At 30.3% G+C, this 52,000-nt stretch overlaps 4 protein-coding genes and 1 long non-coding RNA gene across 5 annotated transcripts; 3 read left to right on the top strand and 2 right to left on the bottom strand.

Annotated features, from left to right (window-relative positions):
• The first annotated feature begins 4,997 nt into the window (after positions 1–4,997).
• LOC123273175 lies at positions 4,998–6,299 on the top strand. Its single transcript, XR_006511271.1, has 3 exons — positions 4,998–5,149; positions 5,878–6,091; positions 6,182–6,299. It is a non-coding gene; the product is annotated as an uncharacterized LOC123273175 (long non-coding RNA).
• Positions 6,300–7,346: 1,047 nt separating this feature from the next.
• LOC123272664 lies at positions 7,347–8,574 on the top strand. Its single transcript, XM_044739599.1, has 3 exons — positions 7,347–7,429; positions 7,631–7,909; positions 8,374–8,574. Exons 1-3 carry the CDS (start codon positions 7,396–7,398, stop codon positions 8,400–8,402), a joined length of 342 nt encoding a protein of 113 aa, XP_044595534.1. The 5' UTR covers positions 7,347–7,395; the 3' UTR covers positions 8,403–8,574.
• A 1,475-nt stretch (positions 8,575–10,049) lies between these two features.
• Positions 10,050–11,139, top strand: LOC123272629. The gene is made up of 3 exons (XM_044739547.1): positions 10,050–10,213; positions 10,430–10,618; positions 10,707–11,139. The coding sequence occupies exons 1-3, from the start codon at positions 10,120–10,122 to the stop codon at positions 10,913–10,915; spliced, it is 492 nt and encodes a 163-aa protein (XP_044595482.1). The 5' UTR covers positions 10,050–10,119; the 3' UTR covers positions 10,916–11,139.
• Positions 11,140–19,708: 8,569 nt separating this feature from the next.
• Positions 19,709–21,208, bottom strand: LOC123273357 (tigger transposable element-derived protein 6-like). The gene has a single exon (XM_044740761.1). The coding sequence runs from the start codon at positions 21,206–21,208 to the stop codon at positions 19,709–19,711; it is 1,500 nt and encodes a 499-aa protein (XP_044596696.1).
• Positions 21,209–38,491: 17,283 nt separating this feature from the next.
• LOC123273356 lies at positions 38,492–41,166 on the bottom strand. Its single transcript, XM_044740760.1, has 4 exons — positions 40,854–41,166; positions 40,325–40,777; positions 39,935–40,255; positions 38,492–39,865 (listed from the first exon to the last, which is right to left on the bottom strand). The coding sequence occupies exons 1-4, from the start codon at positions 41,164–41,166 to the stop codon at positions 38,778–38,780; spliced, it is 2,175 nt and encodes a 724-aa protein (XP_044596695.1). The 3' UTR covers positions 38,492–38,777.
• Between the last annotated feature and the right edge of the window lie 10,834 nt (positions 41,167–52,000).

Below are 52,000 nucleotides of genomic sequence, written 5' to 3'. Positions count from 1 at the left end.
GCCAACTCCGACTTCTTTTGGAGAATACTACTTACGACTTGATTCAAGTAAATTTTTTTTCTGGTGTGCATGTGGGTACTCAAATGAAAGCTCTTGATGAGTGTAACATCGGGATGAGCTTATATCTTTTAAAACGTCAATATTTAAAAAAGTAGAGTGCAATTTAACAAAAGTCATTATTTAATACAGCAAAACTTTATTTATTTATAGTCCACAAGTCATGGCATTCACATAGTGACTGCAAGGTTGCTACTTGATTACTAAAGTATTAAAATTACAAAAGAGTAACGTATTAGGTTTTTTGTAATAAAAATACTTTTTGCTGTATGGATTTATTATATCCATTAAAAATTTTGTTCTCAAATTTTAACGCACTTTTTTATAAACTTCTTTCATTTTATTTTGGAACTTAAAATAATATAAAACTTAGATAAATAGCATTTGCATAATTTCTGGCTTAATAGGAACGAAATAAAAAATTCAAGTTTTAGAAATCAATAAAAATAATTCTAATTTCCGAATACATAGAATTGTACTTAATTTGTTAATTACAATATAAAGTTACAGTAATTTTGTATTTAAGAACACGTATACATTGTATTACAAATTTCCTTTTTTTTTTTTATTATAATAAATGGAGAATAATACCAAATAATTAGTTTTACAAAATATTAAAAATTATAAGATCATCTTCGTAGATTTATCCAATAAAATACACGTATTAAATATATTAATTACTTTTTTTAAAATAATAGAATAAATGCAAAACAACACCGCGTAACTACTTTCACAAGACCACCTTCAAAATCTGTCATATATGATAGTTCACTCATATGTTGAGATAAGGCTTTGAAATGTGAAATAACAGCTATATAACACTGGGTAGATTTTTTTGACATTAAACTCCAGGCAACAGGCAAAATCTAAAAAAACAAAAAAAGTAATATTTCAATTATAATCAATGTTTGTTCGGAATTAATTTTTTTCTCAACTTACCGAGTCATTAAATGATGCCATAATTGTAAGAAACTGGTAAATTCCTTTAGGTTTAGTCGGACAAATTTTATAAGTAGCATCTATGTATAAATGAGTATCATGAATATTGTCGAAGAAGTCAGGATCAATAAAAACAGTTGCAATGGATCCGTCATTTCCGTAAACATTTGTAACGGATAAATTACCATCATTTGATTGGTATAAATGTTTCCAGCGATTTAATTTTAGTCGTAAGTAGTATTCTCCAAGAGAAGTTGGAGTTGGCGGACAAATCTTTCTTCGCCATTGCTGCATAACTCTTACTACTCTATAAAATGGTAAAAGAGAAGAGCGAGTAGCCGACGTGTCTTCGGAAGGTTCTGGGTTCGAATCCCAGTCCGAGCTATCTAATAATTTTTTCTCGCATATTCTATAAACTCACATTAAGATGATCCTCTTCACATTCCTTTCTCAATCCTTTCCTACCAATATCCTGTTACGTGAATGTGGAACGCTTCACGTAATAATTACCGTAACTCCTATTCTTTCCCGCTTCACAGCATTATTTATATTTGTAAAAATGTGGAACGCTTCACGATTTTGCGTGTCATCCTTGCGCAGTAATTAGTATATACAAATATAAATATAAATAATGCTGTGAAGCGGGCATGGAGCCTTCGTGAGCGTTCCCATCATTTTTACAAATATAAATAATGCTGTGAAGCGGGAAAGAATAGGAGTTACGGTAATTATTACGTGAAGCGTTCCACATTCACGTAACAGGATATTGGTAGGAAAGGATTGAGAAAGGAATGTGAAGAGGATCATCTTAATGTGAGTTTATAGAATATGCGAGAAAAAATTATTAGATAGCTCGGACTGGGATTCGAACCCAGAACCTTCCGAAGACATGTCGGCTACTCTACCATTTGAGCTATCCGGTCTATACTAAATTTCCTTTCGCTTATTCTATATACATTAAGCCACACCGTCCATCTTACGGTAAGCATTTTTACAAATATAAATAATGCTGTGAAGCGGGAAAGAATAGGAGTTACGGTAATTATTACGTGAAGAGGAGAACGACCTCTTCGCCGGCAGGCTTTTCCCATTTAAATGCTGCCTTGGGTTTTGGTTTCCTGCCTTGGATTGCTGGTACCTCATACCTTGGGTTAATTTGTCCAGGGCTCTGGCTTCCTTGAGTTTATCTGATAAGTTCTTTCCGAATAAGAACTCGTCCATCTTGGTAGTAGATAGAACATCTTTACTCTGCTTGGTCATGCCAGGGAGAATAAAAGCTTTTCTCGATTCAGAAAGTCTGAAATGTAAATCTGACAGTATTTTGGTCGCATCACTCAGTCTTTCTACGAAAACGAGTTTATCAATGCTCTCATCTTCTTCGAGTAACATCGATAATGCTGACCCTACCGCAGACAGTGCTGAACCAACTGATTTCTGATTTTCGGTGATAAATTTATCCCGTTTAACCGCTGATTCTCCCAGGTTAAAGCTAACCTCAAGATTGAGTTTAGGTGCATCTAAACCCTCCTGTCTTGCGTATTTGGACAATAAATCTTCCATTTCTTGTTTTGGTACACCATTAGCTGTCCAATGTTTCCATCTTACTGATAAAGATGAGTGTAGTTTTATATCAATCTCTTGTCCATCTTTTTGTGATGTATCAGACTCGGTGTCCGATACCTCTGGTTCTGACGGTTCTTCCGGCGGCTGTACAGCGTCTAATTGCTCTTGCATTAATTTTATCTGCTTTCGTAATTCTATAACAATAGAATCGTTTTTTCTCTTCGGCATATTTAATGTCGAATAAAACACACCACTAAAACAAATCAAACACTTTTTGAAAAAAAACTTTCTTTAAAATGATATAAAGGTTGATATACGTCTTAAGAACTCTCTTACGTCGTTACTCTAGCGCACAACGAAAAGATATGAAGCAGGGGCTGCTCACTCAATGCTTTTAGATAGAGGCGAATTTTGTCATCGGGGGAAAATGGTGATACCAACGTTATGAAAGAAATTACTATACTTTTGGAGGTATTTTTTTTGTTAGTATAGAAAAAATGTTAGCAGTTTTTAGGAAATCGAGAGCGCCCTCTACTAAATAATGCGATTGGAGGAAATTTAAGCGCGGAAATTGAAACAAAATAATAGTGCATTACTGCAATATTCATAATAAATAATAAAATATCTATATAAGTTAGTTTCAAATAAATTATTGTCAATAAAAAAATTAACAAACAATTAAGTACTACGAATAATAAGTATAAAATAATAATAAACAACCTCACTCATGCTCGAGGCTAAAAATTTACTTGATGATAGTATCAGAGTCTATGTTTGGATAGCTACGTGGAATTGCGCGAGGCTAATAATTGTCGAAGCCGAGCTTCGATTCTTGCGAATGGCGAATATTTTTTTTTCCTTAACTAATAACAAATAATTAATAATTGTCTTTAAATGATGAATAATCAAATAAAATGAATCGTAGAATTTTTTTTTTTTATTTGGAAAGAGAGTAAATATCAAACTATTCAGAAATTTTTTTTAATGATAGTAAGTCATAAATATACTAATTGTTAATGAAAAAAAAAAAATAATAAATACGACCAAAAATGAATAATAAATTATCAGAAACAAACCCACTCATGTTCGAGGCTTAAGAATCACATGGTGACAAAAACAGTTATCTACTTAGATAGTCGCGAGAGATTCTTTGAGACCAGTGATTGACAGCGGAGAGGATCAATTCTCACCAGCGGAGAATATTTTTTTTCAATTAATCAATAACAAAATTAAATTTAACGGTGGAAATAATCTAAATGTTTATTATACTTGAAATAAATTTTTTTATTCAATTTTATTTTTATTTAATTTACGTTTTATTTTTATTCAATTTTATTTTTATTTGATTTTACATTTTATTTTTATTCAATTTTATTTTTATTTGAGTCATATACCGAGAAAATAATATTACGAAATTAATTTTTACTTAAACTAAGGGCTGAGAAGTGATCAATTAATAAAATATATTAACTATAAATAAATAAATTATTAAAAATATTTTGCGCTACCGGTATCCTGTCGTGTATAAAAAGTATACACAAGACTGGATGTAGTGTCTCAGCTGAAAGAAAAACTGCAGTTGATAATATTGAAGTAAGAATTACTCGGGGGCTGTGCATAAATGCAATTTTTAATGATCAATATTAAAGTACATAAATAATTAAGTTCTTTATTTATAAAATTTTTAACAATACTTATTAATATCTTATCATTAATGTATTAATAAAATTGAAAACTTTTTCAAGTTATTTTTCGATAAAAAAATTTAAATAATGTAACTAGCTCATTGTCTAATTGAAAGAAAAAATAAATGTTGAATTAGAGAAATAGGCGGAAATAGTTATTAGATTTTATATATTGCTGATTAATTATCATTAATCAAGAATAAACGCTTCTAATCAACAAAATTCGAGATAACCAAAATTAACGCATATGATCGCAGTAATTGTGGCTACAAGAATGGCGGATAATGTTTTTCCGGTTCATCTTTCGGATATTGTTATTATTATTGTCAGTGCTGCCACATTTGAGGAATCAATAATGGTGAAATTTCATTTTCTACAGTTGCAACTCTCTTTACCTCCGGAGACAAAATTGGGCATGGTGGGGGCCCAGAGTGAGCAGCCCCTGATATGAAGTGTGGGACGCAGCGGAGGGCTGATGGAAGGGATTTTTTCCCTTCGGGGACTCTGAAAGTTGTGACATCTAGCGTGAACGAAGGTAACTACATGGTGATATATTGTCGATTACTTATGTAATCTCGAGAACGAGGCTCGAAATATAATTAGAAAAAATTGAACGTCGCTGAGTTAAAGGCTTTCTTTCATTCTCAACCCTTTTGTCTAGCGAATCTGTTGCGCACTTTCGCGTTCTTTGAATTATCGGTAAATTAAACTAATAATCAGCGTTGATTATTAAAATTAAAACATAATAATTAAAATTTTAAGAACTTTACTTAATTTTTTACGTTAATATTTAATGAAAATTAAAAAATTCATGATTTGTAAGTATTAAGTAACATAGCGAACAAAGGCGAAATAATTGAAGATGGTTTTTCATATTATGTTGAAAAAACGATAAATGATAAGAAGTAAGTGCTCGTACATTTTTTTTTGTGATTGATAATATAAGATAATTTATGTATTTAAATAATATATAATAATTTGTGATAGTGAATGAGACAGACACGAAAGATTCTTGTAGTTAGAAAGAATTGAATTAATTATTAAGAAATTGCATATACAAATTTTGTAATATTTTACATGTAGATTTTATTTTTTATTTTTAAGTTATTCTCATTTTAACTGTTTTTTCAATACTGGAACTAAACAATGTTTGCTAGATTCAAAGTCATTAATAATTTGATGGCTGATCATTATGCAGATATTAATTAATTTTTTGAACAGTAGAAAAACAAATTTTAATAAAATATTTCTTAAAAAAAAAAAAAAAAAAACATATTTAGAAAATTACACAAAAATATGCATGTACATTTTTCTGAAATCACTAGTTTTTAATTATTTATTCATTTATTTCCAATTCTGAGAAATTAATATATGTTTAGTAGACTGTTAGTCATAATAATTTGTACATTTTAATAAATAGATCTCTTTAGTCTTAAAAATTTATAACTGCTTGAAAATTAAAAAATTTAATTACATTCTTATGATTTTAAATATTGTTGATTTAATACTTTCAAATTGTGACCAAAATTAACGTAACATTATAAATTTAAGATTTCCCGTTTATTGTAGTAAATGCTTAGCTTCAAAATTATTATATTTGATATAAACCAATTTGCTGTTTTTACACATTTAGATATGTTTACTGTAAAAAAAGAAAGTCAAAAAATTGTCCTGTCCGGGGTACAAAAACTCTGGATGAGCCCATCAAATTCACAGTGAGCACGCACCGACATGCATTGGATTTTTATAGCGATGATGTAAAACGTTTTCGGCGTGAATTAATAGCTGCTGCTGAGAAGAACTTGTATCCAATTAACGAAATTTATGCGACAATTGCTAAATCATATGTATTATTTAAATAAAATATAAAATCCTTATTTGAAAACTTAATGTTATATTTCCTACACTATGATTAAACTTTTAATGGCATTTTTCAGGTATCTTGAAGATGTTACAATTCAATTGCCATATGCAGTTATTAGTACTGTGATGCGTCAACATCAAAAGGAAGCTGCAGACGATTTAACGGAGTTACTGACTTACAAGGATTTTGTAGATTTTTTTGAACGTGCTGAAAATTTATGTTTCATGTGATATGCCGATAAAAAACGTTATAGTGTCAAATGTTGATAATGATGCATTACTGATCGGCGACCCAGAGTTTAGCAAGTCGGGTCAGTGTGATACTATACATATCAGCTCAACAGCAAATATTCTCCCTGATTTTAATAGCACTCGTCTCCTGACCTTCATTCTAGGACAAGATGGACATTATGTAAGTTTCAACATAGTAATTTATATTTAATTACTTTAAACTAGTATATAAGTGAACAGTAATTTTAATTTAATTTTTTATTGAAAAGGCGTTTCCCATTGGTATCATTCTGTGGACTAAGATGGCCCGTGAGCCATGTACGGAAATTTTGAATCAAGTGAAACAGCGTTTATTACCAAACGTAAATATCGCTAAAATTTACGTAGATTTTGATTTAAAACTATTTGTGGAGGAAGTTTTCCCAGAAAGTGACGTCCGTGGAACGTTTAATAATTATTGTCGTGTAAGTAAATTTACTGATACATTTATTTAATAATTGATAAAAAAAAGATTGTCAGTCTATCTGAAATTAATTTGTTTTAAAATTAGTTATTTACTTTTTAATTCACATTTAGAAAATTAAAAAAAAAAAACTATACGCACTTTTTTTATAACAATACTTTCAATTTTAATTCAATTTTCATTCTATTAAATTAGTGTATGTCTGTAGATTGATAGTCATAAAAAAAATTCTGTGAAAAATTAATAAATCAAATAACAAATAATTAAAAATAGAACAATATTATTCACATTTACAGATAATATTTCACGAAGCCCTAAGCAATAATGATCTACGCCTTATGATTCCTGAACATGAAGAATTCTTGAAGAAATGTTTTTCTTTAATTCTTTTACCTTCAAATAAGATTAAGGAAGGTTTTGAAGAAATCAGTAACAGCTTACCGGTGGAAATTAAAGCTCAGCTGACAAATTTTATAAATTACTTTAACAGAGTATGGATAGAAGGAGTAACTCCGAGATCGATGAGCTTATATGAAAAGGTCGAAAGCTTAAATACTGTCCCCCATATTGTTCCTGACTACTCTTGAAAATTATATGGGCGAGAAACCTTCGCTGCGGATATTTTGGAGTAAGTTTTTTGTTGAAAATAATTATTTATAATTACTCAAATTGTTCTAGTGATAAAAAAAATATATACTTACAAATGGGAATAAATTAAATAACTTTTTCAACTTAAATTTTACAAAAACATTTTTAATAAATCAGAATATGTAAAACTTTTTTTTCTTATTTACATTTTCTTTTATTTACTAATTTCGTTTGATTTCAGGCAATTTCATTGTTCTTCTTAATAAATCGACGAATGAGCGTCAACGACAATCGATTAAGAAGAATTCGTATGTCTCTGTAGCTATTCGGCTTAACTTATGCTTCAACAAGAAATTAATGATAAGCTTATGGCAATCATTCGCAAAAACTAAAGTAAAATTGCCACAATTTTTAAGTACGGTAGCGATTTATTATACAGATCATTACTGGGATTTGCTCCATAATGCAGAATTTTTGATTGAGGAGCAGTTGGATCTATATCCTCCTTTGGAAAATGAAGGTAAAAACTATTTTAATAATTAAACAGGCAAAAGTCTTAAAACTTTCCATTCATATTAAGTATATATTACCGATTTTAGATGTTCAAGAAGCAATTGGAGACGACGTAGAGGAAGTTTATGAAAATGTTCAGTATGCTAATTATGAAATGGAAGATAATATATTATTTATTCATTATTTACTGTATATAGAATGTAAATTGATAGATAAATGTTTTATAAAATATTTAAAATTTAGATAAAACAAAAGTTAAAAGTGTGAGTAATAGTTATAAATAGATGTTTTCTGTTTAAATTAAACTGAAATTTTAAATTAAAACATTTAAAAGATCAAATAAGAAATGATCAAAATTTATGGAATCTTATTTATTAATAATTAATTATTCTGCCAGTCTAGCTTATTCGTATTAAACTAAAAACTTATATATTTTCATTAATAAATTTACTTATTTTAATTTATTTGTAGAAGACTCGACTCGTGAAAATCAAAAATGAGGGGAATGACGAACATGAATTGATCATTGAAGAAATCCCTTCAACAAACTGTGAAATTTGTATCACTGGACCCCGAGAGATGATCGTCATTCCTTGTCACCACTATCGCATGTGTTTCCAGTGTTCAACAAAAATAAGCCATGTTGCAAACGAGAAGAATTTGCAATTAAAATGTCCATTTTTGCAACAGCCCAGCGCAAGAAATTCTGTCGCGTTTTTAAAAGTAGAGTTCGAAATTATAATACTTTTATTTTATCCTCAATATTATTATGTTTCTGATTTTTATATGTGTGTTTGTTTTAAAAGGATATTTTCTATAAAATCTAAAAATATTCGTATCTACGTAGATAATATTCTAATAATTTAAGAATATCAAAATAATTACTATGTGTTGTTGTGCTTTTATTTTATTATTATTTAAAAAAGTTAATTCAATATATTGAATACATGTATTCAATTGTCTAAATCTACATACTTTGAAATTTAAGCATGTGAAAGTAGTTACGCGGTGTTGTTTTGGCATTTATTCTATTATTTTAAAAAAAGTAATTAATATATTTAATACGTGTATTTTATTGGATAAATCTACGAAGATGATCTTATAATTTTTAATATTTTGTAAAACTAATTATTTGGTATTATTCTCCATTTATTATAATAAAAAAAAAAAAGGAAATTTGTAATACAATGTATACGTGTTCTTAAATACAAAATTACTGTAACTTTATATTGTAATTAACAAATTAAGTACAATTCTATGTATTCGGAAATTAGAATTATTTTTATTGATTTCTAAAACTTGAATTTTTTATTTCGTTCCTATTAAGCCAGAAATTATGCAAATGCTATTTATCTAAGTTTTATATTATTTTAAGATCCATAATAAAATGAAATTAGTTTATAAAAACGAGTGTTGAAATTTAAAAACAAAATTTTTAATCGATATAATAAGTCCATACACTAAAAAGTATTTTTTTTTTTTTGGCAAAAACCAACATTTTTTATTACTTTAGTAATCAATTATTGCCCTAAAGAACTTTATAAAAAGAGCAGCAATTAATTTAAGATTTTTTATTGAAGTAATTATACAGATAGATAATTTTCTATTTGCTTAATCAATTTCTGTTTCTGAAATTATTTGTAATCTTTCCTTGCTTTTTAACATAACTCGCAACTATCGGTAATAGAGTTTACTATTTTGTTGATTAAGCACTTAGTTTCACAAGAGTACTGTTTCGAAGAACAATCACGTTCCTCATTTTGCACTCAAGTGAATTTGACTTCGTTTATAATTACAGTTACTCTAATCAACTAATCGAACGATTTTAGTTTTTATCATTTTTTTTCGATCATTTCTTTTTTCTCTCTTAAAGATTTTTCAAATTCTTTTAATATCAAACATATCGATAATTCTTTACATTGTGCATATTCAAAGTTCCCGGGACCTCTCATTCTGCACTCAAGTAAATTTGACTTCGTTTATAATTACAGTTACTCTAATCAACTAATCGAACGAATTTCATTTTTATAATTTTTTTTCGATCGTTTCATTTTTCTCTCTTAAACATTTTTCAAGAACTTTCATTATCAAACACATCTATAATTCTTTACTTTGTGCATATTTAAACGTTTCCGGCACCCGGTCAAAGTGAACGTTGAGAATAATTCGGCGCAATTTTTGAAATTGTTTTTGAAATATGATATTCAAAGCTTAAAGATGGCGACAAGAAAAATAACATTATATGATTCTGAAAGAGAAATTGTAGTAGAAGCTATCGTTTCTGAAGCTGAAGCTGCTCGTGCAGAAAGAGGTAAATATAATTATGCAATATAAGTTTAATACAATTGATTTTAGTTTATATTCAACAGCTATTTATACATTTTTCCTGAATAATGGATAGCATAACCTAACTCAATAAGTAAACGATATTTATTATCATTAATAATATATATATATATATATATATATATATATATATATATATATACATATATATATATATTTGGTAAATTTATTTTATTTGTAGATGTATTTTTTGCAACTGAGCTGTTAAGAAAAATTATTAATCAAAATTCTGAAGCTTCCGCATCTGTTGAAGTTGATCAAGAATCTAGTGAATTATACGATGAAGAGACTTCAGAGAGTTTTATTGGAGAAGAACGACTTGATAGTGATAATCTAACCGATCTCAACTCTGAAACTCCAGAATTTGAAGGTTTAATGAACATCTGAAATTCTATTATCATTTTATTTCATATATATTATGCGAGAATTTTAATTATATTTATTTTTTTTTTGCACAGGAGAAACTTCAGTATACAGGTGGAACTCACTCTGCGTATTATTATTATTGGAATTATATAGGTCTATGGAAGAAACTCTGAACAGTGGAAAAATTTCTCAAAAACAAGTATGGAATAAAATATCCCAAGATATGAAAAAAAAAGGATACGATGTGACAGGACCGCAATGTCATTCTAAAATATTCAATTATTCTTCACTTTTAACATAAATAAATTTAAGTCACAAATATTAAAACTTATTGTTTAGGATTACCTAACCTCCTTAAACTTCTACTATTTTCAAACTTGCCATTTGTAATATTTACATGAACGCCCGAAACGCTCCATAATCCATTCCACTTGAGTTAACGACAGTAACATTCACAATCAAGTGGAATGGGGAAATCAGCGGTCGTGAGCGTGAGCGTTGTGAACGCTTAGTGGAACGCACCCTATGTATACGAAGTGTTACAAATCCCGGGAAATTCAAATTTTATACGTAATACACCCTCGTAGAGCGGCACATGTACGAAGTCGTACACATACTACAGAATAAATGAAGTAATAATAATAATAATAATAATAATAATAATAATAATAATAATAATAATATTTAAAAAATGAAAATAATTATAATGTTAATAATAAATTGATAAATATAATAGCAACGATATTTATTATTATAATTATTATAATTATAGTTATTATTATTATTATTATTATTATTATTATTATTATTATTATTATTATTATTATTATTATGTTATTAAATGCTCAGGGGGGTTGTCCCCGAAGTCCGACTCTCCGAGGGCCCAGCCTGAGCTCCATCCATTACTGCTGGACCACTCCGCACAACAAGGCGGTTAGCGGCCACAGCAGGCCAAAGTCATTTCCCTAAGTAGACGGAGGGAACCTAATATTACAGCCTTCTGCATCCTGACAGCCAAGAACTCAGATTTTGACGGGCAAGCTGGAACTTTGGCAAGTGAGGATACAAAAGACTGTTTCATCCCTCCAAGGACGCCAACGATTAGGACGACTAGTTTGACACAGTAACCTGGGTAAAGTTTGCCAATTTCAAATAGGAGATCCTGATATATTTTTCTTTTGTGCTCTTCTTTGGCTGAGATGTTGTGTTCAGCCGGCGCCGAGAACTCCATGACATAAATGTCACGAGTGGCCGTGTCGAAGAGCACAATATCGGGTTTGTTGTGATCGATCCGCCGGGTTGTTGCAAATGGCATGTTCCAGTAAATTTTGCAACTGTCATTCTCAACAACCTGGGGAATATCTCCTGGTAGATAAGGCAGCACTGGTGTCATATCAATACCGTAGTAATGACGAAGATAGTAGTACAGTACTCTCAGGGCAGCGTTGTGACGCTGGATATATGCACCTCTCGCCAGCACAGGACATGCCGACAAAAGGTGTATGAGCGTCTCCGGGTGTTGTTTACACATCCTACATGACGTGTCCAGAAGCTGCACCTGGAGCACCTTGCTACGGTATTCTAAAGTGTTAATGACACCATCTTGGCAGGCAAATATGAACCCTTCAGTCTCGGACATCAGGCCAGCTGACTTTAAGAAGGAAAAGGTCAGCTGGGTGGACAAGCCATGATCACGCACGTGTTTGAAGTACACGCTGTGCATGGACTTGTCCATCAGTTCGCCTAGGAGTTGTTTTTTCTCGGCGTTCCTGATGACGCTCTTAAATTCTTCCTTTCGGAGTTCCATAAGAGCGTTTATCTCTCCAAGACCAAGGGTTCTTGCTGCACATATAGCTGCCTTATACAAGAACGCCTTATTATTATTATTATTATTATTATTATTATTATTATTATTATTATTATTATTATTATTATTATTATTATTATTATTATTATTATTATTATTATTATTATTATCATTTTTAAATTATTGAGTATTGAGGATTAGATTTGAATTTATAATTATCTCAATTATAAAAAAATGTAAAAATTCATGTAAAATTAAAGTTTCAATTGATAATTTAGTTTGTTAATCTAAGCCAAAGAGTATTTGCGGCTTATTTATATAAAATTTTATTGATGCTGCTAGATATTGTACGATAAGTGATACTTTAATTAATTTATATTGAAACTTTATAAACATTCAATTTCCGCGGGAAAAATACAAACTTTGAATTGAAAATTTTTTTAATAACAAATAATGTTAAAATTTTTTTTTAATATAAAATCCCTAGCATTAATTATTAAATAACTTTCCATATGTATTTTTCTAAATATATTTTCTTTTAATTCAATTGCATTTATTACCTAGAGTCAATACTTAAAAGAGCTAGAATTGTTTGATTTTGCTTTCTTCGGAAAAGTCAGTTGATCAAGATCTGATTAATTCTGTTCGAGCAATGTACAGATACTACAAACGTCTTGATGATTGTTGCCTGTAGGTGGCACTACTTGTTAATTAAGCGAAGTTTGAAACGATGATATTTCTCACAAAATACGAATATTATTTATAAGTTTACGAATTGTGATATTTACTAACAACAATATGATATTGACACTAAATAATAATTATAATAACGACAATATTAACAATGACAATAAGGATAATACTGAAAATATTCATAATGGTAAAAATAAATTGATAATACTATTTATCATTATTATCATTGATATTTTCTTTAAATTATTAGGTATTAAAGTATTCAATTTAAATTCACGATTATCACAACTACAAAAATGTAAAAATTTTTTTTAAATTTATGTGAAATTAAAAGCTTACAATTGATAATTTAGTGTATCAATCTAAGCTAAAGAGTATTTGCGGCTTATTTATATAAAATTTTATTAATGCTGCTAGATATTGTACGAAAAGTGATACTTTAATCCTTTAATCGATTTATATTGAAACTTTATAAACATTCAATTTCGGCGGGAAAAATACAACCTTTGATTTGAAAATTTTTCTTAATATAAAATCCCTGGAATTAATTATTAAACAACTTTCCATATGTATTTTTCTAAATGTATTTTCTTCTAATTCAATTGCATTTATTAACTAGAGTCAATACTTATAAGAGCTAGAATTGTTTGATTTTTCTTTCTTCGGAAAAGTTAGCTGATCAAGATCTGAGTAATTTTGTTCGAGCAATGTACAGATACTAGTAACGTCTTGATGATTGTTGCCTGTAGGTGGCACTACTTGTTAATTGAGCGAAGTTTGAAATGATGATATTCCTTACATAATACGAATATTATTTATAAGTTTACGAATTGTGATCTTTACTAACATCAATATGATAATGACACTAAATAATAAAAAAAATAATAATAATAAAGATGATATTGAAAATAATTTTAATGGTCACACTGAATTGATGATAAATATAATAGTAATGATGATATTTATTATTATTATTATTACTATTATTATTATGTTATTGAGCTCCAGATTATTTAATTTAAATCAATAATTCATTTTATTATCATTTTTAACTTCCCGCTAAGAAAATCGAAGATTTTCAAAAATCGGGAAGTTATTGTTTTCACCCTATTTTACGAAAATAGAGTTTTTATCGAATCTCGACGTTTCGAGGTCCATAGGAAGCTTCCCTGACTATTCCTGCGATGGTGTGTGTGTGTGTGTTGTGTGTGTGTGTGTGTGTGTGTGTGTGTGTGTGTGTGTGTGTGTGTGTGTGTGTGTGTGGATGTATTTAAACCTCTCGTAACTTTTGAACAGCTTGACCGATTTTATCGCGGTTGGTGCCATTCAAAAGGGCTTGACCAAATTTAGATTTCCAATCCTTTTTAGATCGATTCGGACCGGTAGATTTTGAGAAATCGCAAAAAAACTACAAAAAAATTTTTTCAAAAGTGGTTTTTTTGGAATAACTTTTAAATGGCTTTACCGATCAATTTCAAAAACTAATCAGCTCTTAACATCTAAAAACCACATCGATCGCCGCCAGTCCGGTCAAAATCGGTTAATTCGTTCGTGAGTTATTTTTGACGAAAGAAAACCGAAAAAAGCGTTTTTTCGGAATTACTCCGAATTTTTCCACTCTGTCAATATAAACTCAAACATTTTTTATGAAGCTTAAAAAACTGCGTCAAATGCCACCAACCGCGTGAAAATCGGTTCATTTATTCAAAAGTCATTGCGATTTGAAAATTAAAAAAATAGTGTTTTATCAAACTTCTATCAAACTTTTGAGCTCGAAGAGCTCAAAAGCATACAAAAGCTATTTTTTTGAGCTCGGAGAGCTTAAAATAATATACAAATTGTATTTATGAGCTTGAAGAGCTCTAAAACGCCATAAGTGCAATTTCAAGCGTTTAGGTATAGAATTGGCGGGAAGTTGCAGGGATGGCCTTCAGGGTCAACCGTATTCCTAATTTTTTTTTAATCAATTACACCATTTTTTTAATAAATTAGCGTTATCAGCCCGAGTAAGAATGAAATTATTATTTTTTACGGAAAAATAATAAATTTCGTTCGACCGCCGCACCACCGCTGCACCACCGCCGCACCATACCGCCGCACCACCGCTGCACGACCGCCGTTTGGCGGACTATTACGCCGCACGCTAAAAATTTACTCCCCCTAGCATCGCCGCACTACCGCTGCACCACCGCCGCACCAATGCTAAATCATACCTACAATTTCACAAAAAATGGTATCATAATTAATTTATCACGCAATAATTAATTAATAAATAATGCGACTAGAAATCTTTATGTAAGACCTATTGATCAACCTCCTTTTAATCGAATGCCTAATATTAAAAAAAAAAATTTTTTTTAAATCAGGCCAAAGCACCGCGAAATTATTGATTTTTTTAGTCGTATTGTTAATGTAGATTTTTAACTTCGTCCTCGGGTTGCACAGAAGCGGTACGCCTATTGAAATACTCTGAAAGAATTTTAATAATTGAACTGTGATGGGATTCGAACCTGGATCGTCTGCATGGAAGTCTCGAACATTGCCAACTGCACTGCAAGCCATACTTAACTTAAAAAATTTAGTTAAGCTATTTGAATGATCAACGAATATATTATTTCAATGTATATACCATCAAACAGCGGTATGGTTCAGCGGTGGTGCAGCGGTGGTGCGGCGGTCGAACGAAATTTATTATTTTTTCGTAAAAATGAATAATTTTATTTTTACCCGGGCGCGTCACAGCTGTGGTGCGGCGGTGGTGCAGCGGTGGTGCGGCGAATAGAAATTTATTTACTTGTCACGGCGCTGGTGCGGCGGTAGTGCGGCGAATAGATAAATTCTTTACTTGTCACGGCGGTGGTGCGGCGGTGATACTGCACTTGTAAAATAACCAAAATTGTCACAGCTGTAGTGCAGCGGTGGTGCGGCGCCTAAAAAGCCGTGCAGCGGTGGTGCGGCGGAATTCTGTTTTTACTCGGGAGGTGTGCATTTTGGGATTTTTCAAACTTTTGTGTTTTATTTCTCAAATACCGGGTAGTTGATAAAATTATTTTCTTGTGTTTTTTAAAACATGAGATGCTATATTATAAATATACATATAATATAGACCAACTTAACGATTAAAAAAGTTTCACTTCTATTGTGACCTTATGCCTGTGAGGCTCACTCGTTTTTTTCTGAATTGTAAAGTTTCCAATGGATAATTTTATTACAATTCTTTCACTAATTAATCTAAAGGAACTTCGTTCCATCCGGGTGTCCCTTGACACCTCTCAAGTTCTTTTTTTAAATACACTTTACATAGAATCAAGGGTAGAAGGTTTACTAGATACAACATAGCACACTTATGTCTGTAAGTTACAAGTGTAATGTAGAGGCGAGCAAAAAATGACACTTAACAAAAAGATATAAAATCCGAACAAAAACAGTTTAACTGTAAAAAATTGCGCCAAGTCCACGTTCATAGAACTCATCTCAATAACATTTGCACTTTGCAAAAAAAATTAGGCTCGTTTCAATAATTTTCATTCTCTACAAAAAGATGTGAAATACAAAAAAATACCAAGAAACCGTCATAATGTTGAAAAAATTGAAATGAAATTTGTTAAAAATTAAAAAATTAAAAAAAAAAATTTTTTATCGTACTTGGCGCGCGTTATTGAGTACCCCAAATTTTTTCAGGATAAATGAACATCTTTTTAATGTAGAGAAATTTATAAGTAAGTGAACCTATATTATTTCATAATAAGTTTTACAAAAGTTAGGTAAAATCGACATTCCATACGCAGTTATGCAAACTACATACAAGTCGATACGCATGCACACGTTGGGTCGGTTGCATTGTGAGAATTGTGTTTACGAAAAAATAAAACATATGGCCGACTATATTGGGAAAATGCGGTGTGAGTGCCAATCAAAATGTGTTAATTACAATTAAACGAAGCAATATCAAGCTTTAATATTGCATAAGGTTCTTCATTAAATATTAATGACGAAGCTGAAAAAAAATGAATCCAAAAATTTTATATAATTTCAGATTTCTTGAACACACCACCATATTGACAGTTGTTCTCACTAAAGATCTAAAAAAAATTTTCGGAACGGGTTTTTTCACTAAAACTGATAATTAATACACTAAGCAATGTTTTCAATGAGTTCAGTATCCTTGACTAATGAAATCTATATAAATATATATGATTATATATATACAAGCGAAATCGATTTTTCTTGAGTTGAAATTCTTCCGAAAAAATTTGGGGTACTCAATGACGCGCGCCAAGTACGATAAAAAATTTTTTTTTATTTTTTAATTTTCAACAAATTTTTTTTCAATTTTTTCAACATTATGACGGTTTCTTGGTATTTTTTTGTATTTCACATCTTTTTGTAGAGAATGAAAATTATTAAAACGAGCCTAATTTTTTTTGTAAAGTGCAAATGTTATTGAGATGAGTTTTATGAACGTGGACTTGGCGCAATTTTTTACAGTGAAACTGTTTTTGTTCGGATTCAAGTTTACTTCCAACTGAATCAAACATAACAATTGATTTCCAACATTATAAGTGCTTTAATGATTCTTAATTGATCTTAAAAAAATCGTTTACAATTTTCATAAAAAAATTGAAATGAATTCAAAGAGTGATGACAATGAAATTAAAAATGATGTAAATCTTAATACCAATATTGTAAAAGAAAAAAAACATTCCCTGATAAAACGAAATGATTTGAAATGATTAAAAAATGTTAATCATTCTAAATCATTTTTAATCATAAAAATATAATTAAAAATTATTTGAAATGATTAAGAATTTTAAATCATTTTTTATCATAAAATTATGATTAAAAATGATTTGAAATGATTGAAAATTCTTAATTATTTTTAATTATATTTTTATCATTAAAATTGATTCAATACTTTCAAATGTTTCAATGAATTATTTTCATTCATCTTTTTTTTAAATAAATAGTTTTTTAAAGAATTAGAAATGGGTAAAAAATCAATACATTCTTCTATTGACAAATAATTATATGTAATCTATGTAATTGAAAGAATATAAGAAAAATTTACTTTTCAGCACATTTATAGAATAAAATGAGTTATTTTATATTAATTTAGTATCATTAGGAAAGTCTTGATCCGAATTTATGTCTTTTTCAATGTTTTATGTTTTATAGTAATAGTTAATTTATTATAATAAGTCTTAGGAGTAGTCATTAATAGTTTCGAATTTCGCGATAAACGTCATTTGTTTATTTATTTATATATTTTGTTCTGTAAATGTAAATGCGGTTATATGTCAAAAATAAATCCATATATATAATAAAGACTCTAAGTTTTGTATCGGATTTATTTTCATCATAAATTGGATTTCTTTAGTTTAATTTGGTTTCGTAAGAAAGGTCGTAACCTGAATTTACCCTTTTGTACGATTGGATATTTTTCAAAATTTTTTTTACCTGGGTTTACAAGAAATTTTTTTTTAATTGCTCGCCATCAAAGTTATGCTATACATTGTAAAAATAAAAGGCATGAATGGAAAAATAATGATTTTTGAGCCTTTAATTCCTTTCAGAGTAAAATTCAAAGCGAGGAAGATTTTATTTAGATTATTAATAAAATAAGATCTACAGAATAAACACCTTTTTTCCTACTACCTGGAAAAAAAAATTTATATATAATTGTATATACTCATATATAATTATATTACAATTATATATAATTACTTATGGTCGTACATAATTACATATGAATATGTATAATAATACAAAATTAGATGCAACATTTTTTCAATAATTATATACAATTATATAATTATAAATATAAATATAATTATAAATAACCAAATTTGGAAAAAAAATATATATGATTATATAAAATTATAAATAATAATATATATTTATACGGAAATCATGCATAATTATACATGAATCATATATAATTGCATATAAATTTTTTTACTCCAGTGGGTATTTTTTGATTACTATAAATTAAACATTCTCTTTTTTTTTATCTAAGGATCTATTGCTTCAATGATTAATAATTTTTTGATCTATAGTATTTTGCAAATCAAATAATAAAATAGAAACTGTTTTAACTCATAGAAAAATTGGATTTCACGAAATTAATAATTTTGTCCAGTTATAAAATTATTACCCAAGCCCTACAGCAATGTATAGTTCCATATACTAAACAAATAATTCCATCAAAATTAGAGCTTTGAATTCTGATTCTACTTCTATTCTTTTTTAATTTTAAAGTAATTATAAATTTTAAAGCAATGGAGCATCTTAAAAATTTCATTATATATCATTATATCCATTAGATATCATTATATAAAATATATATATATATATATATATATATATATATATATATATATATATATACAGTAGAACCTCTATAACTCGAACTCCAAGGGAGAGCAAAAAAAATTCGAGTTATAGAGTTTTCGAGTTATAGAGGGTTTCGAGTTAGGGAGGTGACTGGTAACTGGTTTCGAGTTAGGGAGGTAACAAACAGAAAGGAAAAAGTCGAATAAATGCACATACAAAAATTCAAGTTACATATATAATCAACATATTTATTCAGAAAACTTATTGGAAAAAATCAGTTATTTTTTTTTGCTTTAAATAAGGCTGTTCTTTATCTATTGCATTGTCTAAAATACAAAGAGCAGAAAATTCTTTTTCTTCCGAGATACTTGTTTGTTCTATAAAATTACGTAACGTATTTAATGCTATTCTAGCCTCTTTGATCGAAACTAATTGAGTGCATGTTATATTACTTGGATCTTCTATCTCATCTTCATCTCTTTCATTACTCTCAGATACTGAATTAAGAATCTCTTCGTCGGATAATATTCCAGCAGTCATCACTCCATCGTCACATGTAATAAAGTCCTCGAAACATATTTCAGGCGCCACTGTATCCCATTCTTCAGGAGGTTGCAGAGAAATATCTTCGACTTCTTCTTCGATTATTGACGAAGAAAATCCACAGTGAGCAAAGCAGTTTTTGATGGTAGTAGCAGTCACATTTCGCCAAGCTTTATCAGCCATCCGCATGGCTTGCAATACATCTATACGAGAATCTCTTTTTTCTTCCAAATCTTGCAACATATTCCTGACTACTTCTTTACGGTATAATGACTTGAAATTTTTGATAATGCCCTGATCCATCGGTTGCAATTTTGATGTGGTGTTTGGAGGTAAAAACTCTACTCTTACTGATGTCATTTGAGGAATATCGTTGTGTGCCGTGCAATTATCTATAAATAGTAGTATTTTTCTTTTTTCTTTACTCATTTTCTTGTCAATACCTATGAGCCAGTCTCTGAAGATTGCAGAAGTCATCCATGCTTTAGTATTCGCTTCATATTTCAATGGCAGAGATTTGCATTTTGAAAAACAACGAGGTTTTTTCGATTTCCCAATCACTGAAGGTGAGAGTTTTTCTGTACCTGTCATGTTTGCAGCGAGTAAAATTGTTAAGCGTTCTTTGCTATGCTTACCACCATGGCATTTATCATCTCTAAAAGTTAGAGTTTTGTCGGGAAGACATTTATAAAATAAAGCTGTTTCATCAGCATTGAAGACATTTTCAGGCTCAAAATCACGTAACAAATCTTTCAATCTGTCATTTGTCCATTTATTACAAGTTGCAACATTTACACTTGCACTTTCCCCGCAAACTTTCTTGAAAACAAGGTCATGCCTACGTTTAAACTTTTCCAGCCATCCATTGCTTGCTCTAAAATCAGAAAATCCTAAAGACGTCGAATATATTTCTGCCTTTTCTTGTAATAATGGTCCACTAATACTTATATTTTCATGACGACACTGTTTAAACCATTTTAATAAGCACTCTTCTAAACCGGGAAACTCGGAAATTCGCCGTCTTTTACACGACAAACTTTGACCACTCTCAACTTTCTTCCTTATAACTACTTCATTTTTTATTATTGTCGAAAGAGTACTTAAAGGTATATCAAATTGTTCCGCAACATCCTTTTTTTTTTTACTAGTCTTCACTGCTTCGAGCACTCGTAGTTTTTCAGAGAGACTAAGAGTTTTTAGTTTACGTTTTACACTCATTATTTATTAATTTCTTTTCACGTAGAGCTGTCAAAATTGATGTGTATTGCAGTGAATCGTAACTAAGTCTAAGGGTATGATAATTTTACAATCGCCAACAGAGAACCTGACGTCAGCTATAAATTCCATTACCATTTCGTAAAACTGGTAATCCTAATAAGATACTTAAATACGGTAATAACTTAAAATTCGAGATAGAGAGGTCCAAGTGTGTGTATTCGAGTTATGGAGGGTAAAAATGTACAGAAATAGCTTGTAGGGACTCACTAATTATTTCGACTTATAGAGGGTAAAAATTTCGAGTAACGGAGGTTTTATGGCTTGAAGGGAAGGGGATGAAATATTTTTTCGAGTTACGGAGGTTTTCGAGTTATCGAGGTTCGACTTATCGAGGTTCTACTGTATATATATACTAGCTGACCCGGCAAACGTTGTTTTGCCATATAAATAATTTCCTAGTAATTTCTAGTGTAGACAAAAAATAGCTTACTTATTGTAAGTATGTATGTATGTTAGAATGTGTATATTGTATGTATGTAAGAATGTGGTATATGCGTGAAATAAGCATGGAGCGCTGTGAACGATGAGGGAATATAAAAATAACAAAAGGCAAACATTATTTTTAAGTTATTATAATTTATTCCTTAAAATTATATATCATTAATTAAACAATTACGACAGTAACACTATTAAACAATATCAATCTCTTAATGCTATAGCGTGAACAATATTTTTTGTTAGTCCATCTTTAGCTAACACAAACAAACTGGATGGTTTACCCACTCGAGAGCATGCCACGTATAATTGTCCGTGTGAAAAACATGGTGTTCTCAAATCTAATCCACAAACAGACATCGTTTGACCTTGGGATTTGTTGATAGTCATTGCAAATGCCAATCTAATCGGAAACTGAATACGTTTGAATTGAATTGGCACATCTGTAGGTATAATAGGAATCCGTGGTATGAGTATATTTTCACCTCTGAACTTGCCATTTAAAATCCTGGCTTCGATCACGTTTTTCATTAATTTTTGAATGACTAATCGCGTACCGTTGCACAGCCGGGGCGGGTTCAAATTACGAAGCAAGATAATTGGAGATCCAACATTTAATTGTAAATTATGCGGTGGCATGCCTGGCAAATCCAGTGAGTTCAAAAACTCTGTGGGAAAATTTACTGCTTCGCTGTCGTCGCAAACTGTATCAATAGATTTATATGATACCAAGTTCCCTGGCAACAACATTTGTATCTTCAGATTTAAATTTTCAACGTCTACATCGCTCTTTCTGCAAGCCACTCATGATTTATGTACTGTGTGTGTACATCGGGAAATATTTGTTCAATGAGAGTATCTTGCAAATCAGCGATTGTGCAGAAATCGGTCGGTAATTTTACGTATCCAGTTTCATCTATAGCAACTTTTTCATCACCGATATCTAAGAGTTGTTTTGAAAATGTTTCAGCGGATGGATCTTGAAGCATTTGAACGCGCATATTTATTTTTAGCTGTAATTTTTCAACATTACGCCACAATGGAGATGATTTTAAGCAAGCGTTGATCTCATCAGCGTATGTTGAACGTGGAATGACTGGAAGTGTTTGTCTGAAATCACCTGAAAGGACCAACAGAGTTCCGCCAAATAGTTTGTCACTGTTTTTAATATCTTTCAATGTCCTGTTCAACGCCTCAAGTGAATGTTTGTGTGCCATAGTACATTCATCCCAAATAATAATTTTACACCGTTTCAGCACAGTGGCCATGGACGATTGTTTCTTAATGTTGCATACTGCGTCAGGGTTATTCTGAATATTTAGTGGCAGCTTAAATACTGAATGAGCTGTTCTACCTCCATCCAATAAAAGTTGCTGCAATGCCCGATGATGCAACGGCCAATGCGATGCCATTATTTGATCGTATTTCAGCAAGAATTAGCGAAATAACGAATGTTTTGCCAGTTCCACCCGGTGCATCCAAAAAGAAGAACCCACCTTGTCCAGCTGAAACTGCGAGCATAATGCGATCATAAATGGTTCTTTGTTCCTCATTCATTAGTGGGACATTGCGGGCAACAATCGCTGCCATTTCTACAGTACTGTACTGCAGTTCACGATTCATTTCAGTATTCATTAAATCAGATGCAGTTCGATTTGGCGAATTCATACCGAAATTACTAAGTGGTAAGTTGGCAATGACAATGCAAAGATCCTCAATAGCAATCAATGCTTCATTGTACATTTCGTCGCTGAATGTTATGGTTAGATCGTGGCACCGTATACGATGTTGATGCAATATATCATCAGTCATTGAATCTTTGTGATTTTCCCATAATATCTGTGCTCGGGCTGGGAAACATGTAGTCAACACTATAGCGAATAGTAGACGAATTTGTATTGCTGTAAAGTTCAATGCAGCTTCAGCAAGCATACATTTCCACTGGTTGTCGTCTTCCAGCAAGCCGAGTGCAAGGCATGCATCTCTATACGTTGGATATTGTTGCCCATTCACTTAACGTATATCTTGAAATGATAATGGGCCAGTAACATTAACCAACAATAGTCGAAGATAAAAGCACTCCGTGTGTCTTGAATTGACTGTAAATAATCGCCCCAAGGCGTTTGATTTAAATAAATTGAGACATGCAGCAACTGGTGAGCCTTGCTTGCGGGGCATCCATGTTTTTGTTTGAGTCCATGTGAAATAGCGTGGTACTTGTGAATAGAGTAATGTTCGTGCAAAGGCACCAAAATCATCCGCACGATTACACAATTCAAAAAATGCAGTGAGTGTAGTTTTAGGTGGATTTATTGCACGATCAATCGCTGTCTCGTTCGTGAAAAATACACGCTGACCGTTTTCAAGATGGATGGCTAACTGAACAACTGCTGGATCCCGTTCATGAATTGGAAAACCAAAGATACGCCAAGCAGCTTTATTGGAGCTGATGTACCGACCAATTTGGTAGAGCGTTATTTCATCGCTTTATTCACTGGAGGAGCATTCACATTAGTATTTTCCACTCTAAACACAGCCATATCACTGCCTTTATGGACATACTTGCAAATGTATTTGATGCTCTTCACAGAACTGCAGAACTCAACATTAATATGAGCATTATATGTCTTGCTCAGCAGAGGTGAATATGGCACCACCCAACGATTGTCAATATCAATGTCTGTGTTAATGATATTTTTAATAAATGATTGTCCGCCATTTTCAGGATTTCTTCGACGATATATTGGGTATCCGTCGACATTTGTAACCGTATCATTGGTAAAATCTTTAGGGAAATTTTTAGTACATTTTCCATCAGCCATGCAAGGCGATGAACTATTAAGAGTATCACATGGACCATGAATCATGTTTGTTGTAACAATATCAAACAGCAGTTGGTCAGTGGATGGATCTGGAATTTCCGCAGAAATGATACTATCGATTTTTTCAGGACGGATTTTATCGATGAACCAAACCAAAATGTGTGCACGAGGTTATCTTCGCTTTTGCCACTCAACCGAATACATCCAGCAACGTGTGGGACCAAATACATGTGATTTAGTAATGAAACTTATTAAAGACTTCAACTTTTGTCTGAACACACGTGCTGTAATGTCATGGCGATGTATTGCATTTTGGCCAGGCAGTAGCAAAGATACTCTCTCAGTGATGAGTAATCTCTGGCCATTTTGGATTACATGTGAACGTGATAAATAAACATGGTCGTCCATATTCGCGCACGAAAGTCAGAGCATCCTGTATATATTCTTGCATATGACGTGGACTGCCTACGTACGATGATGGTAAAATTACATGGTTACCAATTTTGGCGACGTCAGCGTTGTTGTTGATAGCGTCTCGCAAATGAATGTACTCTTCCGCGCGCAGCTTTTGTTGATTATATCGTAAGTATCGTAGTCGTTCGCTCTCAATCTTCGCGTACATGTCGACCATGAATTGTTGACAAAACTCACGACATCGTAAAATGACGTTGTCCAGGCCACGTCTAATCATTAATCGGTACGCATAATAATCCTTTGAGCTAACGTTCTTGTTTGTTTCAGCTTTCAGTTTAATTGTTTTGTTAAATGATTAATGATCAAATTAATAATCAATGAAGTACCTGATACGGGATCTCGTTGTTTTATGTTTATGCAATATCCGTCTTGTCCCTTCCAGAATATTAGCGGATATTGGAGAGCGTCATATGAACGATGTGTGTCAGCAATGAACTGAAGATTATTATTTCTTCTACGAATCACAATTTCTCGTGCAGCTGTACGATCGCCAACCATGATTCCAGCAACATCATCAACAACGGGTGCATTGAATCTACGAATATGCTCTCCAGCTGGTGTTTTATCAGGATTAATGACGATAGCGTGATTATCGCTTTGTAATTGGTGCATATGTGATTTCAATATTTTCAACAACTCGTTGTGCTCGTTCAAAAGAGCATCTAGCTCGCTGACGATGTGCCTGGCATAAAGTGAATCAAGGTTATTATAATCACAACGTGCATTCACGCGATTGGCAAGTGCGCTTCTGGAATCCTCGCCACCCATAAAGTAGATTTGTAAGAATTTATGTGGTTCGTTTGGCATTGGCAGCAGTGAGCCCATTTTATGATAAACTTGGCCTCTGATTTTGAATGTAGAATTGAATTGTTGACCATTTGCATTAGTATTTCGAACTATTTCTGTTGCTCCGAACGATGTCATTTGAAAGCATGAATTGAATCTTTGAATTGACTTCAGGAACACGTTAGAATCTGGATCCGTGCCGATAAGTAAGCCGTTCAATGGTTCAGGTGGTGTTTCAATTTCAGGCTCATTTTTGAATTTCAGAGCATGACAATGCGGACATTCCTTGTCCATAGCACCAATTACCACTTTTGAATGAGCATAATATTCAATATCGGGCTCATACTGGAATGCTAGACGCAGGAATGAATCAGATATAAATGCTCGATGTACCTGTTGTCGTTGTTGGTCATTTGTTCTTCGTCTATTGACTGTGAAACGGCGTGATTGTCGTTGTTCTAATCTTCTGACTTCATTGCGTTCAGCTCGTGTATCTTCTGGCTCTTCTTGATGCAATTGCGCCATTCTGACGCGTGCATCAGTATTTTGTTGCTGGATTTGTTCTTCTGTTCTTTCGGATCTGCTATTTCGCAAGTTTCGAGCTTTACTTGTACTGCGGCTCAAATCAGCCCCTTTGCGTTTTCTTGGCATTGCTCACTGTACAAAACATACATAAATAGAATTAATGAAATTATTTAATGATGAAAAATGTTAAAAGTATAATTAGGGCCAGGATTTTTGCCGCAGTTTTGAAATGATTAGTTTTAATTTATGAAATTATAACAAAAATATAAGTTTTATGGAAAAATTTTTCAAACAAAAGTAAAAAATTAAATTTTATGAAAACATTGTCTCTTATAATTTTTGTTATACAACCAATATTTCCATTGACATTTCAAAATAAAGATTCATAATGATTGATTTTTTGGAAACTATGAAAATCTTAATTGTTCAATTACATCTTTTTAATAAAATTAAATTAAAAATTACATTTTTATAAGATCAACAACATTTTCGATATAAATAAAAAAAGTATACTTACAACACAAAATCCGTTGTTATTGGAAGCTCGTGTCACGTGTTGAGTACTTTTGAGGTTATAAAATCACTTGATTAACTAATCGTGCAAAATACACTCAAAATTGATAATTTAATTATTATTGATAAAATAGGAATGATTAAAAGTTAATATGAGAGTTACACTGAGATAGCAAAATAATAATTGTCAACGTTACTACTACACTTGATGCATAAACAATAATGATGGCCGACAACTGTGTAGGGAGTGAGAAAGAAAGGAGACCGGCTTCGTTCTCATCCCTACTCCATGCTGTTTACTGGGTCAGAAGTGACACCTGTAGACATCTGGCGGGGATAACTAATTAAATGACGATTGATCAGTTTTCGACCGGAGAGGAAAATGATTAAATTACTAAAATGGCTATTAAAAATAAGGGTTGATCGTAGAAGGGTGAAAATTGAGGATTGTATGTATTTTTATATGTTGTATCATAAAAATAGAAATTAAAAACTTTGTCTAAAAATAAAAAAATTTAGGGGTGGACTACCCCTAACATTTAGGGGGATGAAAAATAGATGTTGGCCGATTCTCATAGATACCGGATAAGCACAAAAAATTTCATCAAAATCGGTCAAGTCGTTTCGGAGGAGTATGGCAACGAAAACTGTGACACGAGAATTTTATATATTAGATATATATATATTAGGGTGATTTTTTTTTTACTTTATTTTTTTTTTCGGTCCCATCGTGAATTCTTGTTGGAAATACCCAAAAAAAAATTCCCTGAAAGTTTGAGCTCTTAATATTAATAAACTTCCTCGACCAAGGCATGTGAATATTTCCCATTGAAAATACACAGAAACTTTGATTTTTAATTTTTGAATTTCTAAAGCTCAGCGGCATTTCATGGGATCACTTTGATCGAAGATGGTTTTTTCTTAGAATTGAACGCTCTACAAAAGTGCCCATTGCCGCAAAGTCGTAACTCACACTGGCGAGGCAGTACGGGCCACTGAACCTGATTTTTTCATAAAATTGGCGTTTTTTCGCATTTATCTCGTAAATATCAAGAGCTACAGAAAAATGTAAATGAAAAACTTGTAGAGAATTCAATTTTCAACAAAAAAAGTCCTATGGACCAAATCGCTAAGATCAATATTAAGCGAGATATTAAGCCTTGAATATATTTTTTCGTGAAATTTTGGCCGATCATTGATTTAAACTTATTAATATCTTGTTTACTTTCTCTGTTTTTTATATTTTTTCTTCAATATATTTTTTTAAGGCTAGAAAAACAGGATATGATAAGTATCTTACATTATAAAAGCTTATATCTTAAGAATCTTTAATAAATAATGGATTTACGAGTTTCTGCATAAAACTTATGAATTCAATTACACTTAAATAATTTATATATTATTAACAGTTTATTAAATTATAATAGTTCGAATTATATTAACAACAATAAGTATTTAATAAAAATAAAAACAACAATACTAATTAATTATTATTGAAAGCAGAAAAATGAATTGTTAGATTAATTCATTGTCAATATATTGTGATTTTTTACACGATGTGTATTGAGATCGATGGTGCTGAACAGTTTGAAAAATTCTTTGTCTTTCATCTTCGTTATAAGTCAATACTTCATTAAAACTTTCGGCTAGCGCTACTCCTCTTTCCGCAGTATCGTTTACTACTTTTAACTTTTTGAATGTATCATAACATCGTTTATACTCAAGATTTGATTCCCACAAACTTGGATCTGTATGCAAAAATTCATAGGGGAGCTCAAATTACTCAAAAATAAACAACGAGTTTGGATTAACAAAATCGCTTATGTTTTTCTCAGATAACGACGTTATTTCTTCATAAGCGACTGATAAACGTTTATTAGGCTTTTTGACCGCTACCTGGGAATTTATTTTTTGTACGATCTTTACTTTTTCTTTTACTGACACAGTTTCATCAAAAAGAGCTAAACAAGCAAGATTTTCGTGTAAGTACCACAAATGCCGAGACAATTTATCGAGTGCTGCATTTGCAATTTCTGGATGTATTTTTCTGTAGTCAATAAGATCTTTTACTAATTGCAAATCCGAGTTTGGAGCATTTATTGCATTAGGAGCAGTAAATCATATTTCCATAAAATATTACGATGAAAACACATATTTTCTGCAAAATTTTTTTTTCGTTTGCTCCCATTTCAAACTGGTTTCTAAACATATATATTTTCAAGCAATAGAGAGCTTTCGATAACCACCGTGCGTGATGAAATGCACCAGGTGCTTTAAATTCGGCTCTATGACTTTTGATACCACCCAAAAAGATACAGCTCAGCTCCAAAAACTCCTTGTAATCATTTCTCGGATGATGATTCTAACAAAAAATAAGAAAAATTTAATAATTGCGGCCAGAAAAGAAGATATTTTCAGAATTTTAAAGTAAAAATATTATTTAAAAGGCAAAATTTATAAAACTAAATCACTTAAAAATTCGAGTTATATCGAAGTATGCAAAATAACTACACTGATAAAAGGATTTATTTACTATTAATAATTTGATTTATTTGAAGATAATAATTTAATTTAATAAATATTTTTTAACATTAAATAAATATTTATTAGGGAGAAAAGTACATTTAATAATATTTAATAAATATTTATTAATAGATAACAAATATTTATTAACAGTTAATAAATACTTGGTTGAGTGAATTTGTTTGGCTTGCAATGTCATATGATATGAAGGTTGCTTATAAACAAAAATCATCCTTATGAATTATTTGCATAAATTATATTACATTATAATAACATTTATTGTAAACTACCAAATTCTATCACAGCTCATAATTATTTTTTATATTTTTACATATTAAAAACGTTAATTTATTAAGTGAATTGAATTATTATCAATGTATTCCAGTTATAGGGTTATAAGAAGTGTCAAAAGAAAATTGCTATTTTTGCTTTTTATCCTAAATAAATATTTGTTAACAGTTAACAAATATTTATTAACTATTAATAAATTAATAAATATTTATTAACAGTTAATAAATTCTACGTAATGAATACTAATTAACTGTTAATATTTATCAAATTGGAAATATTTATCAAATCCCATGATGTTAAAAAATCATTTATTAACAGTTAATAAAGCTTATTAAATATTAACAAGTCCTTCTATCAGTGTATCAGAAAGATCTAATGACTGTAAAAGAAATTAACTTTATAAATAATAATTCTTTCAATGGTAAAACTATTTCCCTAGCGGATCCGTTTACACTTAGTATACACCAAGTTTACTCGGTGTATACGCGTCAACTTCACACCAAGTTCACACCAAGTATACACCAAAAAATTTTTCTAAGTCCCGACCGTCAAAATTTTTCTAAGTTTTGAAATATAAAAATTTTCTTGACCGCTGAGCTTACCGATAGATTGACTTAAAATTTTCTGAAATTAAAATATTGCGTTTTAGATGCTATAAGGGCGTATCGGTATACGCCCTTATAGTATTTTACCGGTACAAAAGGTACTAGGGAAAACCCATAAGGGCATATAATAATTTTTTTCCGGGAATTGACGTATTTTCGTCCGAAATGTACAGAAATGCAAAAAAAAAATTTTTCCCTAAATCAAAAATTTTTTTTTAACTTTAAAAAAAAAATATTTTCAAAAAAAAAATTTCAATTTTGAGAAAAATTTTTTTTTAGTATTTCTCGACTTTTCAGGTAAAAATAAACTGATTCCCGAAAAAAAAAAATTTTAATCGCCCACGGCTCCCGGGACCCACCTCGGATGACATAAGGGCGTATAATAGAATTTTTTTTTACGTTTTCGCTCATTTCTGGCAAAAATACTTCGATTTCCGAAAAGAATTTTTTTTCTACGCCCTTATGGCATCTATAATACGATATAATTGTATATTAAAAATCTTTCTAAGTTTCGAAATCGAAAATTTGCTTCAAGTCACCAACGAACCGACGAATTGACTTTATCGATAAAATTATGAATTTGATTCAAGAGAAAAACTCCGAAACCGAAAAATAAAATCTCAAAATTTCATTGTTTTGAATCAAAAATTCTTGAATCGAATAAAATGTACCGTAACCATGAACAATTTTATAATACATGAATTTTTCTGCTTCATTAAAGTCTATGAAACTCTTCAGGATGATATTCTTGGTTCAAGACGTTTTCTCTTGAATCAAGTCAATTTTTTTGTTAGTGTTTAAACTGTTCAAAACAGAATTATACAATTAGATTGAAGGGGGGGGGGGGGCATGTTGATAAAAAAAAATATAAAATTATAACAGTAAAAGATTTCGATCTCGTTGGTCAAAATTTTATATAGATTCATAAAAATAAATACTATCGATGACTATGTTAACATGGTTGATCGTACGCCCCGTATAGTGAGTGTTTTATTTTTTCACTTCGGTATTTCGGGTGATGGGAGTGAAAATTCACTTGAATCAACTCCCTATTTTTACTGTGCACGTATAAATTTTTATACTTAAACCGTTATAATGATTAATGTCCTTTTACAAGAAATAGCACACCACGACTGAAGAACTTTATTCAAAGAAAAAAAACGATAATAGCTTTTAAATGTTTTTTTTTTTTTTTATTTTATCATAATCGTTTCAATACTTTTCAGTTTTATAACTCACAATAGTAAAAATAAATTATCCAATTTTTTTTTTTGTGTTTTTTAAAGGTTTTCTCTTCCACGATCTTCCTCGAGACGTCTTCGTTTTTCTTCTCTTTTTTTTTCTCTATGTTTTGCAGATCTTTCTCTTTGTTTCTTTTTGAACTCTTCCGTTTTGTTCCTTTTAGCATTTTTTAAAAAATCTCTTACCCATTTGTTTATTTTTCTTTCAGGATTCTGCGGTCCTCTACAATCTCTGATTTTATGATTTTTTTGTAGTTCTAAACAAATATCTGTAAAAAAAAATTCAATTTTACAAATAGTTCCAACAACAGAAAATAAGACTTAATATTTTTCAATGTGAAGGAGTTATATCTGTTTCCTGATTGAAAAAACAGACTTAGATGACATGAATATGTAAATTTTACTTTTATAAAGATGGAATAAGTTTTGAGCTCCGAAAGATTCATTCTATCGTTTCCCGAAAATTCGGCTACTCACCAAAAATGAATAATATATTCTACTACGAAAATATTTTATTATTTTTAGCGAATTTCGGTTCTTAATTCAATAAACTTTTTGTTCGTAAATTCGGAATTTTTAAATTTGCTTTGCTCTTGAAACTATATGATATACTACTTTATGAGTCAGACATGCCTTTGCATGAATGCCAATTCGCAAAGATTATTTATTAGCTATAACAATAAATTATGTAGTCTATTTATAAAATACAATTAAATGAAAAAAAAAAGGATAACATTGAATTAGTTCACTTAACTAATTAATATAATTTTTGGAATCAAGAATGCTCGTGACAAGTCAAGCACTTCGTCTTATCTATTTATTATTGTAACGTGGTTTATTTAACATACTTTTAATTATGGTGAAATCTCTGCTAGGAACTTCAATAGCATCATGAGGGGAGTTACTTTGCTTTTTTAACACTAGACGTTTCACAATTTCTGGTGGCCAGTAACCATGCATGATGTGGTTCGCCCTTATGCTCATTTTTTCGGCGTCAGTGGCTAGCAGCAGATTTCTGCATCTAATACGCTGTCCACATATTTTTATCTGAAATTGGTAAAGAATTATTGAAATGATATCCTCTAACGAAAACAAGAATGTAGAAAAAGTAATTCACAAAACGATTGAAAGAAAGTAATAATTATATATGGAAAAAAAAATTTTAATTATTAGTAATTATAGTAATTAAAATTAATTAATAGTAATTTTAATAATTAGGAAAAAAAAGATAACTAAAATTTCTGACTCATTGAAGAATGGGATTCAAAGTAGCTGATTCGAGGTCAATGTCTGTTATGAAGAAATAATTGAATTTCTTGAAAATTAAAAATGATTACTGCGATAACTTACGTATTCATTTTCGTCATTTAAATCGCCATTGTTATCATTCCTTGTCGAATTATTTTTATTGATGTTGACGTCGTTACTATTAATAGCTCTTAAGATTGAGCGGACCGTATACTTGCTTGCTGACATTAAATCAGATCGTAATGCTGATCGAGTTAAAGGTTGTCTATTTTCGTCCAAGATATCATCCAAAAGATCTTGATCATCATTTGAGAAATTTTGACCATTCGATGGTGTTGGCTCACCTCTCGAATTTAGCAATGGAGTTCCTGATCCAGGCTGCGATTGATCGCTTGCTTTACGCGGTAACGAAGTTCTTGACCTGGAGCGCGATCGAGATTTTGATCCAGGCGGTGATCGAGTTTTTGACCTGGACCGCGATCGAGATTTTGATCCGTGCGGCGATCGAGTTCTTGACCTGGATCGCGATCGAGATTTTGATCCAGACGGCAATCGAGTTCTTGACCTGGAGCGCGATCGAGATTTTGATCCAGGCGGCAATCGATGTCTTCCCTCTCGCAGTAACGAAGTTCTTGATCTGGATCGCGATCGCGTTTTTGATCCAGACGGCAATCGAGTACTTGACCTGGAGCGCGATCGAGATTTTGATCCAGACAGCGATCGAGTTTTTGACCTGGACCGCGATCGAGATTTTGATCCAGACGGCAATCGAGTTCTTGACCTGGAGCGCGATCGAGATTTTGATCCAGGCGGTGATCGAGTTTTTGACCTGGACCGCGATCGAGATTTTGATCCGTGCGGCGATCGGGTTCTTGACCTTGATCGCGATCGAGATTTTGATCCAGACAGCGATCTAGTTTTTGACCTGGACCGCGATCGAGATTTTGATCCAGACAGCGATCGAGTTTTTGACCTGGACCGCGATCGAGATATTGATCCGTGCGGCGATCGAGTTCTTGACCTGGATCGCAATCGAGATTTTAATCCAGACAGCAATTGAGTTCTTGATCTAGGCGGTAAAGAAGTTCTTGACCTGGACCGCGATCGAGTTCCTAATTCAGACCGCGATCGAGTCCTTGATCTGGACCGCGATCGGGATTTAGATCCAGACTGCGATCGAATCCTTGATCTGAAACGAGATGGGTGTTTTGACTGACGCTGAGATGGACATTTTAATTCACGTCGTGGTGAAGTCGTTGAGTTTTGTTGAGATTCCAATTTTGAATCACCTCGCGGTAGAGTCTTTGACCCGTGTCGAGATTGAGCTTTCGAACTTCTATGTGATAGATCTGTCGCTATGGACCTGGATGAAGATATCGATGTTCGCTGAGATCGAGGCTTTGCATGTGAACAATGAGAATTTCTCAATGTGGACTGAGATTGTAATGGCGAGTCCAAATCTGCCTCAGATGCCGAAGTTTTTTTCAAAAGTTCCTATAACACAATAGCTTTATAATTTAATAACATTATTTTTCTACCTACATTTATTTATTATATTTATCCGCCACCATCTAACTGTTAGAAGTATAACAGTGGAACGGAGTAAGTTCTCTTTAGCCTTTAATTCGAATTCATGAATGAAACTATTGATTTAGATTAATAATTAGTATTTTTTTATTTATGAGAGATTCAAAAAAAGATTTAGATTAAGCAGAAAATATAAAAAAGTTATTGTCAAACATACAAGTTCATGAAAATCAACAATATTTTTTGAAAACTTGTTCACGTTGTTGATTACTCAACAGGTGCTTATAGTTACGAAATCCTTTATTGATTTTTGATTTTAATAGTTAGTTTATCTGATAAAATTGAAAACTTACATTAAGTTCGTCTTGATGTTGAGCATCGCTGCTATCATTAACCCTTTTAACGGAGTTAACGATATTTTTCTGTGGAAATAATCATTTATCAAAAAGGTAAAAATCATTAAACATGTTATTATTTAATTTTAATGAAATCAAGTTGGAAATTCGATTGAACTTTGCTACAGAAACTAAAAAGTATATGACATTGAAAACGACATTGTTATTTTAAGTAGACTATTTATAGCAATCTGATTTACAACCATAACTTTTAGAAATGTAGAATATCAGCGCAATACATATACAAAATTATTTAACTTATTTATCTTAATGAAATTTTCAAAAATTAACAAGAATCTCTGGAAGTTTTTTTTTCTTAATTTATTGATGGAAATCAAATAATGGAGACTAAATTTAGTTCAGTGAAAATTACAAGTCCAAGTTTATTATTTTATTCCAAGTTTCAGAGTGCTAATTAATATTTTTTTACAATACCAGCAAACATACAGTTTCTGAAAGCGAAGAGTAATATCAGAAATAATTTTATAATAATTTCTCGGTTATTATTATAATAATAATAATAACCCTGAATGAAAAAAAGTATTGAGACAAAGAATAAAAGTATTGAAAAGTATTGGATTGACTAGAAAACCAATACTTTTTAAAACTTTTTTCTTTGTCTCAATACTTTTTTAATCAGGGAAATTAAAAATAAAATTGGAAGATAAGTTATTGAAAATAATAATTTGGTCAATTAAGTCCATAACAATTTTTTTTTTAACTATATACATGGATTCAAATGATCAATATAAAATTTTACGAAGTTTTTGCTTTAAATTAGAATTTAATCTTAATGAACTTATTTGTAATGAATCATTTCTGTTCAATAAAAATGATTTAGTAAAAATTTCGATAAATTTCTTGCTAATTTCAGAATGTTTGTATATATAAATAAATAATAATTTGAAAAATTAAAATTGCTTACAAAAATATATGGTAAGCAATTTCTTAAATTGTGCAACGATTCAATAATTTGAAGTGCATAATTTGATAGTATTGTATTAAAAGAAATAATTTGATTTGTTCTTAATAATTAAATACTAATTTTTAAACAGTCAAAAATTAATCAAGTAATTACTGAAGAGAAGCAATTATTGTTTGAGATAAATTCTCTCATATTGCACGGTAATGAACATTTTTTGCTAACGATCGTTTGTATCTTTGATTTTTTATAAATTCTAGCTAATGCTTTTTCTTGTTCATGTACAAGACTGCAGTCTCTGAATGAAATTTCTATGTAGATATGCACCATCAAATTTCTATGTATCAACTTTCATAAATTTTCGTCAACTTAGAGATCTTAAAAAAAGCTTACTAGTACCAATTTAATATTAATGAAACAAATTTTGTATAAAATTCATTGTATTTTAGAAGTTGATTAAATATTTTTGATAGATTTTAGTATTTGATGTATGCTCAAAAAATTTCTGTCAAAGTCGTGCCACAAGATATTCGTCAATTGTGATATCTTTAAAGAACATCATAAGACTAGGAACTTAACTTTTAAAATAAGGAAAAATAAGGAATATTATTTTATGACTGAAAATAAGGAATATTATTTTATATCTGATCAAAAGAAAAAAATTGCAACACTTACTTTTTCAGAAATTGCTGATTGCTTCTCTTTACCAAGTTGTTCCTTGATTTTTGCTTTTTTTGATTTATTTTCCTTTGGACTGTGAGTTTTTTTAGCTTTAATAATGATTCTTTTTCTGGTGACTATGCTTAATAATTCTTTGTCTGTTTCTGAAAAAAAAACATGAGTTTATTAAGTAATCTATAATTGCAAAATTCTAAAATAGTATTATAGGGGAGAAGGGGGTCAAATGAACCACGGGGCAATTGAACCACTCGACTTAAAAAATCGAAAAAATTGAAAAAACGCTTCATGCTCTTAGAATTAGATTCTAATATGTTAAACTTGGATATGATCAAAATTTGAAATCATTGCGATCGATAAATTTTGAAAAATTGAGATTTTCTTATTTTTAGGCATGCAAACTTTCTTTTCGGCTGGTGACAAATTGTTTAATAATATTTAAATTTTTGAATTAATTGATAAAATTTGAATTATAGTAGTTGTATATACTTATATTTTATAATCCTCAACTTTGTTTATAGTGATAGAATGGTTTATTTATTTATTATTTACTATTAATTGTTTTAAAATTATACGGGGTCAATTGAACCAGCAGTCCCGGGGACGATTGAACCATACGGAGAAGCATGGGACATGCGCACGAATCTTGACTCGACGTGAAAAATACTCAGGGAAATAACCTAACAATTTGATAAACTCAATTTGTAATTAAAATTATTTTTAAATCGATTTTTAATTTATTAAATATAATATATGTGTATTAAAAATGTGCAACAGTAATATTAGAAAGTAACAATTAATATGTTATTTATTAAAAGTTCGGGTTTGAGTTATAAATGTCATTGGTTCAATTGACCCCGAGCAGTGGTTCAATTGCCCCCCGAGCGGGGGTCAATTGAACCATTCGACGCGTTTGGATAAATTAATAATTTTTAAAAATTCACGTTGTTTATTAACTAATTTATGTATTGATAATGATAGTAGACTTAATAAACTATCATTCCAAGAAAAAAAATTTATTATTTAGTTTTAATTCGAATAGTAAAAAATTACTAAACTTTTTTTGGTTCAATTGACCCCCTTCTCCCCTAATCTTTATACCAGCAAACTTCGAAATTTTTATCTGGACAAATTTTCCGTTTTCTTCAACATACAATTTTCTATTGGAAGCCGGACTCTCACGAATTGGATGATATTTTTTATCCTTGAGGAAGCAAATTTTTTTCGTTCGGCACACAGAATAATTTTCCAAAGCATCGATACGGGAAATTAATGCATATGGCTGAACCTGCATGACCTATTAAAAATGAATTTAATTTATAAATATTCACTAATTAGTCATAAAATGATCACTCTAGTATATAACCTATATTATTATTTCATTTTTTTAAATTCGAAAAAAAAATAAACAAACAAAATAAGTTGCAAGTATGATAGTAATCAGAATAAATCAAACTTATAAATTTTATCGAACTTACTTTCGTCTCCATTGTCAAAAATTGTTTTAAATTTATAACTTCATTATTAGCTGAAACAATAAGTTAATATCTTTCTTCATATTACGAGGGAATTTTAGCCATTAAATTACAAGATACTATGGTGCCATGTCGACGTAACTTAACGTTGTGTAGTCATGGATCATGGAAAAAGACAGCTAGCGACACTTACCTACTGCCGCGTTTTTTAAAATGTCTATTTTTTAATTTTATTAGTTATTATTATTATTATTATTATTAACACTTTGATTTTTGCAATTTTTTTTTAGTAATTTTTCATTTTTACACAGATGCTAAAACGTGCAATTATGAATTTTGCAACTTTTATTCTTTTTTCATTTCTATTGGAATTTTTGGAATCTGAATACGCAATCTAGTGGGGGTATTCCATGCCAAATCGACCACTTTTGAACTCGACCCCTTTAAATTTTGCTGAAACATTTCCATTCTTTTCTACCCTTTGAAAAACACTTTTGAGAATTTTTTCAAATTTTTTTGGCCAACCCAAAAAAAGTTATGAATTTTTCAAGAAACGGCTTTTTTATTTTCAAATAGCCATAACTTTTTTAGGCATCGACTTTTGGGTACCTTTTTTTTTTTAAAAATTTTTGTTTTTAAATGAACTTTTTGAAAAAATATATCAGAAAATTAAATATCATCAATTCTTCAAAATAATCGGCTTTTTTTGACCAAAACCGTTATTTTTTGGAAGTTCGACAGTTTTTTTTTTTTTTTTTTCTCAAAAAAAACTTCAATTAATATGACAACTTTTCCCGTCCATCTCGGAGTGGCTCGGATTTTTTTTTAATTTTTTTTATTCAATTGAAAAAAAATTGTCAAATTTTGAAAAATGGAAAAAAATTTTTTTTTTTCTAAGTTATTTCTATAATAAAATAAATGTAATTTAAATGTTTTGTGGTATAATATCCTTAATTTATAAGCTTATAAAACGATAGTAAATACTAAGCTTATTAATTAATATTGTTAATTTTTAATGATTTTACAAAAACAATATAATAATTTAATCATTAATGTTCTCTCTGGCGTTTCAATATTTTACAAATTCTATGTTCATTAGAGTTTGAGAATTTTTTTACATACAAACAACCATTTTTGTCGGGGATTACACAATGTAGTTGTTGAGTTCCTACAATTGGTTTCGTTTTTGTAAATCTGTCATTCAAGTCGTTCAATGCTGTATTATAGTCTTCTTCTGGAGAAAACTTGACTATGATATTTGGCAAGTTATCCGGATCAGAAGTCCATTCGTAAAGTCCTATAGGTGTTGTTATTTGTTTATCTACCGCAAGCTGGAGACTTGCTCTTGCTGCAAGTCGTTTGAGGATACCACCAATTCCATCACACGGACCTTTGCCATGGGCAGTTGCAAAAAAATGCCATTCAGCAGGAATATCAAAATCATCTTCATGGTAGTACAAATTAACAAAATTTTTAAAGTTTTTAAACTGTTGAGGAGCCCCATCAGAAAAGTAATAAATCTTGTTACAGCGTTCAGGAAGACTTTTCACATAATCAGTTATTATTTTGATGAAAACATGAACAGCAACAGCATCGTGATTATTACAGTCTGAAATAATCACTAAACTTCTGTGTTCAAGTTTGTCATTTACTTTATAATAAATAACTACCGGAAAAACTGTCGCCTGATCATTATTCCAGTGAAAACCAGATGCTGCATTTTGTACTACGAACGCATAATTCTCTGCAAAATCACAAATAATGACATATTCATTTGGTTTTAGTGTTTCCTTTAATGTTTTTAAAAACTTAGCTTGTTCTTTTGCAATGAATGAGTGAGGTAGAAAAACTTTCAATTCACTACGAAGATTTTCAATAAATTCTTCTGTAGACTGTATAAAAGTTTCTAAACTGCACCTTGGTTTTGATACCCAACGCTTGTACATGACATTCTCGATTTCCTGATTCTCAAAACATGTCAGTAAAATGTTACTCAACTCATCTACCCCTGGACACTTGTTACATCCACCCAAATAACATTTTTCTGTTGGAGTCTCACATATTATCATGTCCAAGCAATCATTATAGTGTTTCAACGACTTTTCTGTATTCCTCGTTAAAGAATGAACATTTGCACCTGAAATAAAAGTGATTGAGTAAACTGAAAATCTAGGCACGTATGATTATTAATAAATTGGATAATTACCAAGCATCATCAACTTAAAGTTTTGATGGATAGTACATACACAGATAGTATGCGTTTCACTTGCTCCTGCTAACACACAATGTTTCGGCCGTAACGAAGCAAATTTCGAAAATCCAACTTTCTCTGCAGGGTTTATTTCACGGAAACATTGGTAAAGTTCTTTTAAATTAGACAGAACAAGCCGTTTTTGGACGTGTACCCGATTACCATCATCATTTCGAACTGAAACAAAGTCTTTCATGCCGGGCATCAAAGCACTATACTCATCATCGTTGTAAAAATTCGCAATTTTCAATAATATTTGATCAGTAATTGTCGTCCCTATAAAAAAAATGTTAAGTGAATCAATCTTCAGATGTATTAGAGCCATTGATTTTACGCTATACCTACCTAATTTTGTTTCAGGTGTTGAAAGTGTACCTTTTTCTTCAACCAACTTTTTTGCTACTTTTGATAAATGTCTTGATGTATTCATAGTTTTACAAATACGTCTTTTACCCCATTTTTCAGGTAACAAGGTTAAGATTTGTATCTTTAAAGACTTTTCTGTTTCTTTATCATTGAATTTATCGTGCAGCTTTTCAATTAATGAACGAAAATTTTCACCATCGTCATCAATTGATCCTTCGTCAGCAGTTGAGAGCAAAATTTTTTTCAAGCTGTCAGACGTCTGATTTATTTTATTACTCAAAAATTGATAATCATTCAATTTTTTTGAAGGAATTGGCGATTGATTTAATAGTCGCAATGCATCGTTTATACTGGGTAATTGAGTTGCAGCACTAACTTGGGATGCCGAGCTTGATTGTGAATCTTTGGGTTCACTATTAAACGACAAGGAACCTTAAAAAAAACAATGAATCGTATAGCTGCTAAAAATGCATTCAAGTAATGTATAAATAATTTAAAAAAAACTTACGGAATGATGAGGACAACGGGAGATCTGTGGCAGTTGTGTTACTATCACTGTCAGCACCATCACTGTTCTCATTGTTATCACTAGAATCATCTTCATGATCACTTGCATCAACGGTAGTATCATTACTAGTAGTTGTTTGTTCCTTTACCAATTTTAAAGCTTTGTTTCGACACGAACTGCATAATAAATAATTATCACTTAATCCCAACGTGACTTTCATGATGTCAGTCGCTGGACGTAAACTTTTTTTTTTAAAATGTGATTCTAAATCAAATGGATTACAACAACGATCGAAAAATATTTTTGATGCCATTATGTCTCGATGAAATTATTCCAATCACTGTAGATGAGTAGAAGTAAGATAATTATCTTTTCAAACAAGGTCAAATCAACTATAACAATAATTCTCTTATTTAAAAAATGGAATGACAAAAATCTCTCACTACATCACACAAAAGGTTAACAGGTTATGTTTGGATATGAGCGTGACAGCCTTACTTATGAATCGAAACATACTAGCGTATAGTTTTTTAGTATACTGACTATAGATAAGTCCATAATTGTCATACCCTAGATTATCGATATTACTGATATGTTCAAATTTGAATCTTAGTATTTACTATCGTTTTATAAGCTTATAAATTAAGGATATTATACCACAAAACATTTAAATTACATTTATTTTATTATAGAAATAACTTAGAAAAAAAAAATTTTTTTCCATTTTTCAAAATTTGACAATTTTTTTTCAATTGAATAAAAAAAATTAAAAAAAAATCCGAGCCACTCCGAGATGGACGGGAAAAGTTGTCATATTAATTGAAGTTTTTTTTGAGAAAAAAAAAAAAAAAAAAAACTGTCGAACTTCCAAAAAATAACGGTTTTGGTCAAAAAAAGCCGATTATTTTGAAGAATTGATGATATTTAATTTTCTGATATATTTTTTCAAAAAGTTCATTTAAAAACAAAAATTTAAAAAAAAAAAAAAGGTCCCCAAAAGTAGATGCCTAAAAAAGTTATGGCTATTTGAAAATAAAAAAGCCGTTTTTTTGAAAAATTCATAACTTTTTTTGGGTTGGCCACAAAAATTTGAAAAAATTCTCAAAAGTGTTTTTCAAAGGGTAGAAAAGAATGGAAATGTTTCAGCAAAATTTAAAGGGGTCGAGTTCAAAAGTGGTCGATTTGGCATGGAATACCCCAGTGGTAAACAATAAAACCACTTTAACTATTGGAATTTGGAATTTATGCATATAGTCTCGCTGATGTTGGAGTAAACACATATAGTCGAGACTCCATTCATAACTCCTAAATATTGCAAAGTATTTACGCCAACAATCAATTTTGAAATACACACGTGCTTCGTAAGATCGTGAGTAATTTGCTAAATTTAAATTGTTATTCGATCAAAAAATTCAGAATTTTTGAAATATATTCATCTTATTTCTATTATTATCAGGTGAGTTTAAATGTGTTTATATCTTGACAGTAGTTTAATGTTGACACTTGAGTTGAATTTACATGATTATAAAATATTATTTATTAAGCTTGCTAACCTAAAAATTACAACTTTTTAATTTAATATCTCGATAAAATATTTTTGGTTTTTTTTTTTTTTTATTAAAATTCTGTGTTTTTAGAAATTTTAAATCTCTATGGAAATACAAAATTACGACTGACATTTTTTATTTAATTTGATAATTTACTTACAATTTATTTGACAATAAAGTGCTTTAGTATTTAAAAAATGTTACTTATATCTGATGAAAATCATTTAGACTCAGAATTTTTTTTTATGCAGGAAATCTTACGTTTGTATGAGATGAGTGAAAACAACGAGCGGAAAAGAATTTCATGGGCCATTCATAAACGTAACAAAAATAAAATGATGCGATATCGTCAACTATGCTCAAATGACGAAGAATTTCTTTCGTTTAAAGATGGATTTTTGGAACAGGTAAAAATAAAATTATTTTATCAATTAAAAAGTGATATAGATTAAGTATCCCTGAACAGAATGTTTTTTGTAATATTTTTACAATTATTACTTTTATCATACTCTTATGTTAAATTTATAAACTACGAGAATTTTATCAAATTCTTTTAGTAACAAACAAATATATTTTATAAATTTTAAGTTTTCAATTTTAGAAATTTATAAATTTCAAATGTATGTAAATATGAATGGATTATTGAAAGTTTGAAAAATTAGTTTCATGAAATTATATTTTTTCATTTTACAAATTTTTGTGTATTCTGTAAATCATATTTTATTTTTTTTTAATCTAAAATAAGGTTTTTATTAAAAAGGTTAAAAAGTTTTTGTCGACATTGAAAATTTCCAGTCTTCATAGTAAGATGATTTCTAAGCAAATATTCAAAATAATCTAAAACTCATTCTATAACGAAATTGTAGAATTAGGTGTAATAAAATCATAATTGTATGAGGAATTATTTTTCAGGTACCTCCATCACAACAACAAATCAATCAACGAGATCTACCCGGGACGTCAAGCTGGTAAGTTCAGTTCAGTGTTTATGGTCTAACATACGGACAAGTCGCAGTAGAAAATAAAGACAATTTGACTCAATTTTGAAATATAATGCTAAAATTCAAACATTTTCAATTTATTGCATTGATGAAAAATTTAATTCGTTACCAAAATGCTACGATTAATATTTAATGATCATTGAAATAGTCATTTATTAGCCCTGATTAAAAAAAATATTAAGAACAATAGAAACGGAATTGAGAAGTATTCGATTTATCGTAAAAGTAATTATTTTCAATTCCGCTTCCATTGTTCTCAATACTCTTTTTAAACAAGGAGCGACTAATTATAATGGTTATGGTAAAAATCAGATGATGAATAGATGATCTTAAAAATGGTTGATTTTCATTAAACCTAATTTGATAATTACTAATAATAGAAAAGAAACATTGTTAATGATGATTGTACTTGTAAAGCTAAAAATTTTGGATTTGTTAAGTTGTTGTAGTGGAACGAGACAATAAAAAATCACCACTTACTTGAGAAAAAAAAATATTTTCTTATAAAACAACAATTTCTAAAAGTCAAAACGATGGTTTTTCACAATAAAGTAGTTTCGACAAGCTGTAACGTTGCACCGATAGAGTTTTTTCAATTTCATAAAAAGATATTTTTGGAAAATCCATTTATGAATAATTCGCTAATAATTAAATTGAATGTCGAGTCAATTGAAATGAAAAAAAAAAAAATACTAATTAAAATACATTACGATCGATTAAGTAAAATTCATATTCTTAATGTACTGTTAAGCTCTGAATACGTGTGATTTTCAATTTTTCGAAGTTACTTGAACATTTTTATTAATTTTCTTCTCAATATTTATTTTTGAGCAATTGAATCTCATCAAGATTTCCTAATTTTTATGTGATAAGTGTAGAAGCAATAATTCTATTTGCCTATTGTAAGTGAGGCAGCATAACGTTAGTATTCAATGAAATAATCGTTAGGTCGGATATGATTACTGTATAATAAGTTATTGATATTTTGATTCTAGTAATACAAACGTGAACTTTCAAGTGGACGGTCAAGCAGATCATGACGCTCTGAACAGAGATGATGGCTGTGAAGGTTATGCCACTGATAGTTCCGAAGAATTCCGAACTGCAGAAGAAATTGAACATTGTAATTATTATAATCCAGAAAGATTTGATGACTATGAGTATGAAAATTGTGGACACTCCGAATATGAAAGTAATATTCAAAATGAAATTGTGGAAGATCATTCATCGGCAGGTTCTGTGCAGTCCAATAACAGTGTCGACGATAATGATGGTGATAATGATGCTGATAGCGAGAGTGACAGTGATAGTGACGAAGAAGTGGATGATAATAATATAGTACAATCATTTTTTCATGCTCAACCGATAGAATTGAATTTTCCCTTTACTTCCAATTCAAACTTTCATCAAAGGGATCATTTACTTGCGGTTGTTGATATGTGTATTCGCTATAATTTTTCATACGAAGCTACTCTTAATGTATTGAAATGGATTAAATTAACTCATAATGATAATTATTTGCCAACAACAAAAAAAGCGTTGTGGAAGTCGTTGAAAAAAAAACGATTCTGTTGTAATTCGTCATATGTATTGTCAAGATTGCAAAGATTATCTAGGAAAAGACAAAAAATTGAAAAAACAGTGCTCTTGCAAACAATGTGACCCAACGAAAAAGTCTCCAAAATTACAATATTTTTTACAAATTGATTTAATCAGTCAACTTTCGGAGTTTTTTAAGATTCCAAATATTGAAAAATCTTTGAATTATAGATATTCAAGAAAAAAACAAAACTTTGATTCAGTCGAAGATATATATGACGGAAGTGAATACGTTGAACTGTCTAAGCCCGGCAACTTTTTATCCAGTCCAAACAACTATTCATTTACTTTTAATACCGATGGATGTCAACTCGCAAGCTCATCAAGCGTCAGTGGATGGCCTATTTATGTTCAACTTAATGAATTACCTCCTCATATGAGGAAGAAATATATTTTCTTAGCTGGAGTTTTTGTTGATACTAAGCACCCATTAATGAATAATTTCTTGCGCCCATTTACAGACCAGATGAAAGAACTTTATGAAAAAGGTATAAGTTGGAAACCTTCAGAAAATCGTCAAGTGACATCGAAATTTATAGTTACTACTTGTTCTGTGGACTCTCCTGCTCGAGCACTAGTGATTCGTATGAATCAATTTAATGGGTATTTTGGGTGCACATACTGTTACGTAAAAGGCGAAAAAAATGGCAGCAAAAATACTTATACTTTGAACCACTGCTTTCAACGCCTCCGACTAAGAGACGAAATGTTAGAAGACATGAAAACAGCATTTTTATCAAAAGTAACTACGAATGGTGTCAAAGGAATTCCTTCGTTAATATCATTACCAGAATTCGATATAAGTAAAGGAGTAGTAGTAGAGGCAATGCATGCAGTTTTTCTCGGGGCAGTTAAACAGCATGCAGACCTTCTTATGACGAGTGTAGCAGCAGAATTTTACATTGGAAAGCCAGATATTTTAGAAAGGATTAATCAACGTCTACTGTCTATAAAACCACCAACTCAACGATCACGAGCGCCAAGATCATTAGCAACGTATAAGCAGTGGAAAGCATCAGAGTGGCGCAACTGGCTTGACTATGCTCCAATATGTTTGGAAGGAATTATAAATATAAAGTATGTAAAACATTTGTCGCTGTTATCGCAAGCTATTCATTATCTTAACAATGATTCCATAGCAAATAGTGAACTGGATATTGCTGAAGAATTAATAAAGAAATATGTGACGTTATTTGAAGAGTATTTTGGAGAAGAAAACATGAGTTATAATATTCATTTACTAACTCATCTCACAAATACTGTACGTTTGTGGGGTCCGTTTTGGGCACATGATGCATTTTCTTTTGAGGCCTGGAATAAGAAGATAGTAGATAAAATAACTAGCGCTTATGCGAGAGCTGATCAAGTTGTGACAAGATATTTAATGTCTAAATTTCTGGAACTGACAATTTACAACCCTGCAGTGGCCGAAGAAACTAGAAAGTTTATCTGTGACACACTTAAACTTGTAGATCATCACACAATTGTTGATAAATTTATCAATATAGGGCGATCGCAACAACGTCAACCAGTAGCAAACGAGTGTGAATATCTCCGAGAACTCGACATTCAACCTCCGGAAGAATTGCTTTCATTTTTTCAAGTAAAAGTCAACAAAATAAAATATAAGTGTGACGACAATGAGGATACAAAATTTTGCAATTCATATATATTTTCTAAAATGTACGGTTTCGGCAAAATTATTTCAATTGTTGAATTTACATCATTAAATGAAAACACTGTCAGAGGGTTTTTCATAAAATGTTTACAAAAGAAAAAAGAAATGTTTGATACGAATTATATTGTAAAGATTGAAGAAACTAAAACAATCAAATTCTTAAGTGCAGATGAAGATATAAAGCCAGCAATAATTGTTTCGACTGTTAATGGTATGCATTCAAGCTTGCTAATTGTTGGGAAACGGATTAACAATGTATTTATTGTAATATACCAATGATAATATATGAGTAATAAAAAAATTCTATCATTTTGGCCTCGAAAATTTGCATTGCATCGTACTTATATTAATTCGAACCTACCGATCCCTTTAAACAATAAAAAAAATCATTAATGTAAAAAAAGGTGAAATGTAAATATCAGCATGAATGAGACAGTTTTAAGTTTAAATAATCCTTACAAATGAATGTGTTAAAAAATTTACTAATGAGATTTCTTAACGTTTATTTTACTAATTTAGTTCAACTCGTAGCCACGATAAGATAAAAAAAAATATACTCCCAGTTTGATCGGCATTTTTTTTCTAGATTTTCCTAGTACTATGACATTTTAAATTAATATCCGCTCTTAAAAAACACGCATTTAAGAGTAAACAGTAAAAATTAATTGAAACAATGTTGATCTGTTATTAAATTATTCAATAAGCTCTAAAATAAGCTGCATGCATTTAAAGGACTACAAAATATTCTGAATAGAAATATTCTTAACAGGTACGCATTTTTTGTACTTAATTAAACCTTTCGTTTTTTTTTATACATTCATCAGTCATTTCGAAGGAAAAAAAAATGTGTCTTTGTAGAAAGATCACATCATGAGAGCAATGTAAGAAATGCCCATGTTTAGAGAGTTCGTTATATAACTGAACACTTGGTTTATTTGTTGCAATACTATTCCGACATGTATATTTTCTATCTTTAATTCCATTTCAAAATTTATTTGCAAACATTAGATGCTATACTTCAAAGAAAACGCAAGGATAACTAAATAATTTTGTTGATATTGCTTATCCCTGACTTGAAAAGAAGATTTGAAAATACTTTTCTTCATCAGGAATTTATAGACTAAAAAAGAAATTATTAATATTTAGCCATTATTCACAATAATACAGTGTAAAAATAAAAGTTATTAATAACTTACGGTTAAATGTACAGTGACGAAAATTGGTGTTCATATAAATTCATAGAAATAAAAATATTTTTGTGGAAATTTTAAAAAATAAAATCAAATTGCTTGGATGATCCCATGACTGGATCAAGTTCAATAGTTAGTCAAAAAAATTAGTTTGCGATAAAAAATTTATCAAGTTAATAATTGTATTTTCTATTAAAGGCTTATTATGATGACAATCAAAATTTCGGTCTGTCTGATTTTTATTACCAAAAAAATTCAACTAGACATTAACCAGCTTACCCGGTTTATTAATTCATTCATTATTAAATGCTAACAAATCTAGATCTTCGATGTTAAAGTATTTTTGCAGCAACTTTAAAATCTTCAATTTTTCTTATTGGTTTAATGTGATTCTAAGTAGTTGGTATTCAAAAATCAGGCTAGGCATAAAACCCTTGATACCTCATCTGGTAGCACTATATTTGTTTCTATATTCGCAATCATTAAAATAAATTATACTCTCTTTGTCACATTTATACGATAAATGAAAACTTAAAAATCGAATTTCTAGTTATGATATAGAAATTTAAAAAAATGCACTCACTCATACCGTAAAAAATTTTGCTTGATTGCGTCAAATATATTTTGTGTAAAATATTTAACATTTTCATGTGTAAATAAAATTTTTTTTGGGTTAATTCTTTTAAGTCAAAACATAAAAAAGTGTTAAATACTTTCGAAGCAATGACGCAAAGATTTTTACTATGCAGGAAATAAATTTATAAATAATCTACTGAATCTTGAGAATTTTATTGTAAATTTTTACTTGATTGAAAGAAATTTATGCATGTGCAATGCCAGAGAGCAACTCTGAAATAATTTTTTTGTACTTTTTCCTGAGAAGTATATAAAAAAACTAAGGTTCTGGAGAAAGAAGTTCTGATTTAAATATTATTAAATTAGTTATGATTATGAGCAAAAAATCCGAAAAAGCGATTTTTTCGAAGATTTCATATTTTTTGAACGGGTAACTGAAAAAATCTTAAGATTTTCCAGATAGAGTTTTTCATTAGATCTGAAAAATGTCAAAAAAATAAGGAAATCGAAAATAAAAATCTTCGATCTGGCGTAAAATGCCCCGTATATAGACCGTATATACTTGGTGTAATCTTGGTATAATCTTGGTGTATACTTGGTGTAATCTTGATCTATACTTTGTGTATACTTGATATGCATTTAGTATACTCGTAGTTGAAATAAGCAGATGTAGTATTTCAAGCTTTCACAGAATGAAAACGTTATTTTTAGTTATTACCTAAGACCTTTGAAAACCGAAGTATATTTTTTAAGAAATTTAATGAAATTATTGTGATCTGGATTTTGTTTCACAGCGTTCTCATCAAAATTATCACACCGGAAAAACATACACCTCAAATTTGTTATATATTCATTTCAGAAAATTTGCACATTAAAAGAGATATGCACTTTTTAGTTCAGCATTGAACTTAAAAATTTTGTTTGGTGTATACCCAGTATGAATTGAACGTATACAATAGAAATGAATATCGTGTAAACTCAGTGTTCTTTAAATAAGTATTCGGTGTATACTCGATCAGTATACTTGGTGTAAACTGACGGTATATGTTTCAAATTAACACCGGGTATATTAGGTGTATACTTCTTCTACACTGAGGGTATATTCAATAAACACCTAGTATACCTACCGTATTCACCTAAGTATACACTACCCTGAATTTACACTGAATTCATACTGAGTATACACGGTGTAGACGGATCCGCTAGGGTTATGAATTAATTAATACCTTCAGTTGATTTTCTATGAAGTCAAGAATATCGTCTTTTCTTTGATTCACAGATTCGGTAGAATCTGGCGCCAAGTTCCGTTCAAATCCGTTGTAAACGGAGCGCCAGACTACCGACTATGTTTACTGTAAGCAGAACGGTTTTTTGAGGCTGCGAAATTTTATTTAATTTTACGGTACTTTTTTTACCCAATTTGTTTATCATAACAGTAATTCATAATTTATTTCACCGTATTAATTAATTATATTCACTTATAACAATTTATTTACTTGAAATTATTAAATTTTATCAGCACATACTATAGCTCGCTCACAAATTTCGATCCTGACTTTTTTTTGATGGAGAAAGGTCAGCGCCACAGACTAGATAAAATAAAAATGTGTAGTAATCCTCCTATAGATAAGCAACTACAGTTAAAAAAAGTAATTCACAGCTTACATTTACGGCCGCCAGGGTGCACTGGAATTACATCTACATAAACTGTAGCTTCAAGGGGATAGTTTGCAGTAAAAAATGCAGTCAACACGAGATTTAAGTTGTTATCAATTGTAAATTTTCATTATAATTACAAAAAATACTAAAATCCGAACAAAAACAGTTTCACTGTAAAAAAGTCGCGCCAAGTCCACGTTCATAAGACTATTAGGAAAAAAAAAATTTTTTTTTTCTTTACAAAAACATACAAAATTAAAAAATTAAAAAATCCAAGTAACCGATATGATTGTTTATGATTTTCGGAAATTAAAAAAAATTTCATTGTAAATTTAAAAATTAAAAAAAAAATTTTAGAACGTACTTAGTGTGCGTCATTGTGTATTTCAATTTTTTTAAAGTCCTAGTAAATAGATTTTACGAATTTCATCAAAAGTAAAATATTTTGCAACCACGCACACTAAATACGTTCTAAAATTTTTTTTTTAATTTTTAAATTTACAATAAAATTTTTTTTAATTTCCGAAAATCATAAACAATCATGTCGGTTACTTGGATTTTTTAATTTTTTAATTTTGTATGTTTTTGTAAAGAAAAAAAAAATTTTTTTTTTCCTAATAGTCTTATGAACGTGGACTTGGCGCGACTTTTTTTACAGTGAAACTGTTTTTGTTCGGATTTAAAATAAGTGCAATATCTTTATCCTCTGTGCCGATTTCATACGCAGATTTATCAATTTTTTCCCAATTATCTCTGAGTCTTTTGAAAATTGGTACATTTGGACTATTCGTCACTGGCCAAGCAACTTCTGCAACATTTCGTAACATCAATCCGAACAAAAACAGTTTCACTGTAAAAAATTGCGCCAAGTCCACGTTCATAAAACTCATCTCAATAACATTTGCACTTTACAAAAAAAATTAGGCTCGTTTTAATAATTTTCATTCTCTACAAAAAGATGTGAAATACAAAAAAATACCAAGAAACCGTCATAATGTTGAAAAAATTGAAAAAAAAATTTGTTGAAAATTAAAAAATAAAAAAAAAATTTTTTTATCGTACTTGGCGCGCGTCATTGAGTACCCCAAATTTTTTCGGAAGAATTTCAACTCAAGAAAAATCGATTTCGCTTGTATATATATAATCATATTATATACAGGGTGATTCAGAATTACCTTTACAGCGAAAATATTCCGATAGAAGAGACAATTTTGAGCAGAAAACACCTGAGTCGTGATTGAAAATTTTGAGTGGTTTCGGAGTTATTAAAAATTTTAGTTGACCAATCAGATGCGAGATTTAGCATTTAAAAAAAAAGCAAAAGAATAAATAATAAATTTGGCTGCGTTGTGACTTCCAACTTCAAGCTTTACTTTTGTTTTTTTACTTTTTTAAATAATTCTAATTTTAAAAAATTTAAACGAATGTAAACTTCAAAATAAAATTAATTTTTTAGTTACAAAGATAATTTTGAAATACTAGAAAGTAATTAAATAAATTGACAATGGAGAAAATAAATTGATTTGATGTTTACTATTGAGCGGACAAATTTCAGACTGCTCATCAGGTTAACAATAGGAACTTTTATCAGGTGAAGCACCAGGACAAACTCCAGGCTGCTTATCAGGATAATAATAAGGATTTTATTAAAAATTAAAAAGGACAAAATTCAGGTTGCTCATCAGGATAATAATAAGGACTTTTTATCAGGTGGAGCACCAGGACAAACTCCAAGCTGCTTATCAGGATAATAATAAGGACTTCTGTCAGGTGGAGCACCAGGACCAATTCAGGCTGCTTATCAGGATAATAGTAGGACTTTTATCAGATAAAGCACCAGGGTAAACTCAGGCTGCTTGTCAGGATAATAATGACTTTTATCAGGTGAAGCACCAGT

This window comes from Cotesia glomerata, linkage group LG10 (assembly GCF_020080835.1).
Source record: "Cotesia glomerata isolate CgM1 linkage group LG10, MPM_Cglom_v2.3, whole genome shotgun sequence".
NCBI lineage: Eukaryota > Metazoa > Arthropoda > Insecta > Hymenoptera > Braconidae > Cotesia > Cotesia glomerata.
The sequence above is the reverse complement of the archived record's forward strand: the minus strand, read 5'-3'. Positions and strand labels throughout refer to the sequence as shown.

What these genes read in the sequence shown, in the direction of transcription:
- LOC123272664 (XM_044739599.1), top strand. Translation starts at nt 7,396, where the DNA reads ATGGGCGAGAAACCTTCGCTGCGGATATTTTGGA. An exon ending in TTCGCTGCGGATATTTTGGA is followed by an intron (nt 7,430 to 7,630) that starts GTAAGTTTTTTG and finishes GTTTGATTTCAG; the next exon opens with GCAATTTCATTGTTCTTCTT. An exon ending in TCCTCCTTTGGAAAATGAAG is followed by an intron (nt 7,910 to 8,373) that starts GTAAAAACTATT and finishes ATTTATTTGTAG; the next exon opens with AAGACTCGACTCGTGAAAAT.
- LOC123272629 (XM_044739547.1), top strand. Translation starts at nt 10,120, where the DNA reads ATGGCGACAAGAAAAATAACATTATATGATTCTGAAAGAGAAATTGTA. An exon ending in AGCTGCTCGTGCAGAAAGAG is followed by an intron (nt 10,214 to 10,429) that starts GTAAATATAATT and finishes TTTTATTTGTAG; the next exon opens with ATGTATTTTTTGCAACTGAG. An exon ending in TGAAACTCCAGAATTTGAAG is followed by an intron (nt 10,619 to 10,706) that starts GTTTAATGAACA and finishes TTTTTTGCACAG; the next exon opens with GAGAAACTTCAGTATACAGG.
- LOC123273357 (XM_044740761.1), bottom strand. Translation starts at nt 21,208, where the DNA reads ATGAGTGTAAAACGTAAACTAAAAACTCTTAGTCTCTCTGAAAAACTA.
- LOC123273356 (XM_044740760.1), bottom strand. Translation starts at nt 41,166, where the DNA reads ATGGCATCAAAAATATTTTTCGATCGTTGTTGTAATCCATTTGATTTA. An exon ending in AACACCTGAAACAAAATTAG is followed by an intron (nt 40,256 to 40,324) that starts GTAGGTATAGCG and finishes TTTTTTTTATAG; the next exon opens with GGACGACAATTACTGATCAA. An exon ending in CTTTAAGTTGATGATGCTTG is followed by an intron (nt 39,866 to 39,934) that starts GTAATTATCCAA and finishes CTTTTATTTCAG; the next exon opens with GTGCAAATGTTCATTCTTTA.